This window comes from Sycon ciliatum, chromosome 12 (genome assembly GCF_964019385.1).
Source record: "Sycon ciliatum chromosome 12, ocSycCili1.1, whole genome shotgun sequence".
NCBI classification, from domain to species: Eukaryota; Metazoa; Porifera; class Calcarea; order Leucosolenida; family Sycettidae; genus Sycon; species Sycon ciliatum.
The window spans coordinates 8,708,056-8,779,864 of record NC_088654.1 but is presented as its reverse complement, the minus strand read 5'-3'; the positions used below and the strand labels follow the sequence as shown (position 1 = coordinate 8,779,864).

General features: G+C 49.2%; 4 protein-coding genes across 4 annotated transcripts; 1 reads left to right on the top strand and 3 right to left on the bottom strand.

The window, feature by feature from the left end:
* Nucleotides 1-8,228: 8,228 nt before the first annotated feature.
* LOC135827941 (eukaryotic translation initiation factor 1A-like) lies at nt 8,229-8,672 on the bottom strand. The gene has a single exon (XM_065340376.1). It carries the CDS (start codon nt 8,670-8,672, stop codon nt 8,229-8,231), a length of 444 nt encoding a protein of 147 aa, XP_065196448.1.
* Nucleotides 8,673-11,792: 3,120 nt separating this feature from the next.
* On the bottom strand, nt 11,793-12,236 carry LOC135827939 (eukaryotic translation initiation factor 1A, Y-chromosomal-like). The gene has a single exon (XM_065340375.1). It carries the CDS (start codon nt 12,234-12,236, stop codon nt 11,793-11,795), a length of 444 nt encoding a protein of 147 aa, XP_065196447.1.
* Nucleotides 12,237-21,148: 8,912 nt separating this feature from the next.
* LOC135828961 (nascent polypeptide-associated complex subunit alpha, muscle-specific form-like) lies at nt 21,149-50,143 on the bottom strand. The gene is made up of 6 exons (XM_065341395.1): nt 49,597-50,143; nt 42,790-42,925; nt 36,784-36,973; nt 34,943-35,125; nt 32,711-34,714; nt 21,149-23,231 (listed from the first exon to the last, which is right to left on the bottom strand). The coding sequence occupies exons 2-6, from the start codon at nt 42,889-42,891 to the stop codon at nt 21,772-21,774; spliced, it is 3,939 nt and encodes a 1,312-aa protein (XP_065197467.1). The 5' UTR covers nt 42,892-42,925; nt 49,597-50,143; the 3' UTR covers nt 21,149-21,771.
* A 9,301-nt stretch (nt 50,144-59,444) lies between these two features.
* LOC135827839 (frizzled-9-like) lies at nt 59,445-62,574 on the top strand. Its single transcript, XM_065340268.1, has one exon. The coding sequence runs from the start codon at nt 59,972-59,974 to the stop codon at nt 62,153-62,155; it is 2,184 nt and encodes a 727-aa protein (XP_065196340.1). The 5' UTR covers nt 59,445-59,971; the 3' UTR covers nt 62,156-62,574.
* The last annotated feature ends 9,235 nt before the right edge of the window (nt 62,575-71,809 follow it).

Genomic DNA, 71,809 nt, shown 5'->3' with positions numbered 1-71,809 from the left:
CAGTTCATGTGATAGGTGTGAAATTTGCGAGGCGGAACTTATTCTCATGCCTGCATTTCGAGACCATCTCAGACCGCTTGTTGAGTAGGAGCTTCTTGGGTGTAGTCAGGATGTGGAATTTTTCCGCGGTACAAAGATTGCATTTTTTTGACTCACATCTGTATGATCGGCTCTTCTCCCGCACCTTCCATGTGATGGTCAACGGCTTTCCCTCGCTCTTCAGCTCCCATACGTGTTTTGCGAGCTCAGTGCTGTTTTTGTATTTTTCATGACGCATGGAGGTCAGGTGGTTGGCGTGACGGGCTTTGAAAGGTGTCTCTGATAGGCCGATGTAAATCTTGCTGGTAGATTCTGCAGTGGCCTCATACACAATCTCCTTCGTCTGGCACTCTCCGCGCAGCGGGCAGGATTCCTTAATTCTGCAGTTGCATGCCTTTGTTTGTTCTGGCTCTCGCAGGTTGCTCTTGTTGTGGCTGCTGATGACCGTTCCCATGTTGGGCATACAACTGTAGCTCACTTTCAGAGTGTTACGGTTAAAAATCTTCCCGAGCTTGGATGTTTTCGGGAAGTGCCTGGAGACAAGGCTCAGGAACCTACCAGCGACGTTTGTGCTAACGTTTTTGGAGTAGGGAGGGTTGAACCATATGACCTTCCGGCTGCGGTTCTTCCTGCCCATGTGCTCATGTGCCTCGGGCTGAAAGCTCAGCACTTCGGTGTATCCACTGGCCTTTAATGCGGTCTGGTACACGGGGGCTGCATGGTTGAATGCCTCCGCGTCGCTCGATATAGCAGAAAGGCGCTTGTTGACAGCAGCAGGGATGTTGTTGGTAATCCCAGGCGGGTGGTTGGACTGCTTGCTGACGTAGAGCGGGTTGTCATTGGGCTTTCGGAAGGGTTGAAATTTCCCGGTGTCCAGGTTCATGGTGACATCCAGGAAATCCACCACCTTCAAGTTCGCTTCGATGGTAATTTTTAGGTCGAAGCGCTTGAATATTTCCGTCAGCTTTTTTCTGAGGCGGTCTGCAGCCTGTGGGCTGGTGTCCTTGAGGGCGGCCAGTCCATCGTCTCGGTAGAGGCCGATAGCGGATCTACCGACGAGGCTTGAGAGCTGGTTGAGAAGAAAGGCCCCCACAAGTTCGCACGTCTCGGCGCCATCGTAACTTCCCATTGTTACGTCAAACATGTCGCCCTTGTCCTTCATCCAGGGGCGGCCATCGTGGAATAGGAGCGATTTCCGGGCGTGAAAGATGATGTCCATTTCACGCGGCTCGATCGTGATGAATTGCTCCGCGAACGATAAGGCCTGACGGAGGAGCTGCTCACCAATTGACGGGTAGAATTCTACCACGTCAAAGCATAGGAACGTGTGGCGCTGTTTGTCGGGTATCTCCTTGAACCACTCGATCACTGACATGGTGCTCCTCCATAGGTTCACGGCCGTTTGGCGACGCACAGCAGCCACGATCTTCTCCAGTATAGCCTTGCTCACCACACCCACTTCCGATTTGGCTGGGTTAATGAGTCTGCAGGGCAGCGCCCTAGCGAAGTTGTTTTTGTGGTCTTTCAGTGTTATAAATGCCTCCGACTTAGCCAGTACATCCATCCTGTTTTGAAGATTTAGATCCTCTGCGATCTCCCTCGCCTCGCTGTTGACTTCATCGTAAGCATTCTCAGGCGCGATCTTGTAATTTTTGGTGATGTTCTCCCTCATCAGCTTGCTGTATTGCTCTTTTGGTACTTCGTACAAATTCCGGGTTTTATCGGCTTTCACGATGATGTCCTTAGAGTTTTTGATCGTTTTGGTGTCTTTTCTCATAGTGTCTTGGAGGCTGTCTGATACTTGGCGGAAGCTGACAGTTTCAGCCACGCCAATGAGGTCCTCTTCGAAGGCCTTCAGTTCATCGACTTGCGGAGGACACGTCCTGCTTCTGAAGCCGAAGCGTTCTGGTTGCTCCTCTTCGCGTTCCTCGCCATTGAGGTAGAACAAGGCAGCCCACCTCATACGCTTGATGACTTGCTCAATCCTGTCAATTAGACATTTCCGGTACTGCTTGGGTGAAGGTAGAGGGATATTCTTCAGGGAATATCCCAGTTGCATTGGCCTTGAAGCGTCCATAGCTAGCTTGCAGTGTAGGGGTAGAGTGCTCGACTGGGTAAGGCCAGGAGCGTAGACAAAATCCGTTGATCCCCGAGCTGCAGAGAGTGCTCAATGTCAGAGACAGAGCTTAGTACATAGCAGACTCAGCGGAGGACGTTCAGGTTGGTTGTAACTCTGAGTTTCATGCCGCTAGGCAATCATCAGACAACTGATACTCGGGTCTACCCAACAGTATGCTTATAAACACATAGGGCCACAAGTTGCCAGTACGGTATATAACTAAGCAACTTTTAGCATGACACGTTGAGTGCCCACGACGCCTGCCGCCTACGATGAGCGTCGCGCATGAATGAATGTCACGTTGAGTGACACATAGAATGCCACGACGCATAGCATGCAGTCTGACCGACATCAGTCTGACCGACATGGATACCGTGAGGTACAGCGCACGTGACTGTAGCCAGCAGCAAGATGAGCATACAGTAAAAGCGCCAGCAATAATAGCAGCATAGCACGAATCAGCCGCGCGCACGCATTAGTCTGCATTATTACTATATTTAACTACAACCCACAGCAGCTTGCGGTTAGGAGGTTAACTACAACCCACAGCAGCTTGCGGTTAGGAGGGTGCTGGCCAGCCAAGTGAAAGGCTACAGAAAGAGCAGGATCTTGGCGGAGCCAAGAGGATAGTCACGTCTTCACTGATGCGATGTCAGGTGCTGGTAGGGTAATAAGCGGCGGGCCGTAATCTCCCGCAATCTGCGCGCAAAGCAACGCCACGGCTCGCCGCACGAACCTGCAGTCGCGTGTGGATTGGGTTATTGTACCAGAGGCAGACGAGCGCTGCCTGCAAGCCCTTGGAGTAACGTAGGATAAACACAGGCAGACGCGGACGACTGCCGCTCATGCAGGTTAGTGATGCACTGTTCCTGGCGCACGCCGTTGCTGTTCGCTGACAACTTTCCTGCTCCGAATACTCGTAGATAGGCGACGCAATGTAGCCAGTGGCGGGCATCAGGCGCATGCCGCAGAACTTGACAATGCACTTGGCGTACTGTCGGCACAAGTCGCCGACCTCTGCCGGAGCTCGCCGGGGCATGGTGCAAGCACTAGTCTCGTCCGCAGGAGGCTCCAATGACGATGCTGGAACGAAGGATGGGCTCTGGATTCCCAGCCATAGCCGTGCGCCCAGGAGAGACATAACGGCACTGAACACGGCCGTCACCGGGGCGATGACCACATTGTACGATCTTTTTGAGCACGATCCTGTCAGCAGGTCGCCGTCGATCCGTCGAAGCAAGAACCCGGCGATCGTCAGTGCCGTGGGGGCGAGCCACACGATGATGTTAACGTCAGCGTAAATGAAAGAGTCAACACAAGCAAATGAATCAAAGGGAACTGGTCAACTCACCTGTCATTGAGTAATATTCCGTGAAAGGAGGTCTCAGCAGAGCCAAAGCGAAATAAGCCAGGAAACGAAATATCCGAAACAGCTCCTGCAAGAAGCAGTTCCAAAGAAGTAAGTAAAGTTCCTCGCGCATGCACATCCGAAAACGGACTGCAACACAATGTCTGCCGTGCACGTGCACAGCACGCGGCTAGATTAATACCGAGCACCTTACGTAGAAACTTACGTAGCCTAAGTGAAATACCGAGCACCTTACGTAGAAACTTACGTAGCATAGCGATGTCGTTTTTTCTGCCATGTGAACACAATAATAGAAAAGCTGACAGGATCGCTTTTCTAAATAATGCCCAGCTGTGAAGGCAGTTCAAAACAAACCAACACATATGGGGCTGTTAAGTGTGACGTCACGGCCCCTTCGAGACGCATAGCAACGGAGAGCACTGGGGACAAACAAAAGTCGCGTCCACTGGATGGAACCAGTTGTCAAAGGCAACAGCATCTAAATGACTGGAGAGAGAGCAGTTTTTCTTTGCTTTTTCTTCAAGCGATTGTTGTCGCTGTTTACTTCTTGTTCTTTCCTCTACAAATCTCCTGTAGTCGTCGAGGGCCTTCATAATGGCTGTGAAATTGGCTGCCCATTGTAAAACTCCGTGTTTGAGAGTGCTTTGAAGATTCTTCGCGTCCTGATGGATCAAAGTACGAGCGATCCCTGTGGATTCGATTATATGTAGGTGAGTTGTACAAGAAATCAGTGTCTTCTTTCTGTCTCTGCCCTCAAGCTGGCACAATAATATCAGCCTATATCCATAACAGCTCGCACCTCCCGTAAACTGCATGACTTAGATATATTCTCGCCCTCCGTGGTGATTGAAGACCCATGGAAGAAGTTATTATGTTCAGAATGATATCCTGAGAATATAAAATAATTCGAGGGAATTGTTACAGGGAATTTTGGAAGGATGGGGAGACAGAGAGAGAGAGAGAGAGAGAGAGAGAGAGAGAGAGAGAGAGAGAGAGAGAGAGAGAGAGAGAGAGAGAGAGAGAGAGAGAAAGAGAGAGAGAGAGAGAGAGCGAGAGAGAGAGAGAGAGAGAGAGAGAGAGAGAGAGAGAGAGAGAGAGAGAGAGAGAGAGAGAGAAAGAGAGAAAGAGAGAAATAGAGAGAGAGAGAGAGAGAGAGAAAGAGAGAGAGAGAGAGAGAGAGAGAGAGAGAGAGAGAGAGAAAGAGAGAAGAGAGAGAGAGAGAGAGAGAGAGAGAGAGAGAGAGAGAGAGAGAGAGAGAGAGAGAAAGAGAGAGAGAGAGAGAGAGAGAGAGAGAGAGAGAGAGAGAGAGCAGTGAAGTGTTTGTCCCACTGTAATAACTCCAGATTATTGAATGGTGTATGATCTACTCGATATTTTCCACAATGGTTTTTCCTGATTTGCGGGATCTCTTCTTTTGCTGTTTGCGTGTTTACAGGAAGTGACTGTCTGGTGTATCTGCACCAGATCCTGGGGACATGAAGTCAGATGCAGAGGCAGGGTCGTCCAGTCATGCAACACTGCCGTTCTATGTGCAACGTCACCGCTAATTCCCCCGGCGAAAACACAAAAAGACAAAACACGTCAAGAGACTACAGTATTGACCGTTCTGGTAATGAAGCGTGACTGCTCTGACAGTCGATAATCGAAACACAGAGCACCAGCACGATGTTTTGATATTGGGAACCACACACCAGCTCAATTCTCAACCCCAAAAGCTCAAGCCCAAATATCGATGAATACAAAACACAGAGCGACGCAAACCAACCTGGGTCTAATGCACTGAATAGTCCTGAAATACGCAGACCACACAAAGCAGTGCAAGCACATACTGTTACAAGGTAAATGCATTGCATAACAAAGTGTAACCAAAAATACACGAGGTTATAGCTGCACACTCGTGCATGTGCTCGCTCAGCCCAAGAACACGCATGATGATAGAAATAATCCGGGGGAAACACGCTAGCACCGAAGTAAGCATCAAGACGTAAATAGTCATCATCACAAGCCCATAGCCCTAAGGCCGTCGGGGCTTCACAGAGCAAGTATGAACAAGCGAGCGCCATAAAAATCGATCCGGTGCAGCAGCGAGCAGGGACTGCACGTCAAGTGCAGTCCATGAAATAATATTATCAAGCCATGACATTCTGGGCCTGCCTCGGCCACGACTTCCAGCAACACAACCCTGAAGAACAGTCAATGACAAACAGCCGGAACGAACAATATGACCAAAAAATTGCAATTTCCTTTTACGAACAGAAACAATAAGTGGGACTTGTTTGTGAATACTATTTATTTCCTCTCTAACAGACACATTCGTCCGTAAACAGTACAGCTCTGAAAAAGTAAAAATTGCATTGACATGTACATTGGTGTGCCGAGTAGTATCATCCTTGATTACCCATCCAACCAAGACGTTATCAGGTCCCCTACCGCCGAGATCGCACGCCGAATGTGAAGTGCATCTAGCCTTGAACCTGTTGCACAAGGCACACACATATGACAAAAATGACATCCACTCCGATTATTTCCAGAGGCCAATCATAACAGAACACAGAAATGAAACCACGGGCTCAACAAAGTACATGTAAACGCAAAGGAAATTAGATAAAATAATCCATGAAGTGCTATTTTAATTCCAGCGCTGACTGCAGTGTGGCGTCGTGGCCCGATACCCGCCGAGCATAGACACAAAACTATATTAGACATACTATTTTGGAATAAAGTCATAAAGTACAGCATTCCAATGACATGACGGACACCTCGTGCAAATGCGTGGTCTGTTCATCCGGCCAACTCGGCCACGCATGAGAGTGTGTGCATGTACGCGCGCACGCAAGCGCGCGCGTGCACACACACCATGTATTCGGTGCGTATGGCGTACCTGTTGCGGAGATATGAAGATGGAATCATTATCATGATGTTACATGTACATGTACAGTGTATGTTTGAGTGTAAAGTAATATTCATTTTATTACACATTTCTTCGACACAACTTACTCCACATCTTTGCATTTCTCATAATCCATCCACCTACACTCCGTCTCAGTTGAGGAAAAACTCTACCAGGTACAGGTATACCGTGACTAGTCACCACAGCCATGTGATGACATTGGGATGGGTCCCAAGCACGATTGCACTCTCCAAATTTTATTTGTCCAGATTATCTTTGAAGACAAAATGCAATTCATAGCGGCAATCGATGGATGAAGAGAGCGTTTGTAAATACACATATCTTTCCACTTGTTCAGGAGCTTACCTTTCGGAGTTCACATCGTTTACACGATCTCTTATGCTGTCTTGCACCTTGGCTTTGTTGACCATGGATACGCCATCCCAAAAGACATTCAACAGGAGCTACTAATGCAGAGTGTTTTTCACGCTCGATCTCCGCGATCTACCTCGTCACGCCAATAAAATCCTCCGTGACACTGGCTACAGTCACAAGAGACGTCTCAGTAAGGTAATGAGCACGACAACACCGTCCAGATCAAGGACAAAGAGAAAACAAAACACTCGCTGAAAACAGCAAAGAAGAAACGAATAAATGTACACGATTCCTATAATGTTGCCACTGACAACAGGTTCGGTGGAGACGACGCTACTTTTGTTTGTCCCCAGTGGGATCGTTGCTATGCGTATCGAAGGAACTGTGACGTCATCACTTAACAGCCGCATTACACATTTGCATGACAAGGTGGTCACGTGGTCAGGCAGACCGATGCAATGACAGTGCTCATGGCAATGATAGGTTTCATGATATGTGAAAAAATTCATTTTGCCCGTACAAGAGGCTTTATTAGGTACATGAGTACGTGTCGCTGTGTGTAACCATGGACACCACTCGTCAATACTCACGCCTGCGTGGTTCTACGCTACGCCTCCAAAACCAGGTAAGTTATTATTTATTCTTGTTTTACTAGGAAATTCCCAACAGGCGGCGACGCCTTTTTACAGGGAACCCTAGGTGGTCTCTCAACATTCGATTAACCATGTTCACGCCGTTCGATTGCTTGGAAGAAATATCGCACTTGAATCGATTCACGAATGTATTCATGAATCATTATTCAAGTGTGTAATCGAACGCACTCAGTGAACTTGTATTCAACTAGTTACGTCACTTCCGAGGTTTCCAGCTCCCCAAGTAAGTGTGACCATCCGGCGTCCACGTCCTAGTATACAGTGCATTTTGTATGACAGACTCTGACAATGTTGAGAACTTACTTACTCACCAAGGCCACCTTTGAGAGAATGTCGTGCGAGTAGCGTCACGAAAGTCTGCGCGCGACATTCTAAAAGTCCGGGTGTGATTCGTCGCATTTGTTCAGAGGTTCGATAGACTGTAACCTGTGGGAACGTTTGTCGCGTTTCATCTTGATACAAGTACATAATTATTCCTGTACTCAACAACCGAGTTGAAAAAAACTTCATCAATGTGTATGGATTTTGGTGGACTTAGCCTTTCGCATTCAAATCAGCTTCAGATGTTTCGACTTGGAGCGAGCTGACTGAATGCAAAAGTTACCAGGCATAACCGCGGGGAGGTGCCACCGTCTATGCCCGCTTGGAGATCAACAGCTCCTTCACCAGGAAGGAACTGTCGTCATCCCATCCAAGCGTTTCTTCACGGAGTTGTCTCTCCGGCATTGTTCTTGGAGTATGCTCTCCTTTACCGTTTCGCAGCATTGTCGATTGAGTCACTGATCACGTCGTTGCATCACTGTCATCATCTTCAGGTTCTGATATGTCGTCAAAAACAACGAAATGTTTAGCATCTGGTGCGAACGTGGTGCTGTCGCTGAGCTTGGCTGTCTCTGGCAACTCTCCATAGGCCTTCAGCTTCATTGCCTCCTCGTGGCTGTACTTCATAATTACATCTGCTCTAGAATCCTGGAAGTCCCTGACGCCAATCAGTATGATGTCGCCTTGCTTGATCCAGACTTTGTTCCACCTTAACGTTCCTCGAATTTGGCAAATCCGGGTTCTAGCATCATAACACCAAGCCTCCAGGCGACAACAGCCAAACAGCTTGGTAACTTGTGCGTATTCGGTGCCATCATTTCTGAATACTAACTCTCGATTGCTGTCGGTGCGGACCGCCTTGCGTTGACGACGATTCTTTCCTCCTTTCCCTTTATTCGGCCGCATGGCTGTCACCGAATGAAAGTATGTTCTCGAACACAAGGCACAATGTGCACAACTGAATCTCTCCTTCGTAGCTTCGCGTTACACTGATAGCGATCTAAGAAATTCTGCAAGCAAAACTCTATCCTACACTCCAGTGAACTTGGGAAAAAGAACCCTAAACATGCTGTAAGCTCGCATTTATACCCTTGTTCGCCGCCAGTCACGTCGCAGGGCGCGGGCGATCGAGCTCTGGCGATACACGTGTATCGGCATCTGTGTGGTAGGTCAAGTGTTCAGGCAGTGCTCATAGACATGAGTCATGGCAATGATAAGTATGTGTCGCTGTGTGTAACCGTGGACACTACTTGACAGCTAGCAATATAATTTCTAGCTGTCAAGAACCACGCACAAGTAATTATGACGTGTGCGTGGTTCTACTTTGCCCCCCTCTAAAAATTAAGTACCAGGTGCTTGCTTTGAGCGTAGATCTACATGCCGACGCTAGCCAAGCTGGCAATGTCTGTACGGTGATGTTCACCCACGCCTAAACCTTTTAATACCACACGCTGGTCTACAACGACTGGGGGTTTTGCACGTTAGATTCACCCAAGTACCAGTAGCTACTATGAGCCCTGCACTAGGCTAGCTACTGAATGCGCTAAGTAGTACTCGCCCATCCGCCCCTCCCCACCTGAAGGGTGGAGGAGGTAGGGGCGCTTTGGCGGGATTTTACGGTATTGTTATTTAAATTTTAAATACGGCAATGATAGGTTTCATGATATGTGAAATAATTCATTTTGCCCAGTACAAGAGGCTTTGTTAGGTACATGAGTACGTGTCGCTGTGTGTAACCATGGACACCACTCGTCAGTACTCACGCCTGCGTGGTTTTACGCTACGCCTCCAAAACCAGGTAAGTTAATATTTATTCTTGTTTTACTAGGGAATTCCCAAAAGGCGGCGACGCCTTTTTACAGGGAACCCTAGGTGGTCTCTCAACATTCGATTCACCATGTTCACGCCGTTCGATTGCTTGGAAGAAATATCGCACTTGAATCGATTCACGAATGGATTCATGAATCATTATTCAAGTGAGTAATCGAACGCACTCAGTGAACTTGTATTCAACTAGTTACGTCACTTCCAGCTTTTCGAGCTCCCCAAGTAAGTGTGACCATCCGGCGTCCACGTACTAGTATACAGTGCATTTTGTATGATAGTTGAGTTGTCAGAGTGGTTACGTAATCGCCCTAAAATCGTGTCGCAGGACTGACCATAGGCATAGTCCATAGCAGCTACAGTCACGCGTGGCACACGACCATGATCCTGCACTAGCCTGAAAAAATCGCGTGGGCGTGCAAACAACAATACTTCCCTGGCCTCGTACAGGAGACCAAGCTTGTTTTTGAAATGTTTGGAGAGGAAGAAGGCGAAGAGCAAAGAGAAAGCCCCTGTTCAGAGTTTGAACTAGCAATCTGCGTTGTGTTTTCGCGAAGCTGCCGCTGAGCCAAAGTAGGTTATTTTCGTTTGGCTTTTTCGGTCCCTGCGCATCGTTGTACGCCTTGGATTCGCTCACCATCGTCTTCCGCGTCCTTGAATTTAGTTTCTTGCAAAGTTTGGTCGCCGTGCTTGCTTGCGCACCATAGCTTTTTGATCGTTTCTGTGCGCACGCACAATAATAATAATGATAATAATAATAATACGAAGTAGTGGTTGCGACTTCGGCGATAATTTGTAAGAAAGGGTTTGCTCCCCACACCGGAGCTCGCGCTATTCAGTCAGTCAAGTGTCAAGTAAAGTCGGCGGAATAGCGCGAGCTCCGGTGTGGGGAGCAAACCCTTTCTTACAAATAATAATAATAATAATAATAATAATAATAATAATAATAATAATACGAAGTAGTGGTTGGGACTTCGGCGATGACTTGTAAGAAAGGGTTTGCTCCCCACACCGGAGCTCGCGCTATTCCGCCGACTTTACTTGACACTTGACTGACTCACGACTGCCATCCAGAGCACACGAGAAGTCCATCGAACCTTCGACTCGGCAAACCTGCAAGAAAGCACCACTCCCTGCTCAATACACAGTGTTTCGGGGAATTCACCCCTCATCAGTTGAGCTTGAGTAGGCTGAGGAAGATTGTGCCTGAAGAGCACCACTCATAATATTATAGTGCTCTCCAGGCACGAACATCAACAGCGTTGGGAATGACCGAGGGTCCTCGACGTCTGTCTCACCGTCCAGGAGCGACACTGACTCACGCTACTACCTTGTGCTCACGAGGTGTTTGTCGCGCTGAAAACGGAGCGTCTCTGTAAGTTTGTATCCCTAGCACTTTCCCTCAGCTCTGCACTTTGTTCCCCATGGCAACCGCTGATGACGCACTGGGCAAGTTAGTTGACGGCATTTGTGCCATCGCATCTTGCTGTTTGTATGCAGTGGTGCATCCCTCAGCTCGCCAATAGCGGGTACCTGTCACCCTACTTCGAGCGCGTATATATACTGCTTCCATGGCTTGGATTCAACTAAAACTTGACCAGTACGGAGCGTTTTGAATACTGATTCGATTGGTATATCACTCATTCCTCTGGTTTCAAGTTAGATTTTTCGTCTGATACCGCTGATGATAGACTCTGAGAACGTTCAGAACTTACTTAGTCATCAAGGCCACTTTTGAGAGAATGTCGTGCGGGTTGCGTCACGAATATCTTCGCGCGACATTCTAAAAGGCCAGGTGTGATTCATCGCATTTGTTCAGAGGTTCGTTAGACTGTAACCTGTGGGAACGTTTGTCGCGTTTCATCTTGATACATGTACATAATTATTTCCTGTACTCAACGACTGAGTTGAAATTGATCTACTTCAAACTACATCAATGTGTATGGATTTTGGTGGACTTAGCCTTTCGAATTCAAATCAGCTCCAGATTTTTGATTTGGAGCGAGCTGAATGCAAAAGTTACCAGGCATAACCGCGGGGAGGTGCCACCGTCTATGCCCGCTTGGAGGTCAACAGCTCCTTCACCAGGAAGGAACTGTCGTCATCCCATCCAAGCGTTTCTTCACGGAGTTGTCTCTCCGGCATTGTTCTTGGAGTATGCTCTCCTTTACCGTTTCGCAGCATTGTCGGTTGAGTCACTGATCACGTCGTTGCATCACTGTCATCATCTTCAGGTTCTGATATGTCGTCGAAAACAACGAAATGTTTAGCATCTGGTCCGAACGTGGTACTGTCGCTGAGCTTGGCTGTCTCTGGCAACTCTCCATAGGCCTTCAGCTTCATTGCCTCCTCGTGGCTGTACTTCATAATTACATCTGCTCTAGAATCCTGGAAGTCCCTGACGCCAATCAGTATGATGTCGCCTTGCTTGATCCAGACTTTGTTCCACCTTAACGTTCCTCGAATTTGGCAAATCCGGCTTCTAGCATCATAACACCAAGCCTCCAGGCGACAACAGCCAAACAGCTTGGTAACTTGTGCGTATTCGGTGCCATCATTTCTGAATACTAACTCTCGATTGCTTTCGGTGCGGACCGCCTTGCGTTGACGACGATTCTTTCCTCCTTTGCCTTTATTCGGCCGCATGGCTGTCACCGAATGAAAGTATGTTCTCGAACACAAGGCACAATGTGCACAACTGAATCTCTCCTTCGTAGCTTCGCGTTACACTGATAGCGATCTAAGAAATTCTGCAAGCAAAACTCTATCCTACACTCCAGTGAACTTGGGAAAAAGAACCCTAAACATGCTGTAAGCTCGCATTTATACCCTTGTTCGCCGCCAGTCACGTCGCAGGGCGCGGGCGATCGAGCTCTGGCGATACACGTGTATCGGTATCTGTGTGGTAGGTCAAGTGTTCAGGCAGTGCTCATAGACATGAGTCATGGCAATGATAAGTATGTGTCGCTGTGTGTAACGGTGGACCCTACTTGACCTGTTGTTCAACGTCATGACCACGTAACCAAAAGTCTCATTGTGATTCACCTTCTTCACGCCGTTCGATGGCTTGGAAGAAACTACGCACTTGAATCGATCCACGAATGGATTCATGGATCGATTCAAGTGTGTAGTCGAACGCACCCAGTGTACTAGCACCCAACTAGTGACGTCACTTCCAATCCGCGTTTACTAGTAAAAGCTGCAGGAACCTCCCAGGAGCAAGTCGACTCGACCTCGCTCCACATCAGGCTGCATTGTCCGCAACGGCATCCAGCAGTGCTCACGCGAGCACTGTGTACAACCAAAGCGTTCTTTTCACGTTTATCTGTTTTGTAGTCTCAGAAATATTACTTGTAGACAGTTTCGCAGACGCTGATGCGCGCTTCGGCTCGAACCTAAAAGGCCTCGGTGTTGCTGAATCCGAAGTGGCGTCCACCTCCACACCTCCCGTGGTCTCCTTTTCCTCCAACATGATGATCGAATGAATACATGTACTAGTACAAGGGTTATTGATTGAAGAAAAAACATTGAATACCTTTTTCAAAATTTACCATTTGAATAAAAAAATTTGGAGCTCACTGAGAACGTTTTACGTCACAGGGTGGGCGGGGCCCCCTCGTGCCAAATATGGAAAATTGCAATTGGTAATTTAGGTATGTTATCCTTGTCGTAGAAGCTTCCGGTTTTCGCCAATAGAGAGGTTTTGCATTCCGAATTTCGGAATGATTTTCGACTGTGCTTTTCCGAAAAAAGCGCGTTCCGAAAAACGGTACTTTCAGTGTTTTGCATTCCGAAAATCTGATTCGACTTCGTTTCCAAGGGTTGCCATGCAAAACAAAAGGGAGAGCGTCGAAGGGGTTGAGCAGGATCAAATCCATGTGCGCAGGTCAAACTGAATTATTTGGGTGCGGTTCGAAGACGAGGACGGACTGATGGAGGACCAAGTGATCCAACAGCTGAAGACGAGGTTGGCGAACTACTGTCTTGTACTGTCAGTAGGCTTCATGGCAAAGGAAGATAGAGTGTGATGGAGTGTGAGAAGATTAGTCAACATGGCGAGATCAGCGAGAGCAGCAAAACCAGCAAAAATCAAAACTACATACATGTACGTGGAAAATTTTTCAAATAATCGAGATCAGCAGAAAGCAAAAATACAAACATGAAAAATACACTTTTTTTGTATTCAAATATGCACTCCCAAACATGAAAGAGCCGAAAATCCATTTTCGGAAAACCATGCACTTTCGCCACCACACTTCCGAAAGCGTTCCATCGAGACTTACACTGATTTTTGCGATCTTTTTCTTGAGAACGATTCTCACCCTGAAATGACTTTCGGCGACTGACGTGAAAGAACACTCATGACACCCACCTCGTCGAATGGAGCATGCATTGTTTGTGGTGTATGGGTGCAGGAAGGTGGTATGTTCGCGAGGTGCATATCGAAAATGATCCGAAAGACTTTGTGATGGTGCCATTCGGCGGATAACATTTGAATTTTTCGTACGATTCAGAGCAGTCGGCGAAAACGAGCCAGTAACCTGAAAGGAGGGCGTGAACAGGTGTAATTTTCGACAATGTGGTTGCCCTCGACCCTGCTCTCGGACATTCGAGTAATGGTTATGGCAAAATCGATGGTGCTCCAGGTTTTTCAGACGCATTTCTTGACCATACTCAATTCCGTAGATAAACCTGTGCACAGAAAGCACACAAGAGTTCAAATTAACTCCACTGTATTCAGTTCACGTGTTTTCCACAGATCCAAAACCCTCCTGGGCCATGGGACCAGGAAAGTGGACAATACGCTGGAGTATAGACGTGCACACTGCGAACACGCCCACGCGCCACTCCTGCACACCCGTGTCGGACATCACATACTGGCCATGTCACGGTGCCGCAGACGTCATGGGCGTGCCCCACACGCTTGCGTTACACACGTTTAGATCCTACATGCACACGTGGAGCACAAACATGTCAAACATGCGTGCCGCGGATGCACACGCATTGTTCGTACATGCCGGATACACTTCGCATACATCACATGTGTGTGCCACACCGTCGGAGGAATACAAACGAGCACTGATACGCACACATGAGAGTACCTCACCAGCAAAGCCTAGTAAGGTTCGCACTCGGTTTCCCTATCAACAATAATTTCTGGCTAGAACAGTGCAGTAGCAATAGCCGAAACAGAGAGAACGCAACACGGGTGGCCGAGCAAGTGACATACAGCATAAACAAGACAAACGTACTTTGTACATTCACATACAGTCAACTTCTCTAATAACCACTGCGTATATAACGACAATTCGCAAATACGACAGAATTTTCATGCCCAGAGCAAAGTGACACACAGCATAAACAAGACAAACGTACGTTGTACATTCACACACTTTTAAAAGTTTGTATACATGTATGTGATTGTATTGATATGCTTTGGTTTTCTTTCCTCAAAGGAGAAGTGACGCGTGCATGGTATATATATATGCATAGACCGTTGAAGTTCGTGTGAATGCATCAGACGCACACATGTACAGGACACTTTGCATTTTTCAAACTGGAACTGTATACATAAGCATGCGTGCGCGTGTGTGTGTGTGTGTGTTTGTTTGTGTGTGTGTGGGGGGGGGGGGGGGGTACGTGTACGTGTGAAGAGCAAAAACCAGTACTGATAAATTGATAATGCAGGCCAAGGAGAGAGGAACGCGAAGCAGACAATCACCTCTACATTGTAATCTCCTACAAATAACACATACATGTACATGTAGCTTCATAAGCAGAAAACGAGATATTGTGAGCGCGACAGACTCACACACACACACAAACACACACACACGCGCACACACAAATACCCCCCCCCCCCCCCCACAGACTAGGGTCCGGCGGATTCTGCCGGCAGAAAATTGGCAGAATTCGGTACTTTTTCTGGTAAGTTTCATGCATGTTTGGTATGTGGATAAAGAAATGGAGCAGAATTCGAGGAATTGCCCGCCATAAGGTTTGTATGGTTCTGCCAATTTCACTGCTTTTCGAGCAGAATCTGCCACCTTTTCGAGCAGAATCCACCGGTCCCTACCACAGACACACACCACGAGACCATAAATCTGAAACGGCATGCATTTTGACACACACACGCACATATGCACACACACACACACACACACACACACACACACAGTCACACACACAACACACACACACACACACACCACGAGACCATACATCTGAAACGGCATGCGTTTCGACGGGCTTTAGAAGGCCACGAGTTAGGTGATCCACATCAAGGCAATACGCACCACCAGCCCAGCTACAAGTACCGATATCTCATACTGTACTAGACAGCAACGGAACGCGGCACACATACTACACACAAGAGCGCGTACAGCGGCAACTTTCTCCTTATGCTTACGGTTGTCGAATACAGCATTGACGACACACCGAGACACACAGAGGAACACAAACTAGGGTCTACAATGTACACACATACAGTACATGTGCATGCACAATGTACATGTATACACAGCTATGCGTTTGCGTGTTTTCATGCTCCCTTCAAAGGTTTATGTATACGGCATGTATGATTTATGTTGCTTGAGTACGCCCACTTTGAAGGTCGAAGTTGGATTATACAGGGCGTGAACAGGTGAGATTTTTATGTCTAGCTGTTAATTACCCTTACCTTAGCCCACCAAGGAAATCGGAATAATCAAACTCGATGGTGCTCCAACTTCATTTCGACGTAGAAAATCCGCTGTTTGAACATCTCAATTTCAAAGGGTAACCACTGATTTCGATGTGAAAAACGTTTCCTGATCGCCATAAAAAAATTCCTGCCGACACACACCATAACAAGCTCCAAGTTCACAAACAGTGGCCACAAACGGTTGCTCGTCATGAAGGTGGTTTGACACTTTCGACCAAATTCGTTCACTTCCGTATTCAGTTGACAATTATTTTTTGCCGTCATCAAGACTGTATTTGGGCCCAAAAGCGCAAAAATCAGTGTAAGTCTCGATTAGTGGCAGAGATATGTTTTTTGCACGCTTGAGGATGGACTGTCTATTCTACCACTTACGACATACTCTAATTCCGCAATAAAAAATGGTGGTGATTTTGGACCGGAGTTTCCCTTTTAAGGCCGATTCACAATACAACTTTCTGCGACGCAACACGCGATTTGCGACAGTTGCGACAAGAAACTGCCTGTCGCGAGCTGTGCCCGTAGAAACTCAGCGCTGAGAATTTCCAACAATTGTCTGCCTTCACAAAGTTTGGTAGTCGACCAAACTACCACTATGTCAGGATAGAAGTCCAGCAAGAGTGGTATCACTTTGGGAGATATCCCTGCGTGCCGTAGATTTTTCCTGTGTCGATACAAGCTGTTTACGACGACGTAGCCCGCATTTCAATCCTTGACAAACTTAGGAACATTTCATTCCGAAAAGTGAACTCCCGAATCTCTAGCATACCATAATATGAAATGCTGATCATCTCAAAGAAGGTAGAGAAGTACTGGTTGATCACAACTGAGGAGAAATTAGTGCCGATCGTGTGGTGTCCTAGAGATTTTTTCGACTTCGAAATTGGTGCACTCGCTTTTCATCTCCAATCGTACACGTATTGTTCTCAAGGAAATCACCTTCGTTCTATTGCTCCATGCCGTCGATCTGGACGAATTTCGGAAGGGTGGTACCTTTCCATATGACGATGACACAGATGTATCACAAGAGCAAAACAAATGCTGTTCCATGAGATGGATAGACCTTTTCACGGAATTAGTTCTTCGACAAATACTCCAGATTGATTCAGCAGATCATCTTTTTTTGCGAAAGAAAAAAAAACAAGCGCGAGGCACCCATCAAAAATCACGATTAGTGGCGTGTCACCTCCCTGTATTTTACTACTCCCTGTTAACATGTTGTGAACCGTGTGTCGCTGTCGCAGCTCGTCGCATGTGTCGCAAGTCGCTTGTCGCGTCGCAGAAAGTTGTATTGTGAATCGGCCTTTACCAATCGAACATGCCCAAAAAAAGAGGGGGGGGGGGGGGGGGATGAAGCAGAACAGTAGCCAAACACACCACGGATAGTTACCGAAAGCACTCGGCAGCAGCAAGGGGGGCGGGGGTGACCACAGAAGCATCAGATCAGAGTCACTACTCTCTGGCGGGCATCTTGAGACCGTGGCCTAGCGCCTGCGGTGACCACGGACTGGCATGGCCATATGGGAGGCACGAACAAGAGAAAAGGAAACCCTTGACCTTATAAAGGCAAGAAGTGAGGAGAAGGGCTCCTTTCTCTTGTCGGCGAGCATAGAGGCGACACGCATATGGGAGTTTTCGCCCTGTACCAGTACGACAAATGTCCGGAGCGTACTTTTCATGTAAACAACTTTTCATGTACGAGGCTCGTATACGCGTACTGTAGTATACTGAATGCGGCAAGTCTCCACAGGGATACCGGGGTATGAGTTTGAATCGAGATGCTTCAATAACAATTCTCAAGAAATAGCTCAAAACGTTCAAAGTCCACTGACTCTGGAAAATAAAAAAACACGGATAGAGTGCATTTTGAATCTGTCGCACGGACTGGCTTGCGTTTTTTCACTTCATCCAGTCCCTCGCCCTGCGTCCGCCGAGCATTTCCTCTCTCTCCACGTGGACTAGATGAGTGTGGAATGGAACTAAGACGGAGACGATGTTTTGTGGCAGCGGTCATCTGCGTTTTCCTGATCTGTACTGGTCTGGCTTCCTGGTGGAAGTATATATACAACGGTGAGAGACTGTTGTGGAATAGATATGGGTACAATGCAGCAGGAGATCCCGCCAGAATACTCACGAAAGTGGAGAAAGAGTTACCAGTCATCGAGTCGTTTCGAATTCGAAAAGGAACATTTGCCTACCTAGTAATGGGAAAGGGAAAGCCCCCTGACATATGGAAACGTTATAGTCTAAACCCAGACGTGTTCGTATTCTACTTGTCATGGGAGGAACAACCACTCACTATGGTGAGGTCATCCAAGTACAAAATGAGTCATCTGTCTGGGAGCTCAACGTGGGCGAGCGGCCGCAACAAGCTACTCTCACTTGCAATTGAAACTGAGCGTGAACAAGGATGGGAATTCGAGTATTTTGTGTTCTGGGACTCAGATGTCCGACTCATCTACAGGCACAATAGGACAAGCTATGATCTCGACAGTCACGAGAAAGCTGAAGGTCACCTCAGGAAACTGATACTGCGTGATCGCCCTGCAAGGGCTGGAGTTCAGTTTCCAGGCTACAGACCGTGGATCACTATCTACGAAACAAATTGTTTGCCGACTTGCAAGTATGATGCATGCGTGGACGCATTCCATCGGACCACTGTTGAGCACGTTCTACCCTACCCGACACAGTTTGACCAGTACAACTGGTGGATGGCGTCGGAGACCGTCTCGTTCCGGAGCGCGGCACTCTTTCCGCAGCAATGCCACATGTACCAGGAAGTGTGTGTTGATCCGCACCTAAATGAGCATGGAGGCTACCAAGCCTTGCCACACTTCCAAGGCAAGGCAATTGGTCAGTACTTGCACTGCTTGGCAAGGGTTAATGCGTCGGCGCAAACATTCATGAACGTCTTTACCCGGGGAGCCACTACAATGGACCCGAGAGACAAAGATCTGTGCAGCGCTGCGCAGCGAGTTGTGGATTACAACGCCAGCATGACAAGTGAACAACGGCGTGCGCGAGCATGCACACTGGACACTGAGTTCCTGTTGCGTGACGCCGCCTAGCAGACTTTATGTGTGCGTTCCAGTGCAAAAGTTATCTATTTTTTTTTCCCTTCCCTGCCTGACCAATTAACTCCTCATAGCTCAGACTTCAATAGTAAAATTATTTAATATTTTTTCACTTTTTACACACAATACAGAGCAATACAATAGAGTGAAACTTAGTATGCAACTTCCTCAAACTGGTCAATAATCTGAAATGCTTGGTATTTTGTTACAGTTGTAGATTGTTGCCATATGTTTGTATTCTAGTTTTACGATTCTTTTTGGCGCAGTATTCGAGTTAAAAATCCGAAATGACATTGTATTCTAGTTACTCATTAGGGAAGCCTCACAACTGTTTCTACATCCGGGTTGTCATCAGGGGTGTCAATCGAAATGTACATCAAATTTTGCTCCCTCATCGCAACATCCAGCAGGAGTTCACTCTGTTTGGTGAACATTTCAAGAACGGTCTTGGGCTACGAGGCTGTCCCCCCTGCGGGTAGGGGCTTTGGACCCCCCCCCCCCCCCCCACTGCGGGTAGGGTCTTTGGAAGCCGGGAAGGTATTCTATATTTGTGCGGCTATGAAAAGGCCCATGAACACCTGGGAAAGGATTTGGTAAATTGGGGCAAATAGCCTATATTTTCATTGCTTCAAAAATCACTAAGTTACTTGTTGGTGCTGCTTTTGCCGCAACTGCTGCACAGGGTCCGACGTCCCGGTGACGGTGAATTGCCACTTCGGCTGCACCAGTTCATCAGCCTAAATTTCAGCGCCATGACGTCACAGTACAGCCAGCTTCTCCAGCGCCAAGAATAATAGGGCGGCAAAGTACTCGTACAGCGCCAGCAGATAAGTCAACTCTTAAAGGGTACATGGCAGATAAGTACTTGTACAGTGCGAAAAAGTACAGCACGATTAATTCAATGCTTGCACAGTCATATTCTAGCCGAAAGGTATATCCGCTATGTATGGGAGAAGACATTTTTGGGTTCGGAAATTTTGCACCACAACATCATGATAATACTATGGGTTGCGCAATGTGATCCGGAATCTCCTGCGTTTTTTCATGGCAATCAAAACCAATCGTATCTCACCTCCCGGGCCTGGCCATCAAGTCGGATTCGCCCCATTGTGTAGAGGCTCTTCAGGCGCGACATCAGGTGGACATGCTTCGGATGGGCATCAACTACGTCATCATGCTTTGTGTTGAGATTACGCCATTATTGGACATGCTTGGTGGTACATTACATCATTGTCAGGCATACCTTGTATGGAATGGTAAAGCGCGGACACCGGGCACCCACTGGTCAGCCAGCTGACATCTCAACACGAAAAGAAACCGACGAAACGCGCAGTCTTAATTTTTTGTTTTTTTTTGTTTTTTTCACTATTGACACAGCCCTACTGGAAAACAGGTGGAGAACAAAAAGAAACGAGGAAAAGGATAAAACATAGGGGATGTAGGGACGACGTGCTGATGTGCTGGGAGCAACTCGACCGACCAGAGGTCCCGGCTTCAGCGTTGCAACAAGGCATCGAAAAATGTGTGTGTGTGTGGGGGGGGGGGGGGTGCACAAGAACAACTGCAGTCTGGTTCTGTTCTGCTTGCGTTGACACGCATACGAAGCTTGATGTTCAAGCCTCAAAGCAAGCTACTGTGCTGTTCAAGGAAACCCGGTCGTGAGTGCCAAGTTTGCGGCCTGCATCAGCTCACATCGGTTCGCAGGTCTACTGGGGCCGCACGGTGCGTGCTTGATTCCTATTATCGCACTTCTCCGAGCACCGTGCATCACGAGTACAGTCATATCACGGATTACAGGATTTTGAAACTCAACGAAAACGTAGCTGTAAGAAAAAAATTCATCAGCCTGACAGGAGTGGACAGCGGACAAACATAACAAAAAATTTTCCGAGAAGTTTTGCAAGAGAAAGTATTAGCTTGTGTTGCAAAGTGTTGCAAAGAAAAAGAAAAAGTGTTGCAAAGAAAATCTCAAGCAGACGGTATAAAATCCATGCACGCAGACGGTTTAAAATCCTCATTGCTGCGCGTGCTGGCGAGCAACAGGAATTGCGCACACGGGGCACGGTTGTGTGATTTGTTACAGAACACCAGTACGATTGTGAGCGGCGCCAAGGCAACTAAGCAGCAGTTAGCTAGCTCAAGTACTACCAGTGCATGGCTACAGTGAGGACAGACGTGTGAAGAGTCACGCCCGATGCTGCTCGCGACTTGAGCGCCGTTGATTCGCTCAGGACCTGCTATCATCTCCGGACGGGCGTAGTGCATGGTACTGTATTGAAAAGCGTTGCTTGCGGACGGAAATCTTACATTCGCTTTGCGTCTACTAATCCTCACACGGGCGTACCGAGGAGGAGTCATCAGGTGGCGACGGACTGATGACTGCAGCAAGCGGAATCCAATGTTTCAATTATAACGTAGTGCTGTGCAGGCCGCCGTAATCGCGTGCCTTTCTTCGCTCCTCCCTCAGAAAGTCGTCGCCAAGTGCGGGGGCCCTGCATTCGCCGTGGTTCCAGTTCGAACTCGGAGGAGAGGCGGGCAGGGGGCGAGGGCCCGAATGGCGTGGTGACGTCACTTGGGTCGCGGGCCGAACCGGGTTGGTTGGCAATCTTGTCGTTCCCACTGTCTGGTAATGAGGCTCCGAGATGCCACCTGTGCTGGTGGGTGTGCGACTCGCTTTGTACGGTCGGACGACTGGCGGCGCCGTCTTCTTCCGCTGCTCAACGTTGGCTGTCATCTCGGCTATGAGAGCATGAGACCCAGCAGAGTTGGTGCCTGCGTCAACACGTCCATGATTGCCCAGGCTGTGTGCTGTGTCCATACCGGTACGGCCGTCCTGTACCGTGCACAGGATCTGCGCCGTGTGCAGGACGGCGTTGCTAGCGCTGGCTGCGGCTTGCGTCGGTGTCCGGCTGCTGTTCTGTTTCGGCACAGGTCCTCCGCTGGGCGGTGTTGTCGGTGAATTCTTGACTGTGGAATCAGTGTGGACAGGTGATTCTTGCGGCGGCATCTGTCGCTGAAAGTGACGCATGTCCGGCCGGCAGAACGTAGCTTCGGGCTCGGCCCGAGGCACGGATGGTGCTGGCTGTATGATTTGTTTCTTTCGCCCTGGCAATGAGTACGAGTTTGGGATGGGTGCTTGCCGCTTCTTGGGCACCTCACCACCAGATTCCGATGGCTGCCACGCGGGCATCGTAGCATATGGGTCATGGCGAGCCATTGAGGACAGCTGGTTCCATTGTGCCGTCTTGGAAGAGACGTCGGAGGAGCTAGGCATCGCCTGGTCTTGGCGTTGGCGCGGCTGGAAAGGGACGGCTGCGTGGCTGGTCGATTTGGATTTCTTGTAGGGCTTGGGCAGCACGCGCGGCCGTGGCAGTGTTGGAGGAGGCAGTGTTGGTGGAGATGGTGTTGTCGGCGGTAGTAGTGGTGGCGGCAGCGGTGGCGGCGCTTCCTCTTGCATCTTGCCATCGCCGTCGCTTCGTTTCACGACGCTGTACCCTTGCTCGCCCTTGAATGAACGCTTTTTCCTGTGACCTGACTGGGTTGCGGTGTTGGCGTTGGTGTTGCCTGCCTGGCCAACACTGCTTCTGCTAGCTTGCAACGTGACATCTAAGTCCCTCACGCCGTAGTGGATATTGCTCTCCTCGTAATCGTGATAGGGATCCAATGCGATACAGTCTTCTTTGGCAACCAAGTCGTTCACTTCGTAGGGAACATCATTCCTATCCGAGTCTTCGTCGTGTTCTAACGGCGCCGCCCTGGACACCATTGTCACGTTCTCCGGCAGTGGAGGCACATGTCCACTGGGTGGTTGTGGTGGTGGTGGTGGTTGTGAAGGAACAGCGGCTTCACTTGCGTCCTTGCTAACATCTGAGCAGATAGCCACACAGATAAAAAGAACAGCATGTTCTGTCATTTTTCTGCTTTTGTTCTGTCAACAGCAGCAGCAACATCAGCAAGAACAGCAACAGGAACAACAGCAACAGCATCAGCCACAGCAGCGGCAGCAAAAGCAGCAGCAGCAGCAACTACAGTAGGAGCAGCAGCAGCAGCAGCAACAACAGCAGCAACTGCACCCTCAGCAGCAACAACAACAACAACAACAACAACAACAACAACAACAACAACAACAACAACAACAACAACAACAACTATGTTGAAATGGTTGAAAGGGAAGAGTGCAAGAGAACAGTGGCCGTGGTTGGAACGTCCTGTGGGCCCCCAAGGAATCGTCGGCCCCATAGGTCCTCCAGGAGCCAGAGGCCCCGTGGGTCCGCGATCAAATCAGAACTTATCCGATCCGTTTCATCTACTGAGAACGCAGCCTACATATATAGTAAAACCTGTGACTAACGACCACCCCTTGGTGCCCGGAAAAGTGGTCTTTAGTGGCAGGTGGTCTTTAGTACAGTCCATTTCAAAACTATAGGCGCGTAGGGTTTTTGAAATATTTCAAATTTGGCTGGACCTTTTTGAGAATAGTTTTCGGAATATTGCTCAGGACCGCTCCACAATTACTCTCATATAGTTTCTAAACGATTGGATAACAGACGCCCAATTTGGAAAAAATTATGCACAAAGTGATCACAGATTTTATGTGGTATAGATGCTGACATAACGGTTTTTGCCTAGGTACGCGTCTATAGTTTTGAAATGGACTGTAGAGGTTTGCACCGCGTGACCATATATGGATCCCATTATATGATATGTATGTCAAAGTGCAGATAATACAATCCCCCACCACTTGCGCACTGTGTTGTGCAACGAGTGCCATATAGTAATACTTGAAGTAAAAGGACTTGAGAACTTGGGCAGGCAGGCACTCGGTGTTTCTAGTTGATTTATTTGTGTTTCGATTTATTTGCATTTATTTGGCACGGCTACGCGGACGCTACTAGTCGCGTACCCTTATGCAGATCGGTCTACTTTTTGAGTGCATGTGGTGTCCTTATTTTGATGCATGTAGATTAGTGCAGTACGGTGGTTTTGTTTGCGCTGCTGCGGGTGCGCTGTAGGTGCACTTGTACGTGCACGTTCGGCTGAGGAGAGCGTTTGGGCTTTCGCTTGCGCTGCTTGGTTATTCGATGTTTTCCTTTTCTGGTTGTTGTTGTTCCTTCCGTGATGAACGGATAGTCTTTCTTTCTCTCTTGTTTCACCTATATTCATATTTCTTGCAATGTAAAATATCACCCCACTGGTTTGTGTGAGCTTGTAATCGGTTGGACCATATTTTGGCGATCACGCCAGGATAGACGCTGTGTTGGTCCCGTGGCGCTGACAGAAAATGGCCACGAAGCTCAAGGAGATAACCAGCGAGGAAAAAGGATGCAAGACAGAGTCCGCGGGGGAACTGCTATTGGAAGAGCGGTTTCTGAGAGTTGGGCAGGCCCTGGGGTATGAAGGGGAACAACTCGCGCAGTACGTGGACAGTAAAGTGGCAGAGACAAACGATCGAGAGGATCGTGCCAGGGAACGGGAGGCGGTGCGCACGCTGCAGGAGCATACGCAGCGGATGGCCGAACTAGAGGCGCAGACCGAGCGCTCTCGACTGGAGGCTGAGCGCGGACCCACGACGAATAGTGTGAACGTGGAGGAACCGACAACCCCGCCGAGGAACCGGATAAAGTTTCCGAAGTACGAGGAGCGAAAAGCAACGGAGATCAAGGAATACCTAAGTCTTTTCGAGGATATTGCTCAGCAAAATCGGTATAGCAGAGACGATTGGCTAATTCACCTGCGTGTAGCGTTCTCTGGGAGCAAGCTGGAAAAGGCGTTCTCGGGATGTGCCTCGTACGACGAAGCGAAAAGGGAAGTGCTGCTGGCGCACGGACTGACCGCGGACAAGGTGTGGCGAGATGCCAAGTCCATTACGCAGCTCGACGAGTCGTTCCATCATTATGTAACAAGAGTAGCAAGGCTGCTCGACTCGTGGATAGAGCTGACGAGTACTGCCAACGCAGAGGCTGAGGACGATGAAGCGCCTGACGTACTTGCAGTATTGGTCAAGCAGCTAGCATTGGATGGATTGCCAGCCGAGATGAAAGCGTTCCTGATTGAACGAAAATGCTTCCACATGGACATGCCCACGTTCCAGGCAACTGGTGTCTCATATCAGGAGGCGCACGGACGGCGGAAGGCAGCTGAGAAACGGCCCGTCGCTCCACCAGTCCAACACAGTGCGCAGTGCCTTGGGGTGTCAGTGGAGCAAGCCAAGAAGGATTTGGCTAAGATGGGAAAAACGTACGACCGCAGAGCATACGTACGCAATGAAAAGCTGTGCTACCTCTGTTTGCGTGGGGGTCACCTGGCAGAGCAGTGTCAGGCCAACACAGGTTGCAGCAAGTGCGATGGCAAGCACCACACGTTGCTGCATGGGAAACCAAAGCCTAAACCCGCCAAGGACCGGGATGAGAGCATCAACACATACAGTTGTACCACATCGGTCACCTAGGGTAGAACGGTTGTGGCAGTTGGAGGAGCCACCAAGCGTAACGAGCCACCAGCCTGAGTTCCCCATAGAGCAGGTGGGGACGCAGTACCAAGTGGGGCTGTTATGGAGGTCTGACCGCCGACCACCTGAAAATTACACCCAAGCTATGGCAGCAGCTACCAAGCTGATGGATCGGCTGAACGTCAAGGGCAAGAGGCAGCAGTATGACAACGTGCTCATGAGAGAGTACAGCGAGCTAGGAGCTATCGAAAGAGAGCCGAACCCCGAACAGCCCGGCTACTACATGCCACATCATGCCATCTTCAGGGAGCACGCCGCTACGACCAAGACAAGGGTAGTCTTCAACGCATCGGCATCGGCAACTGGGAAGTCATCATTGAATGACCTGTTGAACCCAGGACCATCGCTACTACCCGATCTGGTGGGCCTTCTCCTACGGTTTCGTGAGTATCAGTTTGCACTACAAGCGGACATTAGGAAGGCTTTTTTCATGATAGGCATTAGAGAAGAGGATAGGCCATATTTGCGCTTTGTGTGGCCCGAGCTGGGCGAAAGCGAAATGTGTGTTTGGCGGCTCACGAAATTGCCATTCGGAGCCAACTGTTCCCCCTTCATTCTGAATGCTGTGTTGTTGCACCATTTAGATAGGCTGCTTGCATGCGCTAATGATGCTGATCGTGCTATGCTTGCGCTGTTACGTGATAGTTTTTATGTTGATGATTCAGTAGTTAGTGTGTCTAGTCCTGCCCAAGCCGACCACTTTCGAGAGTGTAGTGTGGTAGCTCTGCAAGGTGCAGGCATGGATCTGAGAAAGTGGCGTGGCAACAACATCGTCTGTGATCCGGAGTCTGGCGGCAAGGTGCTAGGGGTCGAGTGGGACGTCGACGACGATGTGATCGCGGTAGCAGCAGTAGGTGACACTGACACCAAGGAGTCACCGTGGACCCGGCGGCAACTTCTGCACTGCGTAGCATCTGTATTCGACCCGCTTGGTCTAGCTGCACCTGCGGTACTACCAGGGAAGATCCTGTTGCAAGGGTGCTGGAAACTGGGTGGCACCTGGGATCAGCCGCTTCCGAGTGAGATTGCAGCCAAGTGTGCGCAATGGTGGGGAGATGTCTCCAATGTTTCGCTTGTGACGGTGCCACGTTGGATCGGCGGTAAGCCCGACATGCCGGTAACACTACATGTATTTGCTGATGCGTCAGAAAAGGGTTATGGCTGCTGCATTTACATCGTAGTTGACGGTGTAGCATGTCTGCTGTGTGGGAAGAGCAAGGTGGCACCAGTGTCGGCGCCAACATTGGCTCGCCTGGAGCTGGAAGCTGTGTGCCTCGCCTCCAGGTACCTCTCATTCGTGTGTAAGGAGTTGAGAGTGCAAGCAGAGCGGATTTTCGGTTGGACCGATAGCCTCACGACGCTGCAGTGGATTACGAACCCATCCTACCGTTGGAAGACATTCGTGGCTAATCGAGTGGTAGCTGTACAGCAGACTGCGAAGGAGCTAGATGTGAAATGGAGTCACTGTCCGGGAGTGCAAAACCCGGCTGACCTTGCATCACGCGGTTCTCCCGTGGGTAGTCTTGAAAGTAGTGACTGGCTGAAGGGACCAGCCTGGTTGACGAGGCCAGAAGAATGGCCAGACACGCAAGCCAACACCGACACGAGTGAATCGGTCACGGAAATGCGAGTTGGAGTCGTGACAGCGGAGCCACAGAACCCCTGGTGGGAGCGTTTGTCAAGGTGGACCCGGGTAACCGGAGTTGTTGTTCGCATGTTGCAATGGCGATATCCAACTAAGACGCGGGCGGAGATCCTGCCCATTGCTGAGGCCAGATTGTACCGACTGATCCAGCAGGAACTGTTCGGACCGGAGTTGGCTGCACTGCAGAATGGCGAGCCGCTCAGCTCAAGTTCCAAGATCGCTAAGTTCGGCCCGTATGTGGATGACAGTGGGGTCCTGAGAGCTGAAGGAAGATTGAGTGAGAGTGAGCTGCCGTACAGCGCTAAGCATCCGGTATTGCTCGGCAAGCACTACTTGACATCGTTGATTCTGGAGCGGGCCCATGCGAAGCAAATGCATGGAGGCGTAGAGACGGTCCTGGCATCACTACGTCAGGAGGTGTTAGTGATTGGTGTTCGGCGCGCCTTACGCGGCATTGGATCTCGGTGCGGAGTCTGCAAGCGTTACAAGGCGGCCGCTGCTACCCAAGTTACACCACCACTGCCGGCGGACCGTGTGAGTCATGTCAAGCCATTCGGACTGACAGGCATTGATTATGCGGGCCCATTGATGGTTCGTAAGGGTGACCGAGTGGAGAAAACATGGATTGCTCTATTCGTTTGCGGAACAACGCGGGCAGTTCATCTAGAGACAGTCGACAGTCTGTCCACGGAGTCATTTCTGCTGGCGTATCGGCGGTTCGTAGCACGCCGGGGTATCCCCATCCGCATCCGTTCGGATAATGCCACTACCTTCAAGTCGGCATCGGAGAAGATCAATGTTGTATGGTTGTTCAATCCTCCAGCGGCTCCATGGCATGGTGGATTCTTCGAGCGTCTGGTTGGAGCTGTGAAGGCACCATTACGCAAGGTGTTGGGCAAGGCGATGCTTGGTCCGCGTGAATTGGATACTGTATTGGCTGAAGTGGAAGCAGTGGTGAACAGCCGTCCGCTCACCCAGGTGGCAGACACGGATGATGACTTACCCCTGACGCCAGCAATGATGATCAATGGTGTTTGGCAGGCAGACGAGATCAGCGCCGAACAAGCAGCAGGGCTGACGGCAGAGCAGCTCAACGCAAGACAACGGTATGTTGCTACAGTTGGCGAACACCTGAAGAAGCGATGGCAGAGGGAGTACCTGACCAGCTTGATAGCGTATCATCAGTCTAAGTCATCCTCAGTCAAAGCAGGGGAAGTTGTCCTGCTGGTGGATGAATCACGAAAGCGTCAGTTCTGGCGTTTGGCTCGGGTTACTGAGGTGTACCCTGGGAAAGACGGTGTTGTGCGTGTGGTGCGAGTCAAGGTTGGGCAAACGTCTTTGCTCCGCCCAGTACAGCGTTTGGTGCCACTAGAAGTATCTCCGACGGCAGGAGAAGTGGCCAGTAGTGACGATGAAACTAGCACCGACGAAGCAGTGGAGATTCCACCGCCAACGTCACCCCCTCAACCAGATCCACAACCTGTTGCAGCAGACAATGAAGTGCGTACTACCAGAACCGGTCGCAGCGTCCGTGCACCAACCCGGTTAGATTTGTAATCCCCAGGAAGTCCTTTGGTGGGGAGTGATGTTGTGCAACGAGTGCCATATAGTAATACTTGAAGTAAAAGGACTTGAGAACTTGGGCAGGCAGGCACTCGGTGTTTCTAGTTGATTTATTTGTGTTTCGATTTATTTGCATTTATTTGGCACGGCTACGCGGACGCTACTAGTCGCGTACCCTTATGCAGATCGGTCTACTTTTTGAGTGCATGTGGTGTCCTTATTTTGATGCATGTAGATTAGTGCAGTACGGTGGTTTTGTTTGCGCTGCTGCGGGTGCGCTGTAGGTGCACTTGTACGTGCACGTTCGGCTGAGGAGAGCGTTTGGGCTTTCGCTTGCGCTGCTTGGTTATTCGATGTTTTCCTTTTCTGGTTGTTGTTGTTCCTTCCGTGATGAACGGATAGTCTTTCTTTCTCTCTTGTTTCACCTATATTCATATTTCTTGCAATGTAAAATATCACCCCACTGGTTTGTGTGAGCTTGTAATCGGTTGGACCATACACTGACATCCTTCTTTCAGATCATACAGCACTTGGAGAGAGAGAAAATCAAGTGTTATTGCAGACATTAAATTCAGCTCCTACTTCTGAAGCCAGGAGTCAAGAGTTCCCTGTTGAAGCTTCTCTTTGCGCTGGTGTGTACCAGTACTCCATCTACATGTACGTGATGCGGCGATGTTGCGAGTTTTCGCACCTTCTCTGTTTAGACTATAGTATCCGCCATCGTATCCTGGCCTGTGTTCCGTACAGCCTACAGGTGAGTACATAATACCGTAGCATGCTAGCCAGCCAGCACAGACTGTCAGTGTGACCTGGTGACTGAGATTAGGACAGGTGTAGTGCAGTCCACACTGATTCCACAGTCAAAATGAGACTGCGTTCATTTGTCCAGCTGTAGTATCGAAACAGTCCTTTCAGGACCATGGAAAATCATCAACATTTCGAGAAGGAGCTTCGAGCAATGTTTGATTTCCTACATCGCGGTCGCTAGTTACGGGTCAAAATTCGACATTGGGACAAGAAAAGGCGGTCGCTGGTCGCGTTCAGCAGGTAGTCACTAGTCACAGTGCATTTTGAATGTGAGACCGTCCGTGCCTGATGAAGTGGTCGGTAGTACCAGGCCGGTCGCTAGTCACGGTGGTCGTTAGTTACAGGTTTTACTGTAAGGCAAGGGATATATACGGATACACCAGCAACACCAGCAGCAAGAGCAGCAAGAACGGCAGCAACAGCAGCAGCAGCAACAACAGCAGCAGCAGCAGCAGCAGCAGAGGCAACGACAACAGTAGCAGCAGCAGCAGTAGCAGCACCAGCACCAGCAACAGCATCAGCAGCAACAGCAACTGCAGCAACAAACACTGCAGCAACAGCAGCAGCAACAGCAGCAGCAACAGCAGCAGCAGCAGCAACGGCAGCAACAGCAGCAGCACCAACAGCAGCAAAAGCAGCAGAGGCAACAACAGCAGCAGCAGCAGCAGCAGAGGCAACGACAACAGTAGCAGCAGCAGCAGCAGTAGCAGCACCAGCAACAGCACCAGCAACAGCATCATCATCAGCAGCAACAACAACTGCAGCAACAGCAGCAGCAGCAGCAACAGCAGCAGCAGCAGCAACAGCAGCAGCAACAAGAGCAGCAGCAGCAACGGTAACAACAGTAGCAGCAACAACAGCAGCAATAGCAGCAGCAGAGGCAACGACAACAGTAGCAACAGGAGCAGCACCAGCACCCGCAACAGCATCAGCAGCAGCTATGGCAACATCATCAGCAGCAGAAGCCGACACACCAGCAGCAACTGCAGCGGCAACAGCAGCAACAGTAACAACAGCAGACACAATAGCAGCACCAGAAGCTGCAGCATCAGCAGCAGCAACAGAAACAACAGCAGCAAAAGAAGCAGCAGCAATAGCAGCAACAACAGCAGCAACAGCATCAGCAACAACAGTGGATAGCAGGAACAACGATAACAGCAGCGACAGCAGCTGCAACAATAGCAGAAACCTCAGCAGCATCAGCAACAACAGCGGGAAAAGCAGCAGTAACAAAAACAGCAGCAGCAGCAGCAGCAGCAGCAACAACAGCAGCAGCAGTAGCAGCAGTAGCAGCAGTCCCAGCAACAACAGTGGACAGCAGAAGTAACAATAACAGCAGCGACAGCAGCTGCAACAGCAGCAGAAACCTCAGCAGCAATGCCAGCAGCAGCAACGTTAGGCGAAATAGCACGTCATAGTACATTTGAGATCAGCGGGAAGAAGATGACGACGTCCACTAATTTAGTATCTGTGCACACGAATCTGCTGTGTGTGTGACTCTGTGTGTCAGCTATGATATCATCCCCTGTGGTTCCATGCCTAGCATGTACGTCTGAACTATCCTGCAAAGTTTGAATGGCGTAGGTTGAGCGATCGCTCCGCAAAACAGACTTTTTGAAATTGTCTTCATACTATATCTTCCACCATTGAAATTTCGAATTTCTTGCTGAGAGGGGTGGCTTGCAACCTCGACATGGCTTGTTCCAGGCATGCTTTGGAGCCATCCCCTGTTGAAGTAGTGGCAGAGATCTGCCCTGCAACTGCTACAACAAAAAAATGATTCGATCTGAGAAAGGGTGAGACCGCGAATCTCGGTTGAATATTGAGTATTTCAAGCCTTTTCACGACGAAGATGGAGTTCTTTTTGGAGATGGACGTCGCGGCAAAGGACATGGTGTCCGACTTCTGGCGTCTGGTGAAGCCAGGAATCATTTGTCCAGTCAGGTCGGCAGCCTAACCGTCGGTAAGCTTGTGTTTGGATCCCGTTCTGTTCGATGTGGTAGATCACAAACAATTTGATATCGCACAAATTGATCTCAGCATCATGCGTATGGTATTTTATATTCAGAAAATCCCAAAGTGTCTCTGTGTGGCCGTCCTATGCCACGAGAAACTCCAATCAGGCTCCTATGTCCTCTGCCTTCATGATTGAATGTCCACTTCGTTTGAACAACGAACACAACAATCGAGGACGGCTTTGCAATGAAAAATACAGCTATACTGGTGCTGATAAAAAAGTAGAAGAAAAACGTGCTCAGGATGAGAATCGAGTACACGCATACTCTCCCAGCAGGTGAAACGCAAATTTTTGTGAAAAATGCGTGTCGCCGACTGACCAGTAATTTCGCCTAACGGCAGAGGTAAAAGCACCAGCAACAAAAGCAGCAGCAGCAATAGCAGCAACAGCATCAGCAGCAGCAATGGCAGCAGCAATGGCAGCAACAGCAGCAGCAACAACAGCAGCAAGAGCAGCAGAGGCAACGACAACAGTAGCAGCAGCAGCAGCAGCAGCAACAGCAGCAGCAACGGCAACAGCATCAGCAGCAGAAGCCGACACACCAGCAGCAACAGCAGCGGCTACAGCAGTAGCAGTGGCAATAGCAGCAACAGCAACAACAGCAGCCACAATAGCAGCACCAGCAGCTGCAGCAGCAGCAGCACGAACAGCAGCAAAAGAAGCAGCAGCAATAAAAACAGCAGTAGCAGCAGCAGCAGAAGCCGAACCAGCGGCAGCAGCAGCCGAAAGGCGATGACGTCAACAATCAACACAGGTGCAGGAAATACAGCAGCTTTAAACGGGCATTCAAAACACCTGCTACTTACGTAAATCAGCCACCACGTCTTCATAGATCATCTCCCAGTCATCGCCGTGCGGGCTGTCACATTCGGCTACATTGTTGCCAGCACTTGCGTTGCCATTTCCGCCTGGGTGTCCGAGATGCTTGGCACTGACGGAGTGGTCCGCGTCCGTGTCCTTGGCCATGCTGGGTGGATAGTATGCCTGCTGCCCGCGTTCATTAACCGGATACAGGTAGTCACCATCGTTGTCATGGTTACGGGCCGCGACGATCTCATCCTCATCGACATACTCGCAGGTCGACGAGGATCTGTCGCCCTTGGTCCCCTTCTCCTTCGCCCAGTCTTCCATGAGTTCATACTCGTCGCCGAGCAACTCGTCTGTTGGTGGCATGGGCTGTTGTCGTGGTAGCGATGCAGATGATCCAGCATGCCGGCTTTTCGGGGGCAGGAACTCTCCGCTTCTTTCCATGAGCGTTTCCAAGTGATCGATATCATTTAAGACGAGCGAGAAGCCTCGGGATTTCCCGCCAGAGCTGTGGACGCCGCTGGTCGGTTGCGTCGGCACAAATGGTGGCTGTGGGTTTGCCAGTGGGCTTTCACCGGGCACGACGACATTCTGCTCCAGTTGCATGTAGTCTTCTCTTGGCTCAGTGTCGGCACATTCGTAATCTGGTGCGGAGAAGAGCGACAGGTTAGTGGACGCGGATGTTGGTGTCGATGAAGTTGTTGCGGTATCGGCACGTGAGTGAAGAACGTCACCGCTCCTGACACTTGTCTCCATGGGAACAGCTGCCATTTCTTCATAGTCGTCATGGCGCTCGTCGTCATGGTCATCGTCAAGGCGTGAGCGGGTCATGTGACCCTGCAGTGTCGATGATTGCGGCGAGGCTGGTTCTCGCCTGGCAGGGCTCGTCGGCACAACCCCATGCGCTAGGTGCTGCACGAGTGGACTGCCGGCCTTGGGCGCGCTGGGAGACTTAACACTGGACGACAGCGGTGGTGGATGTCCGCGTGGCGACGGGGGTATGAACACGGTTGGCTGCGGTCGTGTCGCCTTGACAACTGTCGGCGGCGAGCTTAACTCTCCGTGCTCCGTAGGGCTAGTGGGAAGGCGACGCGGGAACTCTCCTACAGTGTGTCGTTTATGAACGACCTTCGGTGCTGACGGTGGAGGACCGTCTGGCCTCGGCACTGAAGCAGTTCGCGGAGAGCTTATGTCTTCATGCTTAGTAGGACTTGTGGGAAGATGACGCTGAACGCCCCCTGCCGAGTGTCGCTTATGAACGCCTTTCGGTGCGGGCGGTGGTGGCCCATTCGGTTTCGGCATTGTCTTCGGTTTGGGCTTGGGCCGACTTTGCTCTGTCTTTGGTCCAGACCTCCTTGCCGCTCTCTGGTTAACAGCATCACCTGGTTTAAAACGAGGCAGATCTACCGTGGACGCAATCGGCAGGGATGGAGGTCGCGAGTGCTGTCTCGCCGCGGGGCTCGGCTTGGAGTCGGCTGAGTGTGAATGTGAGGGGACCGCGGGCAAGGGGTGTTTATCCTTCCTACCAGGCGTGAGCGGATCTGGCTGTGCCTTTGACAGCGGTAGTGACTGCAGCCGAGCGCACAGGTCCTCGACGAAAACACCATTATCACCGCCGCCTAGTTGTGCATGAGAGGAGGGCTTTGACGAGGTGTCGGTCCGATTGGGACTGGCCACTGGTGGACTAACGGGAGGTGATCGAGTAGGTCTGGACGGCGACTGCGTTACAGCGCCCTGATTTAGCATGGCGGTGCCTCCACCGCCGGCCCGTTTCGCCCTTGGCGGCGGGGGCGGCTGTATGACTGGTCGCTGGGGACGCCTGATCGTCGTCACGCTAGGTTGTAGAAGCGCCGGTGAAGAGACCGTCCTGAACGAAGACGGTAGAGAGGCTGTCTTCTTGGCCAGCAGCTCTGGGGCTGTGTACTCGTACACGCGCTTTCCGTCCTTTAGGAGCGATTTACGATCCAGCTCCGCCAACGCTGCATTCGTACTCGTCACGGTTTCTGCGATAAACAAGACAAAAGAGTCACATGTGAACAAACACAACTCATATCAGGAACAAACATGTGATCACCCCCCCCCCCCCCCCCCCCACACACACACAGACCCCCTCCCCCCCCCCCCCCCCCACACACACACAGACCCCCCCCCCCCACACACACACAGACCCCCCCCCCCCCCACACACACACAGACTACAGAAGACGCTACTATACCACGAATGGAGCATACCTGGCCAGTTTATGATGTAAGTGTGACGCTGCGATTCACCGGTTGCCGAATAGTACTCCAGGAGGGGAGCAGGCCTCATGTAGAACATGTAATCGCGTATGAAGTCCAGCACACATCTCATCTCCACTATCTCCTGCACTGGACACTGCAGATTGATCCAAGTCTGAACTGGATTCTCGCCATCTGTGCACAGTAGTCCATAGGAAAGTCAGAAGACAAACACACAAACACACGCACGCCGCACGCACGCACGCACACACACACACATACACACACACACACACACACACACACACACACACACACACACATGAACACGCATGCCCTCAAATACGCACACAAATACACATAACTGCTTTTGCAGCAGTTGAGCACTCTCGTGTGGGGTAGTGCCTTTGCTCTTTGCGCTATGCAGAGCTCACTGATGTATCAGTTTGAGCACTCTGGCAAGGTACGCTCGGGCCTGGTTTAAATCTGGCTATGGAAAATTGTATTTTTCATTGCTATCAGGTCCGGCCTCGTTTTCTCCGTGCTGCGCTGATGAGTCCACAAAGGACGAAACAGTTCTGTCCGCAGATCATGCAAATACACATACGCGTGCACACATGCATGATTCCCTGCATCACAGTGCTAGAGACACTACAAATACGATTAGACTTTCTTTGTACCTGTTTGTAGTGCCTCCCGGGATCAGTATTTCCACTTGAAATGATATTCACCAAAATGCCTCATTCTTAGCATTCTTCTATTCGCTTCCATGTAATCGGGCGTATCGCCCGTTTGGTATTGCGCATTCAAATAAAAAGAAACAACAAACAACAACAAATACACCATGACCCTGAAAGGGGGACAGGCAACGACCTCCTGCTTCTGGGCGTTCTTGAATTCTGAAAATGTTAAGCTCGTTTTTTTTCTTCGTTTTCTCACATGCTCAGCTAAGCACAGCACTTTGTTCGAATGCAGTTCTGTTACCGTATATTCCAGAGTGCACGCCGCACTATATACACCAGCAATTCACCCAAGGAAAGCTGACGAGGCTCACAGTATTCTGGGCAATCAACTGTGATAATCACGGTAGATGTTTGTATTGCGTGACAAAAGACCTGGGTGCGGCTTCTACTCCAGTGCGGATTATAAGGTTACTCCGGAAGTACAGTATTTAACTGACCGGTATATCGTTGAGAGACAATTGTCATTATGCCTGTTGTGTGATGCTAGTACTCTATCTACTCACATACATGTATTCTGCTTCAAACGAAAATCCGGTGGAAAAAAGAGTGATTTTTAAAAATGTCTCTTCTCATGAGTTTCATGCTGAAAAGTACTCATCAGAAGATCCCTGATGATTGCTTTTCAGCATTAAACCGAAAAATGAAAGACATTTAATCACTTTTTGTTCCACCGGATTTTCGTTCGTACTAAGCTCTGGACGCCGTGTATAGAGCACTGCGAACGGTAGCCAAGGTTTTTCTGTGTACTCTGCTTCATGCACTGGCCACTCTGGTTTCTCTTCAAGAGTACAAGACCAGAACAACAACAATAACAACCAATCCGGAGCATTCACAGTACGTACCATGAAAATCACAACCTGCATACACAACACAGGGGTGTCGGAAGGTATTTTAGTGTGCTACTGTCAGCCATCTGAAGTGCAATTTACTGGTGGGGGAGTGGTGGCTGAGCTGAAAATTGTGTGATTTTAAATCCCCGATCAGTCTACTTTATTGATTCACAGGACGGGGTACCTCGGGCAAAAGTGGTACGGTCAATACCGTAGTGACCGTACCGTGCCCGACGTCCCTGCAACAATGCCGGTGCTCATGCCTGTCATCTCAACTAACCGTTAAATCGTTGATAGACAATTGTCACCGTGCCTGTATTCAGGTCTGCGTCCAGCATCTGTATGCCCATGTACGGCAAGTCCAACAACTGCTTGCCGCTACGTTCGTCGGCGAGAACGAACGACGCTTGCACGTAGGCGATGGCGTCACATGGTGGAACGGACGAGCAGTCGGCCACGCGCACGTAACACTGCGGAAAGCACAAGATACGAGCAAGATGAGAATTTGTGTGTGTTTGAATGTTGTTTATTGTATTTGTATATACTGTAGTGTCACGTAAAAAGCATGACCTGTATAGAAGCATGACCTGTATAAAAGCATGACCTGTATAGAAGCATGACCTGTATAAAAGCATGACCTGTATCGAAGCATGACCTGTATAAAAGCATGACCTGTATTGAAGCATGACCTGTATAAAAGCATGACCTGTATAGAAGCATGACCTGTATAAAAGCATGACCTGTATCGAAGCATGACCTGTATAAAAGCATGACCTGTATTGAAGCATGACCTGTATAAAAGCATGACCTGTATTGAAGCATGACCTGTATAAAAGCATGACCTGTATTGAAGCATGACCTGTATAAAAGCATGACCTGTATAGAAGCATGACCTGTATAAAAGCATGACCTGTATTGAAGCATGACCTGTATAAAAGCATGACCTGTATTGAAGCATGACCTGTATAAAAGCATGACCTGTATTGAAGCATGACCTGTATAAAAGCATGACCTGTATAGAAGCATGACCTGTATAAAAGCATGACCTGTATTGAAGCATGACCTGTATAAAAGCATGACCTGTATAGAAGCATGACCTGTATAAAAGCATGACCTGTATTGAAGCATGACCTGTATAAAAGCATGACCTGTATTGAAGCATGACCTGTATAAAAGCATGACCTGTATAGAAGCATGACCTGTATAAAAGCATGACCTGTATTGAAGCATGACCTGTATAAAAGCATGACCTGTATTGAAGCATGACCTGTATAAAAGCATGACCTGTATAAAAGCATGACCTGTATTGAAGCATGACCTGTATAAAAGCATGACCTGTATTGAAGCATGACCTGTATAAAAGCATGACCTGTATTGAAGCATGACCTGTATAAAAGCATGACCTGTATAGAAGCATGACCTGTATAAAAGCATGACCTGTATTGAAGCATGACCTGTATAAAAGCATGACCTGTATTGAAGCATGACCTGTATAAAAGCATGACCTGTATTGAAGCATGACCTGTATAAAAGCATGACCTGTATTGAAGCATGACCTGTATAAAAGCGTGACCTGTATTGAAGCATGACCTGTATAAAAGCATGACCTGTATAGAAGCATGACCTGTATTGAAGCATGACCTGTATTGAAGCATGACCTGTATAGAAGCATGACCTGTATAGAAGCATGACCTGTATAAAAGCATGACCTGCATTGAAGCATGACCTGTATAAAAGCATGACCTGTATAGAAGCATGACTCGAATAGAAGGCGATTTTTTTGAAGCGCGTCGTGACACAGAAGCATGGTTTGAATAGAAGCCGCTCTCTGCAACGTTCATGTGCGCGTACATGCATGGCAGTATGCACTGCACAGTGCAGACTGATGATGTTGACATAGAAGCATGTCTCGAATAGAAGCATAAATTGAATAAAAGCAGGGTTTGAACCCCGGCGTATGTGGCCGTAAGCACCTGCTTTTATACGCGACATTGCAGTATATGGATTCTCCGCAGGCTTTAGCCTAAGTCGAGGGAGTCTGTGTGTGCGTGTGTGTGTGTGTGTGTGTGCAACAATGGATCCGTGAGGTGGTCGGTGATGCTGAGCGTGCTCAAAGGGATGGCTGTGTGAGGTGGAAATGCATCCGAAAATTGCAGCGAGTGGATGATGGCAGGCGTACGGTCACACCCTCGGCGGTTTATGATGGAGACGGACACCTTACTGACAGCCCGGAAAGTCTTGTTACGCGTTGGCATGCACACTTCGACAGAGTGCTCAACATTGCTAGTCAGTTTAGTATGCATGTCATTGATAACATGCCTACTGCTGAGCCGCGTCATGAACTTGACATGGCCCCGACATTTGAGGAGGTGATGGCTGCAATGCGGAGGATGAGTAGGGGCACGGCTGGTGGCTCGTCAGGTATTGTGCCGGAATTGGTGCTGGGTGGCGGTCTTGCTCTCCACCGGCGTATTCATTCTCTGATTTCCCAGATTTGGGCAGGTGGCTCCGTTGTTTCTGAGTGGCGCGACGCTGAGATTGTACCCATACCGAAGAAAGGCGACCTACGGTCATGTGACAATTGGCGAGGCATCAGCCTGTTGGATGTAGTCGGTAAGCTGTTTGCACGGGTTATCCAGGATCGCCTTCAGGAACTGTCCGAGGATGTGCTGCCTGAGTCACAGTGCGGTTTTAGGAAGGGACGTGGGTGCGTCGACTTGGTGTTTGTGGCGCGCCAGCTAATCGAGAAGGCCATCGAACATGATACGCCACTGTATGTCATATTTGTCGACCTGAAGAAGGCTTATGACAGCATACCTCGTGAGGCGTTGTGGCTTGTCCTCGGGAAGCTCGGTATTCCACCTACCCTTCTCAGCCTGATTCGGTCCCTACATGTCGGCATGAGGGCTCGGGTTCGTATATCTGGTCGCTTGACGGAGGACATATATGTTAACAATGGTCTTCGCCAAGGCTGTACTCTTGCCCCCACCCTATTCAATCTGTATTTTGCTGCCGTAATGTCGTCTTGGCGTTCCCGCTCTTCTGTTCCCGGCGTGTCCCTGCGCTCACGCCCTGGCCGGAAGCTTGTTGGGGATCGAACAACCAAGGCACGACTGAACACGTACCAAGTCACCGAGTCCCAGTTCGCTGATGATGCCGCTGTATACACCACATCAAGAGAACATCTGGAGACCCTGGCAAACGAGTTCATCGCCTGTGCCTCTCAGTGGGGTCTCACTGTCAGCATCGCCAAGACAAAGGCCATAGCAGTCGGCCCGGGGGACCTACAACCTGATGTCGTCCTCGATGGTGGTGGGGTTGTGGAGATGGTCTCCGGCTTTACTTACCTCGGTAGTGTGGTGAGTTGCGATGGGTCACTGGACGTGGAGATCACCTCCCGCTTGGCCAAGGCATCTCGTGTGTTTGGTTGCCTCCTGACCCCGATTTTCCGGTGCCGGGGTTTATCCATCGGCATTAAGTGCATGGTATATCGCGCTTTTGTCCTGAGCACTCTGTTCTACGGTGCAGAGACATGGGCTGTGAAGGCTACCCACGTCCATCGGCTGACCGTCTTCCATCGCTCCTGTATTCGGTCTATCCTCGGTGTATCGCGGATCCAGCAGTGGGAGGACAGGCTCACATCGGCAGAATTGGGCAGGCGATTTGGCATGTCTCTTGACATCTCCGATTTGCTCCGACAGCATCGTCTGCGCTGGCTGGGGCACATTGCCCGTATGGAGGAACACCGCACTCCGCAGCAGATGGTATTTGGCGAGTTATATGCCACTCGCCCCCGCCACGGTCCGAAGAAGCGATGGCGTGACGTTGTTTTCACTGATCTAGCTGCGGCACAGATCGGAGAGGGAGAATGGTTCCATCAAGCCCAGGATCGCCCAACCTGGAAGCGGTTGTGTCGTCAGCAGCCTCCTCCACCCGGACCGAAAGAGTTCCGTTGCGCATGTGGCCGTCCCTTTGGCCGCATTGGGGACCTGAAGAGGCACGCCCCCCACTGCCGCGTCTGAGCCATCATCGCTACGCGATGGGCGTCCAAGGTCCAAGGTGTGTGTGTGTGTGTGTGTGTGTATGTGTGTGTGTGTGTGTGTGTGTGTGTGTTTGTGTGTGTATGTGTGTGTATGTGTGTGTGTCTTTCTTCTCTTTCTCAGACTCTTCCTGACTTTTCTTTCATTCTCCTGGGTGGTTACCAACAGCCAGTGCATGCCGGAGTATGTGGTGTGATGTGTGTGCGGGGACAAAAAATGAAAAGACCAAAAATAGGGATTCACTGGCCAGAAAAAGTCACTTCAAATAGCTGTATGGTGTAGACCAGGCTGAATAGTGACGGTCAATTCTTCAGCCTTGCAAGCTGTTGAATGGTGCAATCCCAGCACAAGTTGCTATGGCTTCTGCCGTAACATTGCTATCATCGCCTCTGGCGATGGGCGTCAAAAGGTCAAGGTCATGTGTGTGTGTGTGTGTGTGTGTGTGTGTATGTGTGTGTGTATGTGTGTGTATCAGGGCCTGCTCTAGACATTCAACACAGCCCGGTCAGAGTGTACCTGGCGCATGCAGGCCAGCTGGGTCAAGCCGGGTCAGATCATCCGGCAGAAAAACAACCAAAAAGCCTGCTCAAAACTTGCAACTGTGTCAAAAGCTATAGCCAAAGTTACGCTTTTGACTGCTTGCCCCATCGACTTTCAATGTCCTGACTTCCTGCTCGCCGCTGGCCAGATCGTGCTCCAACCAGTTGACCCAAGCCGAGTTTCTGTCGCTTGTAGACTGTAGTGTGTACGTTGCGCTAGATTTGCAACAGATATATGGGGTCCGCGAGTCGTAAAATACCGGTATTTTAGGAATCCATTGTCAGTTTGAGACATTTTTCAGCCGGGTCAGACTGGACCCGGCGTTATCTGTTCAGCCAGGTCATGCAGTTCCCCAGCCGGGCGCGTGACCCGGCTGACCCGGCTCTCCAACAGGCCCTGGTGTATGTGTGTGTGTGTGTTTGTATTTACTTCACAAGATACACAGGCATTTCTGCCTCCTCGTCTAACCGTACGGCTGAAACCCTAACAAAAGGATGAAGAATGTACGCACGCACGCTTGAGTGAGTTCGTGCGCACTCGCGTGCACACGCACGTGTGTGTATGTGTGTATGTGTGGAATGCCGAAGTGCGTATCGTTTGGTAAGCTCCAGAAGACGCGCCCTCGCCACGGGCCACGCAAGCACTGGCGTGAAAACATCGTGATTGACCTAGAGGAACGCCACATCGATGACTGGTACAGCCTAGCCGAGGACTGTCGTGCGTGGAGACTGGCCTGCAACACCATCCAGCCGCCTAAACCTGTGTCTCGGGATTTCAGGTGCCACTGCGGCCGAGATTTTTGTCGTCGCCAGGACCTCACTCGCCACTCGAAGTTCTGTTCCGCGTGACTGAAACACTGTCGGTCCTTTCAGGACCTGCCATCATCTCCGGATGGGCATTATGGTATTGTATTGTATTGTGTATGTGTGTGTGTTTGTCTGTGTGTGCGCGCATGTGTGTGTGTGTGTGTGCGTGTGTGTGTGCGCGCGTGTGCGTGCGTGCGTGTATGTGTGTGCAGAGATTTGAAACCTGCATAGTGCTTTTTCAATGAAATCCGCCTGTTTCAGCTTTGCATCTTGCATGAGTGAACATCTCAGTGTTCGCAGGTCTATGGCTGCGCAGTGCCCAGTGGGTGAGACTTCATTGAGCTGGACTGTACTTGATGAAGGGATATATCCTATCCAGACTGTACTTGATGAAGGCATCTATCCTATCCAGACTGTACTTGATGAAGGGATCTATCCTATCCAGACTGTACTTGATGAAGGGATCTATCCTATCCAGACTGTACTTGATGAAGGCATCTATCCTATCCAGACTGTACTTGATGAAGGCATCTATCCTATCCAGACTGTACTTGATGAAGGCATCTATCCTATCCAGACTGTACTTGATGAAGGCATCTATCCTATCCAGCTCAGAGACAAATTAAAGTACTCGGAGGATGTATCGACAAAAAAAAAGTATCGTATTTCTCCGATTATAAGTCACACTCGAATATAAGTTGCACCCCCATTTTCAGGTTTGAGGCGTACTGATTTGATAATATTGACTTCAGTAATAAGTCACGCTCGATTATAAGTCGCACCCCCCCCCCCCCCTCTTTTTTACCCTTGAATTTTAGTGCAAGATGGTGCGACTTATATTCGGGGAAATACGGTATTGCTTTGCAACCAAACACAAAAGAGCCAAGCCCATCCACTTACCACTTTCGTGACGGGCGGCTTTCCGGGACGTGGGGCACTGGCTTGCTGGATCAAGAATGGCTGGTCAGCCACCTCGCGACTCTCAGCACCGGGTACCTCCATGGTGATCGCAGACACTCAAGAAGCAGTCGACGGCCTGCAAGTCAAGGAAGTCATCACAACATTGATGTCTCAAGCTAGGTTAGTGATCCAGGTCCGCCCTTGTTAGTACGACATCGGTTATAACTAGTGGTGTGCATGGGTAGTCGGGTACCCGTGCTACCCGTGCGGACCTCGGGTACTTGTAGACGGGTACAGAATAGTACCCGAAAACCCGAAGTCGCAGATGACATCATGTACAGTGCACGTGTACACATTCATGTAGTACTCCGTATGTCTACCATTATCTACCCAGTGTGCAAGGGAAGGGGTGCATTGTGATGTCACCATGGAAACATTACCCGATCGGGTACCCGTGCTACCCGTGGAAAACTACCCGAACCCGATACCCGAAGAAAATGCTACCCGACTCAGCCCTAGTTACAAGACAAACCTCATTGGTAGGCAGCCATTAAAAATCCCCTGACATCCTGAAACGCGTAAATTCACATCAAGATACAGTCCGACCTCGCATAACCGCACACATCCGTTTTCTACAAAAATATCCGGATAGGCGAGGGAACCGGATAATCGAACACAAATACTGTGTGTATGCATGGCAAATGCTGTAAATCGGTAACCAACAATTTTCCTCCGGATGGCGAGGGATCCGGATAAAAGAGGATCGGATAAGCGACGTCTGACTGTAGCATATAATACTGGTTTTAAGTAGGGCTGAGTAACTCCACTTTGCACCCGTTCCCTTACACACTGGGTAGACAAGCGGAGTATCACATGAATTTGTACACGTGCACTGTACATGATAATAAAATATTTTAGGGGTCAAACGGGTGTACCTTTAACTAACGAACGGGTAATTTTCTTAACGGGCGGGTTAACGGGTACCCTTTAGCAGACATGTTTAATTTTTTGCGCAGTTTTCACATAAATCAAGATTTTAATTCATCTGTTCTCGGGTTGCATTTTGATATCACATTTTGATTCGCAAATCGATTGGTGTCTGATAGTCGCAGGAGTAGATCTACTAGGTGCGATAATGCAACAACAATGCAGACATCCAGCGTGGAGTTGTAAATAATTGACTCCCGCCTGGAATACACGATCCCAGCAGTGTTGCTTCATACTGACTGGTTCATCAAAATCCAAACGGGTACCCTTTTACTAATGATAGCTTGCATAGACCTCGGTCCTACCGGTAGGACCTACCGGTTGGACCATCATACACAGACATGCTGCATGGCCTCTGTTCTAACATTGACCTAAAACTTGACCCTAAACTGTTGCTAAGGGGCTAATGAAGGAGTCCACAAATTTTAGACGTGATCGCACAAGGCATACTACGAAATTCCATGGTAACAACTCATGGTAACCATGGAAACGGAGTATGGAATTATGCATTCCACGGCCTTGGCAAGCTAATAAAAACATTAGGACTTCACCACAATTGATGTGCCATGGTCAAAATTCACTTTGGACAGAGTTGCTAGCGCACCGACAGGATTATGTGCGGCCATTTTGACAATCGATAAAATTGCGCATACGCAATACACCGGACATAGCCTTGCATTTTGCGCCATTATTTTGCCTGACAAAGACCTCATCTCAACAATTGTTTCAAAAAATTTCTCAACCAAAAGCACTTTTGCAGCTCGATTTCTTGGGTCCTACCGGTATGCAAGCTATCACTAACAGTACCTGAGATTAACGGTCGGGTACCCGGGTAACCGGTACACCCCTTTGACCCCTAATAATTATCATCTGCGACTTCGGGTTTTCGGGTACTATTCGGTACCCGAAAACCTGAGGTCCTCACGGGTAGCACGGCTACCCGACTACCCGTGCACACCACTAGTTATAAGACATGCAGGGATGAATTTACTGTCAGGTTTTCAAGTTGCATAGCAGTATTGCATAGCAGTTTTTGCATAGCAGTTTTTGCTATGCAAAATCTCAATTGTGGTGTAAGCTACAAAAAGCATGGACAGCCTGCACTAGTATAATGTAGGTATCGCAGTTTTCTGCGTGTCACTGTGATTTTTGAGTAGCAATAGATCGATTTTGCGTAGCAAACCGCAATGCGATACCGGATAAATTCATCCCTGACATGCAATTTGAAACACGTGGGATTGTCCACTAACGAGAGTAGACCTGTATGAAATTGAAACGATTGTCCAACGACAACTCTCCATGAATGTAACAATTCCTGGGCCAGCACTTGATGCTCCGTTAATTGTCTGTGGCGCAGCAGAACCAAATGCTTTACTGGAACATGTTTGTCCCAGCAAAAGTGCATGATTGGCACCTTGAACTTTCACGGCCCTCGACGCCTTGAAAGGTGTACCAAAAGAAATATTCTTGTTGGTGCAAATGCGGGTAGATGTCATCATCATCATCATCCTCTGCGGTGCCGAAAAAATAATAATAGTACAAGTAAAATAACAAATAAAATAATAAACGGCATTATGCAGCTGTGTAAAGCAGGATTCACAGAAGCTTTTTTTTTGCGATGCGACACGCGATGCGACGCGATCTGCGACAGATGCGTGCGATGCGAACTCGTGAAGTACCATTCACAGAAGAAGTCAGCGATGCGACAAAGTCTTGCTGATTTGGGTACGTCACCATGATATTCGCGCGGTTTGGTACAACTTGTACAAATTTATAGGCAACTCTTGAACCTTTGTACAACTTTGCTGTAGAAAAGGTCAAAATCGTACGCCAAATCGCTTGTCGCATCGCATCGCAAAAGTTGAGCCAAGCTCAACTTCTGCGATGGCCCAGTTGCGGCAGTTGCGTGGGGTGCGAGATGGCTGCGATTTGGGGATTTCCCGGTTTCGCGGCAGTCGCATCGCGTGTCGCATCGCAAAAAAAGCTTCTGTGAATCCCGCTTTAGCAGTAGATACAGAGTGTGACTGCCAGGGTACATGTTGGGAACTGGTCCAGGGCACAGGGGGTTTTCCCCCATAGATGACCGATGTTGAACTGTTGTAGTCATTGAAATGCAGTGGAATGACCAGGGCCGGACCCCTTACAGCCTACACGCACTGTCGTACACCGCACGCTCTGCAAAAAAAAAGTATATCCGTCGTGTCCAGCGCCCATGAGAGTCCTAAAAGTATGAATGTGCTCCGCATGCCTACTCACGGCTGCAAGGCGAACACCTCGTGGCCCCTTGATTTCCCACCGAATTTCAATGTCCCCCCCCCCCTTCCCCCTCCCCAACAGTGTGCTGTCGTCTCCTGATAAAACGAACACCATTGTGCAGGAGAATTAGTTCCTTTTTTTAAGTCGACGTTCGTTACAACAGAAATGCACTCACACTACACCAGTAGCAAGTCATCACTGACATATGACCCATGCCCGTATACAGTAACTGCCCTTGGTTTGCATGCAGCCCTACAAGATTAGGTTTGTTATAAATGGGCCATGTTGCGTGGGTTCAAATAGGGAAATGGACAATCGTTCGCTATATCGCGAAATTCGCTATGAAAATTACGCGAGTTCGTTATACGTGGAGTTTACTATACACTCTAACAGGATCGTGAATTTGTCGTTGGCGGTACACTAAATCATTGTTGAAAGGGCTTCCATGCCTGTTTTTTGTAATAGGAGTTGATGTGAAACTGTCGTGACTACGGCTCATATCAAATCCGCACATGCCCATTCAGTGGTGTTTGATACACGGTCATACCTGCCAACCGTTGCAAACCTGAGAATGGGACAACGATATACAGTCGAGTCGGGCGCTGAAGAACGTCCAGCCCAAGAACGTCCAGCCTGAAATTCTAAGAACACCACAGCCTAAAGCTAAGACCTGCGGTGTTGGTTTTCTGGCAGCTTGTGGGATACATTATGATCCAGTAGGGATTGCTTCTAAGAACGTGCTATAAAAACACAGCCAGATTGCTGAAAAATAAGAACGTCCCAGGCTAACCCCTTGGAAACAACGATCTTGGGCGCGCGACTCTACTGTACCTAGGTATAATAGTTGTGTGAAGTGTAGCCGTGAGTCATGTGATACGCGCAGTTTTGGGTGCCAAGCACCACCCCCAGTCTTGGAAAACACAGCCTAGTGCACACTGCCAGCTTTGGTCATCGGATGGGAAGTCGTACTCCCACCTCGATACCGGGACGGTCCCTACGGTACTGTCGGGCGCCGAAAAACGGACCGCCGAAGAACGGCCAGGCTAGAATTTCACCAATTTTTTGGAACCTTCTCGGCTGGATTTTTGCAGATAAGAACGGAAATTGAAATGTACACTATAATGTACACTCAGACGTATATCTCTGCATAAATGTACATGTAAGACTGTTCCATCGAATAAGAACGAAACTGCTTTGTTCGCTAAAAATAAGAATGGGCTAGGCTAGAACCCTGACCCCCCAGTTCTTCGGCACCCCACAGGACTGTACCTAATCGGGATGGTTGGCAGGCATGCACTGCATCATCTTCTCGCACTCTACAGTCCATTTCAAAACTATAGACGCACAGTGTTTTTGAAATATTTCAAATTTGGCTGGAACGTTTTGAGAATAGTTTTCGGAATATTGCTCAGGTCCGCTCCACAATTACTCTCATAATAATTATAGTTTCTAAGCGATTGGATAACAGACGCCCAAATTGGAAAAATTTATGCACAAAGTGATCACAGATTTTATGTGGTATAGAGGCTGGCATAACGGCTTTCGCCTAGGTACGCGTCTATAGTTTTGAAAGGGACTGTAGCCTATGCGAATCCCGCACATGAAGTTTCCGTGGTCTGGCTGTACACTGACACATCAGTTATACGGACACCGAAGTTACGGGCAGTTCGCTCTACACTTGGGGTGAGTTGTAGTTGAAATATTACTACTCTTTTGTTACTTCTAGTGGAAATAGAGACACCATAGCCATGCCATAATAATAATGGCATAAGGGGTCGTCCGTATTTTTCGAAAAATTAAAAAATCCGTCCCCAGGCAAAAAGGGGGTGGGTGGTCAAGTGTGCTGGCGGAATTTAATTTTTTGATTTTTAGGGGTCGTCCGTAATTTTCGAAAAATTAAAAAATCCGTCCTCGTGCAAAATTGTCTCTGACCCACCCAACCACCCCCCAATTTTTCCCATTAATTTTTTGATTTTTACCGATGCCCAGCTCGAAAATAAGAACTCCTGACCCCACGTTTTCTGACTGCACCTGTGTCAAGTACCAGTAGCTAAGTACAGTGAGTAGTAGGTCTACCGACGTCACGGCCATGCACCGTCCTACAACTATACATGAAAAGTCATGTATCATAGTAGATACTGGTGTTTGCGACAATCGATCCTACACTACGTCTACAGTACAGTACACAGTCAGCTATAATATATTATATCAGTGCAACAAGTGTATGGAAGTCACTGGAGCGAAAAAAAAAAAGTACTAAAAATCAAAAAATTAAATTCCGCCAGCACACTTGACCACCCACCCCCTTTTTGCCTGGGGACGGATTTTTTAATTTTTCGAAAAATACGGACGACCCCTTAGTACTTTTTTTTCTTTTTTTTTCGCTCCAGTGACTTTGATACACTTGTTGCACTGATTCAGTATATAGCTGACTGTGTACTGTACTGTAGACGTAGTGTAGGATCGATTGTCGCAAACACCAGTATCTACTATGATACATGACTTTTCATGTATAGTTGTAGGACGGTGCATGGCCGTGACGTCGGTAGACCTACTACTCACTGTACTTAGCTACTGGTACTTGACACAGGTGCAGTCAGAAAACATGGGGTCAGGAGTTCTTATTTTCGAGCTGGGCATCGGTAAAAATCAAAAAATTAATGGGAAAAATTGGGGGGTGGGTGGGTGGGTCAGAGACAATTTTGCACGAGGACGGATTTTTTAATTTTTCGAAAATTACGGACGACCCCTAAATCCCAAATCACAATTATGTGATTCGGAGTTACGCACATTTCAAAGTTACGGGCTGTGCCCTGTCTCGGACTGGTCAGATTAACTAGAAGGGTGACTTGCAAACCAGTGTAACTCATTCACCTACATGTACATAATGAAGACTGATATGTCTGAGGCTGTGTGTTTACATGAGACATTTCAACCCGGGTCGAGTTCATCCCGGGTTGAAAGTCTGTACGATAGACAAAATAGGTGAGCGTTTACATGAAGACAGTTGACCCGGGTCAAATACTGATATGCCGCCAAAAGTCAACTTCTAGAGTCCTGTATGGTCACGCGAATCCGTTCGCGCGAAATTTGCATGTACAGTGCTGTTCAAACCAGGCACAAGATACGCACAGATGTACGTTAATACGATTTTCTTGAGCCGGGTTGATTTCAACCCTCCCCCCCCCCCCCCCCAAGGGGAGGGTTGAAATCAACCCGGGTCAAGCGCAATGCGTTATGTAAACGCGCCATTCATTTTGTGTACATGGCGGGTTGAAATCTGACCCAGGTCGAACTCAACCCGGTTTGAAACGCCTCATGTAAACACAACCTGACTGTCGTGTGGCTGCAACTCCGCACTGAAGTTAGTACAGCACTAGCTATATTGCCCATAGCTACTTGCTATCTCGGTGAACCCCATGCAGTGCATCGTGTGAACTATTGAAAAAACGGACAGGACATAAGACGGGTCAAACTGCAACACTCGAATCAAAGTCTGAGCTAAGTTGAGGTTGTAGATTCCCGTTTCTGGTTCCCCAGTGGCCACGGTTCGTTTTCACTCACCTCCTTCGCATCCACGTCGATCATCGGCAGAAGTCTCCGCGAAGCTGGAAAACGTCGTTTTCAGACGACCTGTCAAAGTTATTCGCCTTCTGAGGTGCAAATCTGCTCGGCCTGCGCTCTGGTTGGCGGCGAAGGGCGATTGGACTTCTGCTTGCGTGATCCGTAACCGTTTCCTGGTAGATATGCTGTCAATGATGTGTGATGGCTGCTCTTTGGAACCAGCAGCTAACTGCGCGTACAACGGCAGGAGCTCAAACCGCGAGCGCCGTGAGACAGCTGATGAAAGCCAGCCCGGAGTTGCAACTAGAATGATGCTGATGGTCGAGTTTCCCAATGAAGTCTCTTTGCCGCTCGCATCGTGACCGAATGCAATCTCCCAGTAGTTCTGTCGTCGCATGCTCACATCTCTGAGTACGAGCGTTTCTAAGTAGAGAAGACTCACGTTGATTTCCGTATCCTGAAAAACCTCCAGCATTTTCCAAAGTGATTTTTGATATCGTCCTCATTTGTCCTGTCATAGCTCTTCATTCTCAAGAGGCTTCCCTTTTCCTCTAGCCCTTCCGCAATTTCCCTCCTGATTACCCTAGCATTTGGGCCACAATGAGGCGTTGTGAACAGTGACGGGCAGCACTCAAAACCCGTACCCACTCGGCCACTGCATGCAGTTGAAAAATATTTTTTCCCAAGTGTGCAGGCGGACTGGCGAGTGGCGATCTAGATTGTAGGAGTCGAGTGACCACTACTACAAATGTAGTGACGTGAAAAGACGAAGTCACATGCAAGACTAGTAGATCTACAAGAAACTTAGTTTTGATACTGTGCTGTAGATCTACATGTACGCAATATTATACTGCTCAGAACGCGTATCGGCGCAAGCAAAACGAGTACTTCTCCCGTCAGTGCGAAGAAAATGTGGCCGCCAACCCTAGGAAGTCTTGGGCCATTCTAAATGCAGTCACTGGGCGTTCACGTCGCCGACAAGATCCTAGTTGTAGCATCAGTGAGGTGGCCGACAGCACACGTTCCACTCCATTGTCACCGATCCCAACCGTCCTGAACAACTCTGTACTCCGCACGGTCCCGCTGGACCCATCTCCTTGACCGAACTTGATCCTGTGACTCCTGCTGACGTCCGACGTCTCCTTGAGAAGTTGGATGCGCGGAAAGCCACAGGTAGTGACGGCATACCGGGCTCTCTGCTACAGCAGTGTGCTGACTTGCTTGCATATTCTCTTGCTGTGCTGTTCTGCACCTCGCTGAGGACAGGAACCATTCCATCCGCATTAAATTGGCGTCTGTCTTGCCACGGTACAACTACAAGGCCGGTGACCCATCAGTCCCCACCAACTATAGACCTTTATCCCTTCTCCCAATAGTGTCCAAGTTGCTGGAGAGGGTAGTGCAACACCAGCCAGTTAGTTCGTCATTTGGACTTGAACAAGGTATTACCCGAAACACAATTTGCCTTCCGCAAGAAATGTTCCACGGAAGACGCCCTCTGTGTGCTGACTGACAATCTGCAGAAGGCGAGAGACAGTGGCAAGACCACAGGGCTGTGCCTACTAGACAAGTCGAAGGCTTTCGATAAAGTGCACCACGTCAAGCTAATTCAAGACCTCCTTGCGGTTGGAATTTCTGGAAAAGCCCTTAGTAACGGGAGGGCTTAGTTGGTTCGTCGACTACTTGTCCGGCGCAAGCAGCACATCCTCATCTCGCCTTCAACCAGCCCTGCTCTGGCTTGCACCTGCGGAGTGCCCCAAGGCTCTGTTCTCGGCCCTATCCTCTTCAGTATAATTATACTCACGAGATGTCTCTTTGGTTTCCTCGCCTGTGCCAAGTGTACAATTTGCAGATGACATAGCCCTGTACGACTCCCAGGCCTCAGCGGCGGAAGCGTCCAGAACCCTCACCACAGCGGCAATTGCTCTGGCCGGTTGGCTGAAGTCCCGAGGCATCATCTTCAACGCCACCAAGAGCAAGGTTCTGACTATCTCTCCCCAGCAGCATGTACAGGAAGTAACAGTCAAAAGCGGCGACTGTCTCCTCCCCTCAGCGTCTTCTGCGCGTTACCTCGGCGTTCACCTTGACAATCGCCTAGATTGGGACACCCATGTATACTATGTGGTCACCAAGGTTGCAAAGAAAATTGGCACCTTGTGGCGGGCACGCCGAAGCCTATCAAGACGCTCTCGTCAGGTGTATGTGAAGGCGGTCCAGCTGCTTTTCAGCCGCAATGCGAGAGGTGTTGCAAACCACCAGTTCTCAATTGGGAAAGGCCTGCGCGTGTGGCATTGTATTCGTTGCAATGTTGTATTTCGACTCCGCCGTACCGCTGATGTTGCTGCATGGCACACGCTATATGCGCTGTGTGCGTTTTGCTGTATACGCTGTTGTGTTCACAACTGGCGCGTGTACGCGTGAAACCACGCGTTTGTGCGTATTTTTGCTGGCTTTTGGGGCGCCATGCGTACGGAAACGCGCCGAAATGGAACTTCCAACATGTTGGAATTTTCAGCGCGTATCAGGCGCGTATCAGCGTACATGCCAGTCACTTTGACTGGCGGGGTCAAAAAATTAGTACTCGAAGGTGTCGCACGCGCTAAATACGACTCGGATTGCTGTTTTTGTGAAAGGCTGAGCGCGCGCTTGGGGGCGCATGAACCGCAAGCGTACCGCGTCCACCCGCCAGTTGTGAACACAGCTTTATGTCCCGTTATATATGCGTATGTTTTGCATGTACGCTGTTTTTTGCATGCTATAAATAGCTGGTGTTATTAGTGTTCATTGCTAGTTATTCGATGAAGTGAAATATACTGTGTAAAGGAAGAGAGTTGTCCTCGTGCCGTGTGGTCGTACGATCGTGACAATTTAGAGAATCTTAGAGGGTTCACAACATTTGGCGACCACGCCAGGATAGGAGCGAGCATGGCAGAGGAACTATGGAACAATTTGGAAGCCAGCTTTATCGACAATGGAGAGCGGTTAGGATTAGAAGTAGGCCTTGGCGGATAATGCTCGAAAAGGTGGCAGATTCTGCTTTTTTTGCACCGAAATTGGCAGAACCAAACAAACCTTATGGCGGGCAATTCCTCGAATTCTGCTCAATTTCTTTATCCACATACCAAACATGCATGAAACTCACCAGAAAAAGTACCGAATTCTGCCAATTTTTCTGCCGGCATTATCCGCCAAGGCCTAATTAGAAGGCGAGTTGTTGAAGGTACATGTGGAGCAGAGGCTCCAACAGTACGCAGAGCGTGAGGAGCGCAGTGCCAGACGGCGACAGGAGGCGCTCCGCACCAAGTTTGACAAAACACTAAAGGAGATTAACGAGCGCATCGCCAATATCAATGCGTATGAGGGTGATGGTAAAGCCGCGATGGGAGGTACAGAGGAAGCTCCCAGTCACAGCGGTGGGCATCAACCGTTGATGGAAATCCCCTCATATGATGGAACGCAGCCATTGGAGCGTTATCTTGACCTGTTCGAGGACATCTGTTCCAAGAACGAGTTCGAAGAAAGCGAATGGCTGCTGCGACTGCGCATCGCGCTAGCGGGTAGCAAAGCGGAGAGGATATGTATTGGATGCAATAATTACGAGGAAGCAAAGCGAGAGTTGCTTGCCTCGCTCGGAAAGACTCCGGATAAAGCGTGGAAGACATTGCTGACAGGCAAGCAGCGGTCAGATGAGTCGTTTCACCAATACGTTGTCCGTGTTTGCCGAGAGGTAGAGGTGTGGGCCACACTCGCTAAGACAGAAGATGGTGAGGTGGACACCAAGTATAGCGCCGATATAGGTAAAATGTCCCCGGTGCTGCAAGCAATGGCAAAGCAGGTAATCTTGAAGCAATGCGGACCTGAGATGAAGACGTACCTAGTCGAACGGCGGTGCTACGGGATGTCTCTGCGCCAGGTACAGGAGCACGGCGCGTCTTACCAGGTCGCGCACGGACGACAGGGTGATACTGCCAGGAAGCCAGTAGAACGATCCGTGGCAAGGCCCACGGCGTCGGCACAGTGCATGGCGATATCGGTCGCAGATGCAGAGAAGCAGCTAAAGTCACTGCCACAGGAAGGGAGAAAGGTTTTTCTGCAGCGAGAGAGACTCTGCTGGAACTGCCTTAATTGTTGCTTTCAAATCGCCTGAAACTCACAATTGGTCGATCTGGCTCGGACGCGAAAGACAATCCGTAGACAGGTGGTTCAGCACCAACACACAGCCGGCCTGGATTATTTCTGGGTCAGATTTCTTCGAAGAGGAAGGGACGGCATGGAGGAGAATAGAGAACACTGTCACTGGGACACTTGCACCTGGCTATCCGGCTATGCACAGCCGCACGCATTCCAGGCCCACAGACCATAGAGCGCCGGCTGTGACTGTATTTGCACGCACGCAGCTGAGGAATTCGGCGGCTGCGTGTCAAAACTCCTTATAGCCGTTGTCACATTGAAGTGGCTCAAGAAGGACACTGCACAGGAGGTTTCGTGCATGGAGTTTCTGGTTTCTCCTCCCCCCCCCCCCCCCCACCATGTACCATGTACACGCCCGTCGCAAGAGAAGCACGCAAATCTGCAAATACACTGGATGTGCACCCACAGATACACCGCGCACACGCACGCACAGGCACACACACACACACACACACACACACAAACACACACACACACAAACATGCCCTGGACGTCCTGTCCTGTAGAGCCACTGCCACAAGGGCCACGTGGGCCCCGGAGTGGCATCAGAGAGGAAGATCATGGAGCACGCAGCCTGACGACGCCGGAGATGGTGGAGCAAACGGAAAAGGCGAGAACACACGCATACATGACTGAACGAATTACGCTGTTGGGCAGTCGGGCGCATTGTCTGCTCTAGGATTGTAGGACAACCGGGTACACGTGTACCTGGCGCAACCATTTCAACCGGGTCGGAGCCGGATACATAATGTACCTGGCGCTGTCTCACCAGCCGAGTCACATGCTTTAACTGGTTGGGTGGTTTATTTTAATTCGGACAATAAACGGGAACTAGGCCCAATGATATAAAGGCGAATGGATAAGCCGCATTTAAAAAAGAGAGGACAGGAATTAGAAAATTACGAAAGAAGAAGAAGTATCTAACACATACAAGCCATGTAGTCAGTCCTTTCAAAGTTCGAAAGTGTAAAGTACCAACCGGGTCACAGGTGACCCGGTAGTATATTTTCAACCGGGTCCAAGCGCCGCCCAACCAGGTGGATTACCCGGCTCACCCGGCGCTGGAGCAGAGACTGGGGCGAGGGCCAGTCCTCGAGCACCGGTGACGACCGCGGCCTTGCGCAGTCCGAAAGCAGCGGGCACACACAGCACAATGTGCAGCACAGCAGGCATCCTATTTATTCTTCTTCTTTTTAGTAGGGAATTCCCAACAGGCGTCAGCGCCTTTTTACAGGGAACCCTAGGTATAATTTGATGGATGAGCGAAATTCAGCTGGTGAACTAGACATGCGGCAAGCCGGTGGAAGTGTATTCCACCTGGCAGCGCCCAAATAAGAAATTGCACTAAAGCCATATCGGGTGTTAGCGGGGGGCAGAACAAGAGCAGCAGAGACTTGGCCACGGGTGGTGGCTGCAGTGCGAGCACCATGGGCGCGCAAGGTAAAGCGGTCTCGCAGAAGAGGACTAGCAAGTCCATTCAGGCAGCGGTAAACAAACACATAGGTTTTGAAGTTGAGGCGTTTCTCAAGGGCGTACAAGTTAGTATGACTGCATAGAAGAGTGGTGGGAGTCATTCTATCCAACGAAAATATTCTCTTTAATGCTACGCGGCTGGCAGTAAGAAGCTTGTCATATAGGGTTTGTGATCAGCAATGAATATATGCAGTGCTGCCAAACTCAAATGTGAACTGAATGATCGATAAATAGAAAAGTCGTTTGCCAAAAAGGCTGATATTCTGCTTTGCATGGACACATGTTTGAGACGAGACCACGCGTATGGAAGCGAGTTTCTATGGTTTTTTGGATCCGCGCGTTTTTTTACGCAACCTTTCACATATACCGTGTGAACACATGCTGGATATAAGCAGTTTTGTACTGCAATCAGTTATACGGAGTTTGTACCTCTTGTGAGCCGCACCTTAGACGATTAGTTTCTTTAAAAAAAATCATTCATTGAGTGACAGTCAGTGCACGGATAATGCCAGCAGGAACATTTGCAGAATGTGGTGCTTTCTCTAGCATGTTTCATGCATACCTGGCGTGTGGACAAAAATACATGTATAATGGAGCATAACTCAAGGAAGTGCTTGTCACAAGGTTTACATGGCCATGGTTCTGCCAACTTCACTGCTTTTCGTTTCCAGTGGTCAATTTCAATGAAGAGACACAAAGACCTAGGCAGAAACACAGAGGGTCCGCAGAGAGAGAGAGAGAGAGAGGGAGAGAGAGAGAGAGAGAGAGAGAGAGAGAGAGAGAGAGAGAGAGAGAGAGAGAGAGAGAGAGAGAGAGAGAGAGATAGAGAGAGAGAGAGAGAGAGAGAGAGAGAGAGAGAGAGAGAGAGAGAGAGAGAGAGAGAGAGAAGACCTAGGCAGAAACACAGAGGGTCCGCAGAGAGAGAGAGAGAGGGAGAGAGAGAGAGAGAGAGAGAGAGAGAGAGAGAGAGAGAGAGAGAGAGAGAGAGAGAGAGAGAGAGAGAGATAGAGAGAGAGAGAGAGAGAGAGAGAGAGAGAGAGAGATCGGGAGAGAGAGAGAGAGAGAGAGAGAGAGATAGAGAGAGAGAGAGAGAGAGAGAGAGAGAGAGAGAGAGACGGAGAGACGGAGAGAGAGAGAGAGAGAGAGAGAGAGAGAAAAGAGGGGACCTGTGTTGCTAGATTATTCTAATTCCTCACTACCTCCGCTTTTCTAGTCCCTAGGCCATTCAAGATTTGTGACTTCTATCTCTTCCCGACTGTCATTTCCTACTTATTTTCGTTCCGCTGATATTGCAAATAACGACTTTCGACCTGGCAAAGGGTCAATTTTGTATGGGTTCAAACAGGGACATGGACAGTGGTAGGTTATAATCACGAAATTCGCTGTAATGCGAGTTCATTATAAGTGGAGTCGACTGTGCAAATGCACTCTCACTGCATAAGTCCTTACTGTCATGGGCCACTTGCCAGTCAGGACTTGTACAGTGCACTAGTGAGAGTGCATTTGTGTTTTTACGAACTTCGGCTATAAAGAACTAATTCTCCTGAACAATGCAACAATGGTGACAATGCATGGTGTTCGTTATTACATGTATCAGGAGGCGACTGCATGCAGCCAGGGGTGAGGGTAGGGTTGTTGTGCGCTTGGTCTGAACATCGTGTCGTTCTGACTCGTTCAGTGCTTCACTCATGAACTAATATTATTACTTATCACTCCCTTAGTATTGACTCACATAGATTTTTGCCATACCTAAGCAGTCAAATATTCCTGCATATTTCACTCCTTAGGGCTATATTGACTGCTTAGGGGTTGCGCAGTTGAACGGTGCCTAGTGCAGCATTGTCACCATGGTCACTGCATGAGTAGACGATGGTGCAACGGTTGTGCAATCATAAAACCGGGATTCATGAGGTTATCGTTCTGGAATTGAAATACGGACTGTTTGTCGTGATAAATCTAATATTGACTTCGTACTTGGTCAGTATAGGAAATAGGCCTTGACGGATTATGCTAATATTTTCGTGAAAATATGCTTTTCGCATTGCTGAAAAAATTGCAGAATTATGCTATTTTTATGCTAAAAGTTATCATAATTATTATGCCGCATTAAGCTCACATATGCTGCTGATGTATATGATGCTTCTGTGCAAAATTCCAGGGGAATTGTTTTGTAGAGGGCGTTGTACTGTAGTAGCAAAAGTTCAACGGGGTCACCGCGCCATCCGACCTACATGTAGCTACGACTGTCACTGATTGTAGTGGACTGGCCATGTTATCAAGGGAGTCGTAAACCTACGACTTTCTGGTGCATCTACTTGTACTTGTACTTGTAGAACGTGTACAACTGTATGGAATTTGATGCGAACAGACGGATTATTCCAATTTATGCGATTCATATGCAATTTGCCTCGAATTGTGCGATTATTCGATTTTGGTAAAAATTATGCGAAAAATCATGATAGCATAATCCGTCAAGGCCTAATAGGAAATAAAAGCCGAGTAAAAGACCTCGGCTTAGCCTCGGTCTTTTACTCGGCTTTTATTTCCTATATTGACTTCGTACTGAGTCAATATTAGATACTTACTTCACGAGTCGCGTGTTGTTGTATCCGAGGCTGTTGCTCGCAGGTTTACCCGGCTGTATGTACATACAAGTACATGGTACTGTATATGCCGGATGCTCTTCTTAGCTGACAAGCGAGGCGTCTACATATTATATGGGGGGGGGGGGGGCTGGTGGCTGGTGGCGTTCCCACGGACGAGGAAAAGTCCCTCTGATTGGGCCTGACGCGGGCAGTGAATATTTTGTTTACAGCGAGAGACCGCCCGTTGTGCAATGCTGCAGGCTTGAGATAGCTGTGGGCTGGGATAGTAACCTGACCTCTCAGTGTCATTCACAACTGCAATTGCTTCCAAGACTGGGCGGCATGCGGCTTCAACAAGAGACTAGCAGCCTCTTGATCTCTTTTGTCAGGGTAGCACATTCTTTCGCCAGCATTGAATCCCATACCACAGAGCCCCACGCTCCAGGATGGTACGCGAGTGTCTGCCTGCCTCATCTCCGATTAGACTATTGATTATAAATATTAGACATGGTTAGCATTTTACCGTTCACACTGACTTCGACCATAGATCTACGTGAGCCTGTACCGTTTTGTGTGTTTTCAAGACATGGTAAGCATTTCGATTTCTGACACAACGATCGACTTCTGACGTAACTCTAGTTGGAATCTTACCGTTTCGTTCTCCCGCTAAACAGAGCTTTCTATCGTCGAAACGATACCAAACCGATGGTAGTTTGGGTCTACTGTTGGATACGAGTACCGTTGGATTTAGCGAGAACGATAAAATGCTAACCATGTCCCATGTCTATTGACCTAGCGCTGCTGACACAATGCGTACTAGTACCAAGAGGCAAGAGTACATAACCCCCAGACAGCGTTGGGCAACCCCCAGGGTTATGTACTTTTGGTAGTGCTACTGAAGTATACTGTTCCGCCAGAGACGAACCGAAAAAATTAATAATAGGACCTCGAGCAGACACCTGGGTTCTTGACGCATACTATACAGCCATGTAGATCTACCAACAATGACCATTATGTTAGACGTCCTGTTTGATCAGGGACTCTCCAGTCTTTTAACCGTGCCTATGCCTATGGTGTGCTAAGTAAGTGAGTACTGACGCGAGAGCTATTATGTTCTACAATGTTATGCGGTGACGTCGAAACGCCGATGACCCGACGGAACCAACAACATAATCTATTCTTGCGCTCACAAACAAGAACATGTAGTAGATCTACTCGTACATCTGCAAAATCAATGCTACGCCATTTCATCGAACACTGCTGCCTCGCGCGATCCCTTCAAAAAAAAGGTTTTTCACTTGCAGCTCGGCGAGCGGGAGACGATTTAGCAGCAGACATGCCGCGGCGGCGACTGTTACAGCGTACACGATATGAATGTTCTCCCTCGAGTGTGACAAACTGACACACAGCAGACTCTGAATAGTGTGAAAGCCGCTGAGAGAGTACATCGATTTGTAGTGTGCTTGTGCGAGCAGGTCTGCTGCATGTAGGGTTTTTTCCCCAAGCAGAGTCTACTGATGTCGATCCACTCGCACACCGCACGCAGCAAACGGAGCACTTGAATGGCTTCGAGGTTCTTGCAACCACTCCAAGCGGTGCTTGAAAACCTCTGAGATAAACGCCGACCAGTCGGTCAGTCTTCCTGTGTGCCATGCAGGCTCGTGCGGGCTGAGCGCGGGCACTCGCACAGCACGGCATGCACACCCGCAGCTAGCGCGCGCCAGACCTAGGCTATGGCTATGCTAGATGAAGGCAACAACATCAACAAGAGACCGACACCAAGATTCAAGACACCTCCGCGAAGAATCCAGGTGAACAATGAGAGGCAAAGCCATTTTTAATGTTCAAATACCGCTCTGACAGTCGTGCAAGCATCGAAGGAGCTGAGCTTGTAGAACTTGTCTTCTCATAACGGGTCTTGCTCTGTTGGACGTCAGACTGAGAGTACGTTTACTAGTGGTTTGGCCATTCAAGACACGTAGCAAACAGGCGCGAACCTGAACTGAAGCGGTGCATAATATTGTAGGGTTCGTTACTATCGAGTTAGCTGCTAGGTGACTGACTTCCAGGCGCAATGGTTTAGCACTACGCCACGCTGCCGTTGCTTGTGGTGCCAAGCGGAGTGAATGCGAAAGTGCCCCAACCGCGCGTCATCCGGGTTGCAGTGCGTGGTGAGAGGTTTTGGGCATTTCGTTCAGGTCTGCCCAGAAGGCTTGCTTCAACCGCGAATGACCGCTTCAGGCACCCAGTTCATCTCTCACACGAGCATGATGTCAGCGAAGATTGCGGCAGGGGGCACCACGAGCCGAAGTCGACAGAGCAGCGGTTATCTTTCAGTTCGTACTGAATTGTCGTTGGCGTTGATAACGTTAGCTGTTGTGCTGCTGTCCAGCACCGTCCAGTGTCAATACACGCCGGGAAAAGATCTCTCTCACCGAGCGTGTCGAACGTTTGACGACGTTCCTCTGTGCTATGAGCGCATTGGCTACAATCGCACGAGATGGCCCAACACGCTAGAGGAGAACTTGCCATTGGTGGTCAACAAGCGACTGGACGACATGAAACCGCTGGTGCAGACGCACTGCCATCCGTGGCTGTTTGCATTCCTTTGCTTCATACATGTGCCGCACTGCACGCCAGACATGGATCCGTTCAGGCAGCTGCCCATCTCGCACGTGGTGGGTCCCTGCAGGCAGCTGTGCGAACTGGTCAGAGACGCGTGCCTGCCGTACATCAGGGCCTTCCAGCGCAATATGACCTGGCCTGATCACCTGTATGACTGCAGCAAGCTGATCTCGCACCCGGGCCAGTGTTTCATGCCGCACAGCCATAGCAACGAGACGGTCATACCGACGGGATGGGACATCGGACCGCACATTCAAGTCGAGTTCTCAGACATTCCGCCAACAGCGTTGCCGACGACTACGTTCACGGCAACGTGCCCTGGCGGCTCCGCGGTGGACAAGTCTTGGTACCGGTTTGGCGGCCAGCGGTACTGCGGGCAGAGCTGTACCCGGGACACCATGTACACCGAGCGAGATCGTGACGTGATCATGCCGGCCGTCTTTCTCGCGATCGCAATCCTCTCCGTCCTAGCGCTGCTGATATCGCTGGTGTCCTTCGTGGCCGACCTGAAGAACTTCCTGTCGCCCGAGTGGGGCGTGCTCTTGATCAATGTGTGCGGCATGGTAGCGGGGATCACCCAGCTCATTGCCGTGACAACGAAGCTGATCGGGCACAACCAGTCGTGCGACTCGACGAGCGACGCCGTATACCAGGGCATGGGCGGCGAGAGCCGTCTTCCTCCCGTCGCCTGCCTGCTGACGTTCTTCCTGACATACTTCACGGGCGTCCTGGCCCTGTTCACCTGGTTCAAGCTCTCCGTCTTCTGGCTAGTCACGGTCATGGCAACGCGCAAGACCATTCGGAAGATTGACACGTACCTGACGATTCCGGCGACGGCCATCGTGTGGCTGGTTCCCACAGCGCTGACGGTGGCGGTATTTCTGCTGCAGAAGATCGACGGCGGCCTGCTGACCGGCGCCTGCTCAGTGGGGTCGTACAACATCAACGCGCTGCTGAACTTCGTAATCTGCCCCGTGTCGGCGGTGAGCATTGCCGTGCTGTTCTGCCTGTTCGTCGGCTGGCGAGTTCTGCTGCTGCAGCGACACTACGCCGCACTGGCGTCGCCGCGCTCCAACGCCACGGCGACCACCGAGTCGTCGACGGCGCCCATTCTTGGCAGCGCGGCGCAGGCCGCCGGTCTCGGCGACGAGCAGTATCGCCTGCGCTTCGAGCGCATCGGCAAGTTCTGCGTGCTCCTGCTGGTGCCGGCCGTCGGCTACCTGACGACGCTGCTCTACGAGTACGTCGAGCAGGACGAGTGGCAGCTGACGGCGGTGGCGTGCGCCGAGGACGGCGACTCGCCCGGCTGCACCGGCGGACGCCACCCGCTGCTGTCCGTCTTCGGCATCCGCTACTTCATGGCACTGCTGATCGCCCTCATCTGCCTCTGGTACAAAAACCTGTTCTGCAGCTGGCTACCCTGCGTGAAGAAGGCGTGCGCAGTCTCGCAAAGTCAGACGCCATCTTGCATCCCGGTTTCCAGCGGCAACAGCACCCCGCCGGTTTGCCAGCAGACGGTTGCTGTCAGCACGCCGCCAGCTGCCGCCGCCCAGCAGACAGTTGTTGTTAGCGCATCCGTGACAGACGGGACCAGCACCAACAGCATACGGGCGGAGCTCTGCTACACTACCCAGAGCATCTCCTCCAGCCGCCGTGGTCGTGACATCTCCAGTACTGATGTTTGAAAGATGCCTGCATTGGCAATATTGGCAGCCGAACTGTTTGAGCTTGATTTTAGCCCTTGGTAGACAGTGTGGCAGAGAAATCAGCAGAATTTGTAACTTTTCCTTGAAAGTTTTGTGCATGTTTTGTATATGGATAGGGGAAAGGTGCAGAATCAACCGAACTCTTCACCATAATGATTTGTAAGGTTCTGCCAGATTCAGTGCTTCTCGAGCCCCCTCTGCTGATTTTCTCAGCACTCTACGCCAAGGGCTAGCTTGATTTGAGAACTCGTGATGTCTGTGAAGTTCTTTCCTGTGGCAGACCTGCTGCCTCCTCTCCAGGTGTATACACCTGGGCTTGTGCCTTAGGTCGCTGATAGTTGTTTAATAACTATTCACATGTACGACCGTGCATTCATCGGACAACATCCGATCAGGTGTTTGTGTTCGGTTCGGGTTTGCCAGATTGTGTCAAGCCAGTGATTGCCAGGGTGCTACGGGTGTCGCAGCATTTACATGTCCGCATGGTGCTCAGGCAGAAGCGCCATTGGCATTGCAGCTGCGCTCTATGAAATCCGACCCAAAGTGCATACTTGGCACCCTCAATTTGCACGCCCTGGAAGTGGAAGTGGCAGGAATGCTGCTGGACGTACGCATGCACAACATGTATGCAGTGATTGGGAACTGTTTCAAGGCGCCAGTTTTGGGTCGAATTTCATGGAGCGCAGTGAGTGGGCCGGCTGCAGAGACCACATGCCCGTACACCTACATGACTGTCATAATTAATATTATCACTCCCTTAGTATTGACTCACATAGATTTTTGCCATACCTAAGCAGTCAAATATTCCTGCATATGTCACTCCTTAGGGCTATATTGACTGCTTATATTTGACTGCTTAGGGGTTGCGCAGTTGAACGGTGCCTAGGGCAGAGTAGGTGGTGGTGCAACGGTTGTGCAATCGTAAAACCGGGATTCATGAGGTTATCGTTCTGGAATTTGAAATACGGACTGTTTGTCGTGATAAATCTAATATTGACTTCGTACTTGGTCAGTATAGGAAATATCTTTTACTCGGCTTTTATTTCCTATATTGACCTCGTACTCAGTCAATATTAGATACATAATGATTCGTGGGATCCGCGTCGGCATCGCTTGAATGTTCAGAAACACACAAACTAGACTGTCATACTCATAGTCATTGTAATTTGTAGGTCAAGACTCTTGCCTTGTGTCATTGTGTGGATCACTGAGTTTCAGTCTTGCCCAATCCATGTCTGCGTTCCATGTTAGTACACATCCACAGCACTAAGCAGTGATGAACAAAGTGCTGGATGTCACAGCCCACCTGGAGTCAAGGCAACGCAGCTGGAAATGGATCCATACGCGTGTGGGTATTATTTTCTTGATGGCAGGGCGACACATCTGCCAGCAGTAGTAACTGGCCTATATCTAGGCTTTCCCCAAATCGGCCGGCCGAAAAATTCGCCGAAAATGAGACTTATCGAAAATCGCTAAGCTTTTCGCCGATGTTAGAGGGTTCCTTTGAGAATCGCCGAAAATCTAACAAAATGTTGTTGCAAAGTGCGTTTACGAACGAACGATGTTGCTGCAAGTACATGCAGGACCGCTCGATAGGCTTTCCCCAAATCGGCGGGCCAAAAAATTCGCTGAAAACGAGACTTACCGAAAAATCGCTTAGCTCTTCGCCGATTTTGGAGGGTTCCTTTGAGAATCGCCGAAAATCTACCAAAATGTTGTTGCAAAGCTTTTTTTAAAGTGCTATTTTGAAGCCACTATTATGCCAACAATTCTTTTAGCCGATTTTCCAATACATTCCAATTTTGCAGCCGATCTTCGAAGACTTCGTATTCTTTGAACAATCAGCTGATTTCGCAGCCGAATCTGATGTATTTTTAGTCGGTTTGCAAATGAAAACGTTTCCGCCTTGACAGATCTGGGACTACACAGTACATGGACCTCCAATCAACCAAAGACCACACTCTGAACGAGAACTTCAACCTCTTCCAAACCGCCACAGCTGACACTCTTGAGCGACATTGCCCGCCTAAACCAATCATAGTATCATTTAAATACAAACCAACCTTCGCCTTGGGCAAATGGCGAGCTTAGAAAACTACTGTTCCGCAGGAAACGGGCTCACCGGAAAATGCAGCGCAACACTCAGCACCATGCACTCCTTCAATCATTCCGTGCTCTACGGCTCGCTTGCAAGCTTAAATGGACGACTATGAACTCCCTACTTGGAAGAACAGTCATTTACCAGGAACCGCAGGCCTCTGTCCCATCGCTCATATCCTCCTTCGCCAGCATTGTGGCGCCAGAAACACTGTCATGTGACACTCGTAGAACCAGCCTGTCTGCCGTTTGCGATGGTGATGCAAATAGTTTCAACAGCGCCATGCCGTCTGAACAACCTTCGTCTGCACTAACGCGCTCAGAAATGGAGCTAACGTATGGGCCAATGCCTGAGTTAGCTCTTGTTGCATCTGAGCCTGTCACAGCAGAAACTATCAGTCTTCTCGTTAAAGTAGTCACAAAGCCTGAGGCCGAGACAACATTCCTGCAGCAATCTACAAACTGTTCTCAGAGCAGTTATCTCCTACAAAAATGTAGTCTACCTCACTTGTTTACTCCTTCCTTCACATCTGGCACGTTCCCCTCCTTATACAAGATCGCTAACGTACGGTCAATCCTCAAGCGCGGAGATCCATCTGACCCTGGTAATTATCGTCCCATCTCTCTGCTGCCCATTGCTTCCAAACTGTTAAGCGGGATTCACAGAAGCTTTTTTGCGATGCGACACGCGATGCGACGCGATCTGCGACGGACGCGTGCGATGCGAACTCGCGAAATACCATTCACAGAAGAAGTCAGTGATGCGACAAAATCTTGCTGATTTGGCTACGTCACCATGATATTGGCGCGGTTTGATACAACTTGTACAAATTTATAGGCAACTCTTGAACCTTTGTACAACTTTGCTGTAGAAAAGGTCAAAATCGTACGCCAAATCGCTTGTCGCATCGCATCGCATCGCAAAAGTTGAGCCAAGCTCAACTTCTGCGATGGCCTGCGATGGCCCAGTTGCGTCAGTTGCGTAGGGTCCGCAATGGTTGCGATTTGGGGATTTCCCGGTTTCGCGGCTGTCGCATCGCGTGTCGCATCGCAAAAAAGCTTCTGTGAATCCCGCTTTAGAGTGGTGTGTGTACGAGCAGCTCATGACCTACTTATGTCATGACTAGGAGATCCCCCAGATAGGCGTTAGCCTTTGGGTAATCCTGAAATAAAGATTATTATTATTATTATTATTATTATTATTATTACTCTGATGCACTACCAAAAGAACAGTTTGCCTATCCCAGGCAGCACTCGTGTGAAGACCTTCTGACAATTGTGACTACAATGACTGGCAAGAGTGCCTGGACCGAGGTCAATACGCTGCAGCAGCTTTCCAAGACCTCAGCAAGGCCTTTGAGTCACTGTGACTCACAGGACCGGTTCATTTCGACAGTTTCAGGATCGTTTGACGCCATTTCGGGAATGTCAGGACCGTTTGACGTCATTTCGGGAATAATATTTTGACCTTTCGACCTTTGACCTTCCCTATTATGTTGCTTCGCGCTGTAAGAAATCAAATCAAGCACGCTCTGTACTGTCTGTCATGATCAGTGATGGCTGAATCTTGCCCTTGCCTGTAGCCCTCGGGCTTACAGCCCTTGGGCTGCACTCACGGGCAAGATTCAGCCATCATGACCTCCGATCCTGACCTGAGCGTGCTTGATTACATACATCTACTCTTGATAGTATCAAGAAGTATGTAATCAAGCACGCTCAGGAGGTCATGATGGCTGAATCTTGCCCGAGCTTGCAGCCCAAGGGCTGCAGGCAAGGGCAAGATTCAGCCATCATGACAGACAGAGCGTTCTTGATTTGATATCTTACACAGTTACAGCGCGAAGCAACATATTAGGGAAGGTCAAAGGTCGAAAGGTCGAAAAATTATTCCCGAGATGACGTCAAACGGTCCTAACATTCCCGAAATGACGTCAAACGGTCCTGAAACTTCCGAAATGACGTCAAACGGTCCTGATGGCCTGATTATGCCCGCGGCGGGAAGATCGCCTATTGGCCATGGCCCCGGCAACGATCACGTGTCATGTAAGAATACATGGTTATGTACTCTTGATAGTATTGACCTGAACTCAGCCGGCCCCGTACAAACGTCATGCAAACGCTTGAAAAATAAGCCGGAGACGAAAGCCCAAGCTTATTTTTCTCATGTAAACGGCCCCTCATTTCAGTCAAACGAGTTGTGTGTGTGTTTCGTTACAGTCCGAGATTTTTAACTCTTCTGCTCTTCTTGTCAGCGGAGTTAGTACCTGACTGACATATCTGGCCTTTCAGCGTCTAAAGGCGCCAGACAAGAGCGATATCACATCAGTTTTCGTGATCAAGTTAGGCACGGACGATCCTGGGCCGCTCAACACTATGGTTTGCCAGACAAGAGCGATGTCATAATTATTATCAGTTTTCGTGATTGAGGCACGGACGATCCTAGGCAGCTCAACTACAATGTACAATGGTTTGGCTGACAAAATGTGCAGGACAAACAACCCTGTTTGGTGTCATGTTCAGTGCTACAGTCTTGTGGTGGATAAATTCTATGTCTGGTGGCCCAGAGTCGTTACTGATGACAAAGTTCACTTGGCGTCGAGTGGTCAGCGTAAGGGAAACACAAGCGTCAGGCAGCTTCGCCAAACCAGTTGAGACTTTGACAATCCGAAGTGGCACATTCAGTTACTTAGTCATGGGCCCGAGTGAGCCACCGACCATCTGGAGAAATGTCAGTCAAAACGCCGATGTGTTTGTTATCTACCTTTCATGGAAGAAACGTCCAGTGACTATGATTCGCACAGCAAAGTACAAAACGAGCCATCACGGGAACTCATCGTGGGCGAGTGGCCGCAACAAGCTTCTCTCGCTGGCACTGGAAACGGAGCAGCAGCAGCGGTGGAGATTCGAATACTTTGTTTTCTGGGACTCAGATGTCCGACTCATCTACAGGCACAATCAGACAGGCTTTCTACTGGACAGTCACGAGAAAGCTGAAGCTCACTTCAGGAAGCTTTTACTACGTGATCGTCCTGCAAGGGCCGGTGTTCAGTATCCAGGATACCGAGATTGGATTCCTACCTACGAAACCAAGTGCCTGGATACATGCCGGTATGATGCGTGCGTGGACGCATTTCATCGGACCACTGTTGAGCACGTTCTACCCTACCCGCCACAGTTTGACAAGTACAACTGGTGGATGGCATCGGAGACTGTAACGTTTCGTAGTGCCGCGCTCTTCGCACATCACTGCAACAAATACCAAGAAATTGTTGTCGATGCTTTTCTAAATCAGCATGGAAGGTATATCATAAAACCAAACTTCTTCGCCAAGGCCGCTGGACAGTATTTACATTGCCTGGCTGGTGCCAGTTCATCGGCACAGACATATATGTACGTAATTTCTCATGGAGTGGCTGATACGGACAGGACTGCCGGTAACTGCGCGGCACACCCGCCCGGAGTGGATTACACGGCTGGCATGACCAGTGAGCAATGGCGCATTCGGCAGTGCAGCTTCGACACTGAGTTTTCCCTGCGCGATGCCGAGTGAATACTTATACAGATATACAGTGCGCCTTCGACACTGAGTTTTGCTTGCATGATGCCGTGTGAATACGAACACAGATATGCAGTGTAGCTTCGACACTGAGTTTTCCCTGCGCGATGCCGTGTGATTACGAACACAGATACTAGTATGCAGTGTAACACCACCGACAGGTTTAAACTTTGATTCTGTAGCACTATCGTGTTCGGACTCATCAAATAATATTATTATTAATGTAACTTTCCTGTCATGCTCTGAGGCGTCTTTTGCGGGCAAAAGGAGCACTTATGGACGATGGAATAGTAGATTGGATCCTGTGGAAGCGAGAAAGTAAATTGTTTTTGGACCTGGCAAGCTTAAAACTCACACTTATAGGTGGAGAATCAAACAATGATTTTAAAATAGTCATGAAGTTGATTGTTCCAACTAGGAACACACGCTTCTTGCCGAACTTGACACTTGACTGACTCACGTGTGCTCCGGATGGCAGTCGTGAGTCAGTCAAGTGTCAAGTTCGGCAAGAAGCGTGTGTTCCTAGTTGGAAACAATCAACTTCATGACTATTACCGCCGAAGTCGCAACTTCTAAGTTCGGATTTTAAAATAGCAATGAATATCACTTTTTTCTCTACCACTACTGTCAGTGACATCAGAGTCCTTCCATGCACAATTTCTGGCATTGAAATCGCCTAACATTACACAGTTATGGTCATCGAATACATGAGAGAGCTCGTTAAAACTAATAAATTCGCAATTGCTGCAATTGGTTGTCGTTAGCCATTGGCGGACTATGCTCGGCCAATCGTCAAATTATGCTTTTGATTATGCCAACAAACATGCTGAATTATGCTCGGTTCCACTATGTATTCATGCTGTACATAGAGGATTGAGAAACCACACATACACACACGGCCATGCCCTAAGCATAATTTTTGTCTAAACCTAAAGATTATGCCGACCTCACACGTTGGAATCCGTATAATTATGCCGGAGCATAATATTTGACGAAATCCCAAGATTATGCCAAATATTATGCCGTCATAATCCACCAATGGCTATGACAAGGAGTCGTAACTGGGGTATTTAAAAAAAACATCTGCAGGCTTTCTGACAAAGCTGTATTATGCCCATAAGCATAATTTTTGTCTAAACCGAAAGATTATGCCGACCTTACACGTTGGAATCCGTATATTATGCCGGAGCATAATATTTTGAAGGAATCCCAAGATTATGCCAAATATTATGCCGGCATAATCCGCCAAGGGCTAGTTGTCGTGGAGGTCTGTACCAAACAGATACGAACAGAGGTCTGCCAGGAAGCTTTACCTCAACCATTAGCGTTTGCGGGGTGGAGGGGCCAGTTACATGGTCAGTCTAAGCTGTCCTGCAGGCCAACGTTAGCAGCTGTTCATAGGGTACCCTGTAAAAAGGCCCTAGGCCTGTGGGACTGCCCTATTCAAAATTTAATAATAATAATAATAATAGATGATTCGAACAAGTTTTCGTACAACACTCTTCAGGAATCACCGTTGTACTAAAGAACAAAATGAGAACAAAGGAAATAATATAGCAATCAAGGTAGGGTGACACGATACAATGACAGCACTGGAATATCGAGGTGCGATTTCTCACAAAAGTGTGTAGAACACAAGTAAGAACTAAGCGTGACAAGTGTGTATCAGCAACAAAAACAAAAAAGTGAGAACGAATGATAATAATAACAATAATAAACAAGAAGGTGACAAAACACATTTAGGCACAAGTGGCAACAACGTTGCCACACTACACAAAAGAACATTATTTGAACAATTTTAGGGTAATAACACTATCTTTCTGGACACACAAATTCGGCTTATGAATGCGCTGACAAACAGCTTCCAAAACTTGTAACTGCAAAAGATAACCATGACGAGCACGGCACAAAACAGAAAAACAGGAATCAGAATAAGTACGACAACAGTCAGTACTAGAAACCAAATGATTGTATACTGAAGACTTATTACGAGACGGACGCACACAATCTCGACTCACGCGCACACCCTCACACTCACTCTCACCCTCACTCAGCTCACCTTCTCCCTCACTGTCCGAATCAGAACCTGCTCCGTCATCCACAGCGGTTCGACTCTCCTCCTCACTTGCATCGTCCTGCGTCTCACCTTCACCACCCACGCCAACCGTGAATGCCGTTGCCTTCATGTCAGTCGTCGTCCTTTCCGATTGTTTCCTTTGTATTTTTACCGTGAATTCATAGGTCCGGTTGTAATCTGCTGTAGATCTCCGTGGTCTGTCATTTGCTGCTTTGTTTTGTGGATTAGTTGTTGTTGTTGTTGTTGAATGTGAACCTGGTGTTGTTGTTGGATGTGAAGCTGGTGTTGTTGTTGCAGCCATGGTTGTTGGTCTTTTTGTTGAATCCAGCTCTAGTTCCGGTGGGACAAATCGACCGCCGCGGGTGCTCTCCACCAACACATACCTCGAAGGAGGAGGGTCAGGGGGAGGCAGAGGTGCTGTCACCACTCGAGGCACCGCCCCATGCAAAGCACCCAGAGGCACAGACTTAGGCACACCCGAGGGCTGCACCAATGGCGGTTCCGCACGCACCTCCAAAGAGCTGCCAAGCTCAAGCCCGTCCAACACAGATGTCAGAGGGGGAGCGGCAGACAGCGGCAGGGAACTATCCTGCCGTGTAGGTGATGGGTTTTTCCTAGGCCTCCCGCGTTTGGGCCTCTCAGATTGCGCACTGGGTGGAAGGATGTGAAGTGGAGTGTGTTGTTTGATACGTGCGTTCAGGTGCTGAACAGTCCTACCAACATACCGACTAGCACAATGTCGGCATTCGAAGTTGTAGATAACATGACTGAGGTGGAGGGTTGGTAGGACGTCCTTCCGCACCGTGAACGCACGCATTGTTGTGAAGACTGGCACAAAATGTACTGCATAATAAGTACGACGGACGATAGACTTGACTTCGCGACACACTTTGATCGATTCCTGCCCCTTCCATGGCAAACATAGATAGACGGGACAGCGAGGTGGACCAATCAGCACCGATTTCGGTTTCTGCTCTATGGACAGAAACTTACGCAACAAGAATTCCGGATAGCCATTCTTCAAGAAAACAGATCGAAGAAAATCGAGCTCGGCCTGCAGCTTACTGGGCGAACAAATACGTTGCGCACGGTCCACGAGGTTACGAACTAGAATTTTCGTTCAACGATGTGATGTACAAGCAAGTGGATGGTGTGGCGATGGGATCTCCTCTTGGTCCCGTCCTCGCCAATATATTCGTTGGTTATTGTGAGTGCAAGATTGATGAGTCGCTTTGGCCCGCGTTCTACGTGCGTTTTGTTGACGATTCGTTCACGCATTTTGACAGTGTTGAGAGCAGTGAATTGTTTCTCGATGTGCTCAACAGCCTACATCCTTCCCTCCGCTTTACTTGTGAGCACGAGCAGTCTAGTAAGTTGTCATTTCTAGACGTGCTTGTAGAGAAGACTGGCTGTGAAATGTTGACTTCTGTGTATCGTAAGCCTACGTTCACTGGTCAGTACATTGCCTTCGATTCATATTGTTCGTCTCAATACAAGGTCAACTTAGTTCGTAACCTCGTGGACCGTGCGCAACGTATTTGTTCGCCCAGTAAGCTGCAGGCCGAGCTCGATTTTCTTCGATCTGTTTTCTTGAAGAATGGCTATCCGGAATTCTTGTTGCGTAAGTTTCTGTCCATAGAGCAGAAACCGAAATCGGTGCTGATTGGTCCACCTCGCTGTCCCGTCTATCTATGTTTGCCATGGAAGGGGCAGGAATCGATCAAAGTGTGTCGCGAAGTCAAGTCTATCGTCCGTCGTACTTATTATGCAGTACATTTTGTGCCAGTCTTCACAACAATGCGTGCGTTCACGGTGCGGAAGGACGTCCTACCAACCCTCCACCTCAGTCATGTTATCTACAACTTCGAATGCCGACATTGTGCTAGTCGGTATGTTGGTAGGA

Coding starts and splice junctions, on each gene's coding strand:
- LOC135827939 (XM_065340375.1), bottom strand. CDS start 12,236: ATGCGGCCGAATAAAGGCAAAGGAGGAAAGAATCGTCGTCAACGCAAG.
- LOC135827839 (XM_065340268.1), top strand. CDS start 59,972: ATGCGAAAGTGCCCCAACCGCGCGTCATCCGGGTTGCAGTGCGTGGTG.
- LOC135828961 (XM_065341395.1), bottom strand. CDS start 42,891: ATGGAGGTACCCGGTGCTGAGAGTCGCGAGGTGGCTGACCAGCCATTC. Junction 35,126..36,783: donor TGTCTATCAACGATTTAACG/GTTAGTTGAGAT, acceptor TACTGTGCACAG/ATGGCGAGAATCCAGTTCAG. Junction 23,232..32,710: donor AGACGTGGTGGCTGATTTAC/GTAAGTAGCAGG, acceptor CTATCTGCTCAG/ATGTTAGCAAGGACGCAAGT.
- LOC135827941 (XM_065340376.1), bottom strand. CDS start 8,672: ATGCGGCCGAATAAAGGGAAAGGAGGAAAGAATCGTCGTCAACGCAAG.